General features: G+C 40.6%; 1 protein-coding gene across 6 annotated transcripts; it reads left to right on the top strand.

Moving 5' to 3' along the window:
* The first annotated feature begins 22,354 nt into the window (after positions 1 to 22,354).
* LOC148018575 (peptidyl-prolyl cis-trans isomerase FKBP16-1, chloroplastic-like) lies at positions 22,355 to 34,666 on the top strand. 6 transcript variants are annotated; one of them, XR_015687719.1, is made up of 8 exons: positions 22,355 to 22,562; positions 22,696 to 22,833; positions 22,918 to 23,021; positions 23,163 to 23,256; positions 23,346 to 23,406; positions 23,491 to 23,526; positions 23,662 to 23,732; positions 34,095 to 34,162. XR_015687719.1 is itself a non-coding variant. In XM_087661873.1 (8 exons), the coding sequence occupies exons 1-8, from the start codon at positions 22,486 to 22,488 to the stop codon at positions 34,170 to 34,172; spliced, it is 669 nt and encodes a 222-aa protein (XP_087517999.1). In that variant the 5' UTR covers positions 22,363 to 22,485; the 3' UTR covers positions 34,173 to 34,666. The 6 variants fall into 6 exon arrangements, 3 of the variants coding, with proteins under 3 accessions (XP_087517999.1, XP_087518000.1, XP_087518002.1); XR_015687718.1 differs by having other exon boundaries at positions 23,491 to 23,564; positions 34,095 to 34,161; XR_015687717.1 differs by having other exon boundaries at positions 22,360 to 22,562; positions 23,481 to 23,564; positions 34,095 to 34,161.
* The last annotated feature ends 37,423 nt before the right edge of the window (positions 34,667 to 72,089 follow it).

A 72,089-nucleotide genomic window follows, 5' to 3' on the forward strand; every position in this document is an offset into this window, starting at 1 on the left:
CTGTGAGGATATCTACTCCAGTGACTCAGCTTCTGCATGTGGCACCTCTATATGTGCTACTTCGAGAGATACTACCCTTGTGGTTATAGCAGATGTACAGGGGTCCCCTTTGCTCAGGAGCACAGTCATAGGTGGGAGAGGACACACCTTAGAAATACCCTAGAGGGGTATGGATACCTTGTAAATGACAGGACATGAGCTATGATCATGAATGATGAGGGGAGGAGGGTGATGTCTTGCATAAGAGAGTTGTGCCAACAAGTTTTTCAGTACAATGTCTTGGACCATTGGAAGAATAAACCCAAGGGGAGCAAGGACTATATAGTAGCATCCTTGCATGAGAAGTTTCTAGTACCTACCATGGCAGAGAGGTTATCCACTAGGTGGATGATGGATTATATGCGTGGATACATGTCACATAGACGATCGGAACGCATGCAAGGCACTCAAGAGTGGTGTCTCAGAGCCCAATTGGCTAGACGCAAACAATTAGCAAAGACTCAGGGAGAAGGCTATAGATTCTCCACGACATTGGTGACAGTAGTGGGAGACAACGAGGGTATGATTGAAGGCAGGGGTCATGCATCATCTAGGGAGTGGTGGCCATAGGACTTATCTAGAGAACTTTGTAAGTTTTTCTTCTGTTTTTCTCACTTTCTTATTTGCAATATCACTTGTACTGACAATCATGTTTTAACAGTTGTATTCTATTTTCTTTATAGCACTCTATTACAAACCACGATCCCACCGGCCTGGAGACTCGATATGCAGAGAGACACGGTTTCACTACATTGTGATTGATAGACTATATGCACGCGGCGGCCGAGTAAGTCAATCATCTTTCTTGTCTGTAGATACTTTTTTAAAAAAAATGTATTATGTATGGTGGATTGATGTGTAGTTGTTCATTTTGTAAAGTTCGTTCGATGCTCCTTTGTGTTGAGATGAGCTTTCAAATGGCGAGAATCCATAGCTCGCACTTGGATTCATGGAGCACACACCCTCTTCTTTTTGGGTCATGTGATTTATGCAGGCATCTTTCATGTATTATGTACTTATGATCCTTTGTATCTTGCCATAATTCCATGAGTTTTCATTAGTGATATTGTACTTATTCTATGTATTAGTCTTGTGGATTCAAGTACATTTTGCGCTCATCTTAATGACCATTGCGTACCTAACATGTAATTCACTTGTAGAATATTACACATCACATGCTGCTATATGTGGCAAGCTGCCTTGCCACAAATTTTTGTTCTCTATAACTATCACTATTAGTGTCACAAATTTACTACATGCATCGTTATTGGCATCGCAATCTGCGTCACAAACCGTCGCTATATCACTATTTGCATCGTAAAACTGACAAAAATTGCAACCAAATAGTAACGGTTTTGTAGAGACATTGAGAAGTGGGAATTCATGAGGGGATGTAGTCTGAAGATAACTGCATGCTATATTTACCATCATATCTAGATTTTATGCACAATACCTAATCTAACCATTTTAGTGTACAATACAAAATCTACAGTGCAGCATGGTTGCATGAGCAACATTTTCATGTTGAGAGCATCGACAAAATGCACTCCAGAATGGATTATGGTGTCATGGCAAAGTTTGAGCAAGAGAATTGATGGTGAGCCATGGATTCAAATATCGTAGTAGATGAGATTGAGTATTTTGGGAACATACAAAGTGTTATATTAGTGGATTACCATAGCTTCTCCATGATCATATTCAATGTATAGTGGTTTAAAGTGGTATTGGAAGGAGCTGGGGCAACTGTTCACCAACGAGGTCCATCTCGATTTCTAGAAATAGATTTCAAGAAAAGATGAATAGATTTGCGTGACACGTTTGTCTTGCTAGGTCATTTTGAACAGATGCATGACTTATTTTTTACTTTTTCCACAATCTTAAACAGTCACAAATGTTGATTCACTCTTATATGTGATATTGATTAGGTAATCTTTTATCCAAATCGTTGACAATCTCGATGGTGGTATGCTGTGCCATCAACACCTCGAAGTGCACGAGTATATGATGAAAGCAATGTCCCCAATGTAGACGAGGAGAGTATGTAGATGGAGGGGTCAATGTTATGGAGGGTGGAGGGCGAAGAGGACTTGGAACCTGTAGAGGAGACATGCACGGGTAAGGTAGACGAAGAGACATGAGGCCAAGAATTTTTTGAGAATGAAGTGAAGTCCTCTTTTTGTAGTGACCTATCTATAGACCTTCTAGTGTACATTGAGCTATGCCAAGCGATTGACATTGACATGGGGCTATAGACCGGGTCATGTTTACATCAACTTGCTCAATTCGTAGATGATTCACTTTTAAGGGTACTTTAGTATATGCATTTTAATTAACGTCATTTTTTTAAGAGTTATGTTGTAATGCTTTACCTAAATCCTTATATTGATTATACTAACATAAATTTCTGTCTGTGTAGGATACCTTTGACGATACCTAGAGAGCACTAGGATGAGCCGAGGGATAAGCGATGAGGAGCTGTAGGAGGCATTCACTTGTATGTCTCCGGATCAGATGGCCCACTTTAGAGATATGGTGGAGTTGTCACACGGACATCATCATGCCCTTTTGTGAAATCTCCTTCAGCATGCTCCAATGCTTCAATCTCCAATAGGTGATGTTGACACTCTAGATTGGCCCCGGATGGAGGAAGGGATTCTGGGGATGACGTAGAGATATAGATGCTGTGAGCCTACGGTTGGTTCCAGGGAGGATTGCTACTCCTCATTCTTGTACCAATTGAGTACCAATTCTAGAGAGAGGGTGGCTGAGATGGGCGTTGTGGAGGCACTGATGTAGTATCTTCGTCTCGTCGATCTAGTGGATACTTGTCACCTCCAGGATTTGTCACACCCGTAGGACATCTACTCCCATGACTCCAAGTTTTGCTCAGTCATCCGCTAGTGGCACCCCTACGGGTGCTACTTCGAGAGATACTACCCTCTCAAGTACGCCAGATGTATAGGGGTCTCTTGGTTATGCCTAGGAGCATGGTCACAGGTAGGAGAGGCCACACCTTAGACATATCCTAGTAGGATACGAATACCTCATAGATGACAAGACAAGTGTTGTGATCATGAATGATGAGGCGAGGAGCGTGATGTCTCGCATGAGAGAGTTGTGCCAATAAGTATTTAGGCACATCATTCTAGTGAAAGGTGAGAAGGATCGAAGCTTGCACGTGAGCTATGGCGGGAGAGCAAGAGCAAGAAAGAGAGAGACAAGAAATGGGAACTCCAACAGTCACAATGTGTGACCGGGCCTTCCTTTATTCAAACTGTCACTAAAAGAATAAAGAATAAAGTGACGTGACGGGCGCCCGCCACCTACAGTGTGCAGTGGCGGGTACTGTCAGTGTAGTAATACACGGGGCGGCACGGCGGAGGCGCCTTTACCCCCAACAACCTCCCACTTAAAGGCGAATCTGCCCTAGTGAGAGAGAAAAGAAAAAGAAAAGACAGTACAAATGTACATAGGTACAAGGGATGAGGAAATGCGACATCTCATCCAACACCCATCAACCTCCTAAGGAAGGCAAAGCGCTCAGTAGTAAGGCTCTTCGTGAGCAGATCTGCAGGATTCTCATCAGTGGAGATCTTGACAAGGTCAACAGACCTGTCCTCCACGACACCACGTATGAAGTGATACCTCACCTCAATGTGTTTCGTCTTCGCATGGAAGACCGGATTCTTAGCCAACCAAATGGCACTCATAGAATCCGAATGCAGTGTAGGTGTAGCATCAATCCCAAGGTCAGCAACTAGACGGCCTAACCATATGGCCTCCTTGCAAGCCTCAGTGGCTGCAACATACTCGGCCTCAGTGGTAGACAAAGCCGTACACTTCTGAACCCTGGACATCCAAGAGACAGCCCCTCCAGCATAGGTGAATATATAGCCAGAAGTGGACTTCCTACTATCTTCATGTCCTGCATAATCGGAGTCAGTGTACCCCACAACCCCTGTATCCTGGCTGCCATAGCAAATACACATATCTGCTGTGCCCTTCAGGTACCTCATGATACCCTTCACGGCATCCCAATGTCTGCTGCCAGGTGTAGCCATATAGTGTGCCACAACACCAACTGCATGCGCAATATCTGGACGAGTGGCTATCATGGCATACATCAAACTGCCCACGGCTGAAGCATAAGGGATCTTGGCCATCTCGGCCCTCTGCTCATCTGTCTGCGGACAATCGGCTTGTGATACCTTCACATAAGAATGTAATGGTCAGCCAATAGGCTTTATGTCCTGCATGCGGAAGCGCTCAAGGACTTTATGAATGTACTCCCGCTGTGAGAGATACAAAAGCCCCTGATGCCTATCGCGCTTAATGTGCATCCCAAGTATATGTGAGGCCTGTCCCAAATCCTTCATCTCAAAGCTCTTCTTCAGCTGAGATTTAAGAGCATCTAGCTCATTATGAGCTTTCCCTGCTATCAGCATATCATCAACATAGAGTACCAAGATAAGCAAACTGCCATCACGGGCTTTTTTCGTGTAAAGACACGGATCCATAGCACTCCTGCTATAGCCCTGTGACTGCATAAAGGCATCAAACTTATGATACCATTCCCTAGGTGCCTGCTTCAAGCCATACAAGCTCTTCTTCAACTTGCACACTAGGTGTTCCCTGCCAGGTTCTGCAAAGCCCTTAGGCTGATCCATATAGATCTCATCATGCAAGTCCCCATGTAGAAAAGCCGTCTTGACATCCATCTGATATAGATCTAAGTCAAGCTGTGCAACCAAAGCCAAGACCAAGCGCAGGGTGGTCATCTTAACCACAGGAGAGAAGACCTCATCAAAGTCCACACCATGTTCCTGCTTAAAACCCTTTGCTACCAATCTAGCCTTGTATGCCGGCTTGGGGTGTCCAGGGGTACTTTTCAGCTTGTACACCCACTTACATGGCAAAGCCTTCTTGCCCTTAGGCAAGGCAACCAAATCCCAAGTCTCATTCTTATGCAGGGAGTCTATCTCAGACTGCATAGCCCTCTCCCAGGAATGACTGTCACCCCTGCGCATAGCCTCATCATAAGTGAACGGCTCTCCTGCATCTGTAACCAAAACATAATGCATAGAGGGCTGAAATCTGTCAGGTGGACGTCTGTCTCTAGCAGACCGTCTCACCGCAGGCTCTGCTGCCTGTCTAACTGCCTGTCCAACACCCTGGCCCTGTGGAAGAACTGCTGCAGGCTGTACTACTGGCTGTGCTGGAGCTCTAGGCTCCTCCTGAAAGATCACTCTGCAGATCTCAACCACCTTCTCAGGCTGCCTGTGCATCTTGTCTTCATGGAAGACGACATCATGGCTGCGTACTATTTTCCGCGTCTGGGGATCCCATAGGCGATAGCCCATCTCTCCTGACTCACCATAGCCAAGGAATATGCATTTAATGCTCTTTGGATCCAATTTACTCCTCTTGTCCTTGGGCACATGGCAGGATGTCTCACATCCAAAGACACGGAGATGCGCATAAGAGGGTGGCTTACCAGCCCAAACTTCCTCTGCAACCTGTAAATCCAATCCACTAGAAGGTGATCGGTTTATGACATGCACTGCCGTACTAACTGCCTCAGCCCAAAAGCTCTGTGATAGGCCTGCATGGCTAAGCATAGAGCGGACACGCTCCTGAATAGTCATGTTCATGCGCTCAGCCAAACCATTCTGGGCGGGGGTGTAAGGGGTGGTCAACTGACGCTTAATACCCCTATCATCACAAAACTGCTCAAAAGCACGTGAGACATATTCTCCCCCATTGTCAGTCCTAAGGCATTTCAGCCTATACCCAGTCTGGTTCTCAACAAGAGCAAGCCAACGCTGAAAGACTGCCAAGACATCGGACTTTTGCTTTATGGGATAAGCCCACACTTTCCTAGAAAAATCATCAATGAAGGTAACAAAGTACTTCGCGCCACCCATAGACATGCAAGGCATAGGCCCACAAACATCAGAATGCACCAATGCCAAGGGCTCACTCATGCGTGGCCTACCCGATTTCTTATGCGTAGACCTATTCTGCTTACCATAAAGACAATGATCACACGAGTCAAAACATGCATAATCCAAAGGCGGAAGATATTGCAAACCAGATAACATTTTCATTCCCTTCAAAGACATGTGCCCTAAACGAGCATGCCAAAGTGATACATGTGGGATAGAACCCACTGCCAAAACATGGTCAACTGAGGACCCAGATACAACAAGAGGATAGAGGCTGCCAGCCTTGGCGCCTCTAGCAAGCACAAGTGTGCCACGAGTAATCTTCCAGGCAGAATCCCCAAAACATACATGAAATCCTGCATCATCCAGCTGTCCTGCAGACATGAGACTGCGCGTAAGCACAGGTACATGATGTACATCCCTAAGCAAAAATGAACTGCCAGTGGAAAACTGCAACTGAATATCACCCATGCCCACAATGTCAAGAGACCTGTCGTCTCCAAGTTTGACTGAACCAGATATAGTGCGGTAAGAGTGAAACCACTCACGGTAAGTCGTCACATGGAAGGATGCTCCTGAATCCAATAACCAGCACTGTGCATACATACTAGATGTCTCAGTCAAGTGTGAAGCATCAGAAGAACTAGCTGCAAGTATAAACTCATCACCACCATCGGACTCCTCAGTCTGCGTGACATTAATTTCCTCAATCTTGACGCTGGACTTCGCAGGTACTATGCTGCGATCAGAGGACTTCTCCTGCACTTTATCTTTCCCCTTATCCTTGCGCTTCTCATTGCGCAACTCATGACACTGTGGTCTAATATGGCCCTTTTTCCCACAATGATGATGAGTGACATTTGCATTGCGCCCACGTGACTTGCCACGAGATTTAGACCGACCCTTCTGCGAGTCACGGCCACGGTTATTACCACGATCATTCCTGTCATTCCTGCCTCTAACTGTCAAAGCATGACTACCACGAGAGGCATCCAAGTTTTTGCGATTCACCTCTTCCTGAAGAAGAGCACTCTCAACATCTGCCAATTTTAGAGTAGCACTAGAGGCACAAAGAGCAGTGCGGAATACATCCCATGACTCATTCAGAGTCCCAAGCAAGAAAAGAGGAGTTACTTCCTCTCCAAAGGTGATATCCTACGAAGTCAGGTTCTTCAGTATAGCATGGAACTGGCTCAAATGAGCAGACATAGTCGCATTATCCTTCATGCGCAGATCCATAAGCTGCTTCAACCAGTACATCTGACTCGCCGGACTTTTCTTATCATAAAGATTCTTGATCTTATTCCATAGATCCCATGCACTCTGTGCTTCCTCAAATACATTATAATGTACCTGTTCAGTGAGAGACAATACAATCGTGGACTTGCATAGCTCATCAAGTTCAAGCCAGTCGTCATTGTCCATAGTTTCAGGCTGCTCCCCACTCAACCGAAGTGGCTTAATCTGAGATTTCTACACCAAGACTTGCCAAATTTGACTCTTCCAATAAGAGTAGTTGGTACCATCCAACTTTGTAATGTTAAAGATGGCACTATCATGCGAAGATGACGCCATTATGCAGGCTGGAAATGCCCAAACAGTCCAAAACTACTTGCTGTTTTACTGTAGAAACTGCCCAAAAATGACCAAAACGGGGTCCAAAGGGTGAGCAAAGTGTGCCAAAAGTTGCTGTCCACTTAGTACTAGGTGCAGTACACCAAATCAGGATATTTCAGCATGAAAAGTACACCTCAGTCCACCAATAACTGCTTGCTGTAATAAATTGCAGGTATGCAGTCTAGAGAGCAAACTGTCCCAAAATAGGATCCAATGTCAAGCAAACAATGCTAGGTCCAAATCCAACATGAAACGGACATAAGCAAGGCCAATGACAGTGAAAAGAACATGAGCTCAACACCGAAGCATGTCAAAATAACATCTGTCAGTGAAAGGCACACCCACAGACACTCTAGGCAAAGTGTTCCTGTAACTGCCAAAACCTGACACAAATAGGTGTCTGCTCAAAGAGAAAGATCCAAATATGAGACTCAGCGCATAAGCATCCTGTGAACCAAGAGTACATCAATGCATATCCATAAAGATCGGAGTATGATCCCAAAGTCTCAATGCGTATGTAGCTGCTCAAGACATAAACTGCTCCAAATACATGTAAGTGCTCCAATAGCATGCAACTGTCAAAGGTCAAGCAAGCATGTAAAATGCTCCCACTGGCACAAAAGGCGTACAAAGCGAGCTCAGAAGCTCAAACAACCCAAGAGAAAGCACCAGTGATAAGTGACCCTGTCAATGCATCAAGCGCATCCAAGAGAGCATGACATACATGAAGCACCGGTCATATTAACCATGAAGCAATACATAAGCCCAAATAAGCTCTCGGTCAACTCAATGACATCCAAATAGCAGCCAAGATCAGTGATCAAGTAAGCCGGGAATGCTCAAATACATCCAAATCCAAGCTCCAAATGTCGGTATGGCATACACGAACCAAATAGCATATGTCACGAACCAAAGCATGTAATGCAAAAGCCTAACTGTCAAGCAGAGACATGAGGCATAGGCGGTCCACGAGCATGCCAAGTCGGTCCAAATGCCAGTGAAGACGGAGCTAATGCGAAGCTCAAAAGCATCCCATAATCTCATACATATGCTCCAAGCCATCTCCAAATGTCAGAGACATCATGCCAAAGCTCAAAGCATACATCCGATATCGGTAGGTAAGTGCCAAAGCATGTAAAGTACCTTCAGCCCACTGTTATTCCAGCATGTATTTACTATTCTAAACAGTAGATTTCAGCCCCGAATTCAAGCCAAAATCATGGTCAAACCAAATGCATACATCCCCAATACATCCGAGTAGGAAGTAGACCGCATATGGGCATCAAATAAGGTAACCGGAGTAGAGTATAAGCATCAAATGCCAATGCCAAGTGTGGCTGCCCTGTTTCCAGCACTGTATAACAGTAAATAACAGTCCCAAATCAGCCACTATTTCAAGCCAAAATCATGGCATAATCATGTGCATACATTCGCAAGGCACTAGGCATCATGTAGATCGCATACGGGCATCAAATAGCACAACCGGAATGGAGTATAAGCAACAAATGCTAATGCCAATGGTGCTGCCCTGTTTTCAGCCTGTTATGACAGTTTATGACAGTCCCAAATCTGAAGAAATCAGCCCCGAATGATCAAGACCAATGCCCAAAGCTTGAATGACATCAAACATGAAGTCTATAGCCCTCTTGATCAAGGTAGAGAGCAAGAAGCAATGGCCAAGTGTGGAGCTGAAGTAGATGAGTGCTCACAGCCTGGAAAAAAATGATGCAATCTACCCTGTTGGTGCTGAACTTGCTGCTGCTCCACATGGGCTGAAAAGGAGGTAATGGGGGGCTCAAGAAGGGCCTATCAAAGGCCTATGACAAGCCTCTTTGAGCCTTGATAGGTGTAAGGCACAATATGAGGGGAATAAGCTTCAAGAGTTTGAAGCCATGGCTGCCCTTGCTGTTTGCAACCTATAGACTGAAATAAAACCCTGAAAGAATGATCAAATACCTCAGTATCAATGCCTTGAAGGTGCCTCAATAGGCTGGGAAGGTGCTCGGGAAGCTGGGGAGTGACGGGAGCTCGGGGAGATCGGATATGGCTGCCGGGATGGAGATCCAATGCGTGAAGCGAGTCAATGCGAAGGTCGGGAAGCACCGAGTCGAGCTTGAGCAAGAGAATGCCAAGCTCTGATACCAGTTGAAAGGTGAGAAGGATCAAAGCTTGCACGCGAGCTATGGCGGGAGAGTAAGAGCAAGAAAGAGAGAGACAAGAAATGGGAACTCCAACAGTCACAATGTGTGACCGGGCCTTCCTTTATTCAAACTGTCACTAAAAGAATAAAGAATAAAGTGATGTGACGGGTGCCCGCCACCTGCAGTGTGCAGTGGCGGGTACTGTCAGTGTAGTAATACACGGGGCGGCACGGCGGAGGCGCCTTTACCCCCAACATCTAGACTATTGGAAGAATATACCCGAGGGAAGCAGGGACTATGTAGTGGCATCTTTGCATGAGGAGTTTTCGGTACCTACAGTGATAGAGAGATTTTCCACTAGGTGGATGATGGAGTGTATGTGTGCATACATGTCACATAGATTATCAAATGCATGCAAGGCAATTAAGAGTGGCGTCTCAAAGCCTGAGTGGCTAGACGCAGAGGATTGGTGGAGTCTTGAGTAGGAGGCCACAAATTCTTTGGGACGATGGTGGTAACGAGGGCATGATTGGAGGTAGGGATCATACATCATCTGAGAAGTGGTAGCCATAAGACTTATTTGAAGGACTTTGTAAGTTTTCTTTTGATTCTTCTCGCTTTCTTATTTCTAATATCACTTGTACTAACAATCTTGTTTCTAACAATGTTATTTTATTTTCTTTGCAGCACTCCATTACAAATCACGATCCCATAGGTTTGGAGACTTTATATGCAGAGAGACACGGTCTCATTGTACTTATCAATAGATTGTATATGCATAGTAGCCCAATAGGTCAATCCTCTTTCTTGTTTGTAGTCACTAGTTTTTATATGATGCATTATGTATGGTGAACTAATGTCAGGTTGTTCATTTTGTATAGCCCATTCGATGCTCGTTTGCATCGAGATGAGCTTTCAAATGGCGAGGATCTATAGCACGCGCTTGGATTCATGGAGTGCACATCATTTTCTTTTTTGGTCTTATGATCCATGCATGCCTCTTTCATGTAGCATTCCTTGGATATACTATTCTTTCTTTGTATAAAGTCACACTTTGCGATATTTATAGATAGATTTTCATGTTTGTTTTGTCTCTTCTCTCCATTCATCCATGTAATTTCATGAGTTGTCATCACCAGCCTTGTACTTATTTTATGAGTTATCAATCTTGTGGTTTAAGAAGTTTTTGCACCCGTCTTGATGATGATTACGTATCCAATATGTAATTGCTTAGCATAATATTATGCAACACATGGTGTTGTGGGTGGCACACCAATTTTTTTTTCCTCTACAACCATTGCTATTTGTGTCGCTTATTTACTTGCACATGTCATTGTTTGTGTCACTATGACACAAATAGCTATTATAATAATAACACTATATGTGAGGATTTTGTAGAGATGCCTATACCGACACATTTAACGATGATGGGAAATTTTTTTAATGAACATTTATGTCACTTGAACATCGGTATATGGCCTATATCTTGTAGTGTAATTTATAATATTGATTAATATATTATTCATTTAATCAATTATTATTATTTTAAATATATTTTATATTACTAATATTAATTATAATGATAATATATATTATAATTTATTAATACTTTAGTATATTTGATTTTGTGTTTCATAATTAATATGTATAATGATACAATAATATAATTGATTAGGTATTAATAATTAATTATTAATAATAAATTATTTAAATAGTTATATATTTATATTTATATTTTAATTAATATATTATACATATAAGATTACATAATTTTTAATTGCATGAGAGAGAGAGAGAGAGAGAGAGGAGGAGAAGGAATAATAATAATAAGTAATTCTCAATATGATTTATGGGTCACCAAATTTATGTAATGTCGTACTCTTAGTGTATGAGGATAATCTACATGCCATGATAGGCTCAATGTGAATAGAAATTACCATTAAATGTGTTTGTCTTTGAGACACTTTGAGAAAGAGTCACAAGGATTCCTTGGAGATATAGTCTAGGCTTGATCCTATCAATGTTGGACTTCCACTCTTTATATATCAGTGAGAGTGTCACTCCCTGAAGGCTTGATTCTATTAATGTTGGCCTTCTACTCCCTATATATCTATGAGTGCTACATCCTCGTATATTGCATTTTTGTACATTCAACATTGTATTAGTATAAGTTGCCAACACTTTCAAAGTTTGGATTATGTTCCTTAAGTCAACATCCAATGAACCCTCTTGCCACATGAAACATGCTTTTGAACCCTAGTGTGAAGCGTTAGTAGAACACTGACACAAGGCATCAAAAGAATCTAAGTGTGGAGCACCTAGGTATTATTATTATCATTGTTTCTTTTAAAAAAAGAAAGCTTTTGGTTAAGAGGGGAACCATAAAAATATTAACCTCCCGCTATCACCATTAGGCCATGCAACTATTTGTCATCATTGGGTTGATCGTCTTGTTCATACGTTGCATTGATGTCGTTTGCCCCATCCTACACCCTTCATGATCGAGCCAACATCGCCACCGCCTATAACACCATCTTCCATAGTAGACCAACCCATTCTTGTCATGGTGTTAGGGAAAGGAAGGGTAGAGCACAAACCCAATACAAGGATCCCATTGCATGCTAGAATTGTAGGTAGCTAGGACATGTGTCCTTGAGATGTCCCCAAAAATAGAATCTTCCAAGGATGATCGACCAAACCACCATTGCCTCAAATGCAAGATAACCCATATGTACCTTGACTGTCTTGGGATGAAGGCTAGTGCATATAAAGTCATCATCCCGTCTGTATGTCTCACGCTCTTCAAGGTAGAGATGATTCATGACAAGGACACTATCCCCATATTTATTAATACCAATACAAGATCTTAGAACCAAAAAGCTAATGCAGATAAAGTCATCATCCCGTCTGTATGTCTCACGCTCTTCAAGGTAGAGATGATTCATGACAAGGACACTATCCCCATATTTGTTAATACCATTACAAGATCTTAGAACCAAAAAGCTAGTGTTAGCATCCCATGGCCATCCACCACTAACGGATCTATAATTGGGAAAAAGCATGCTAAGAAGAGAGGTAAAAGAGCATTAAAAAAACTCATGTTGCAAAGTGAACAATTTACAATAGAATAGATAAACAAAGCTATGTTTAGTATTGAGAGTGCAACCACTACTTGTCACACCCACAAGGTGGAAGCCTATAAAATCAAGGAATATGCCAAGGTGAAAGTTGGAGATAATTGACAAGGCTAAGAAATGAATACAAGAAACTCAAGAAGTTGAGCAAGCACCAAGACCTAGTTTTGGCATGAGTGGTGTAGGGTTATTGAAGAGCATTGCACGACTATCCAATTCACAACAAGGAATTGAGATAGAAAAGCTAACCCCTAACTAACATGAAGTTAGAGTGAGCCAGTGCATCACAATCCTTGAATAGATCAAGAATCTACCAAACAAATGGTTTCACTACAAAGACGTTGAGCCCAACCTTATTGCCACCTCAGCCTCAACTAATGCAATAATACCACTTGGGATATTGATGTGCAATGCCCCTGACCTTCGAAAAGCCTTTAAAATCTAGATAGAAGGCAAGTTGGAATCGCAACAACCACCAATTCGTATCACTCATGAAAGCAATGCATATATGGAAACAATTGGCCCTTCTTTAAGAGCTCTTGGGGTCAACGCCTTTTGTGAAGGGACTAAGCATGACACCATTCTTCCCATGGAGGCTCTAGGTGACTCATCAATCAATCAGTGCTAGAGGTTTGTGGGAGCCCACCTATCAAAAACATGTGTTTCAATCTAACAATGGCTGATCTCGATGTATTGAAGAATTGGATAGTTAGAATCACGTGTATTAACTTTGTGGTAAACTTCATAGTGATGAAGGGAGCAGACTACAACTTACTTCTAGGTCGCCCTTGAATGCAAAATGCTAGACTCATCAAGGATTGGGAAAATGAACTAGTCTTCTTGGGAAATTGATGAGACACAGTGAGGATAGAAATGGAAAGCTAGGAAACCACCCTCATTAATCTTGGTGCCATATCAAACATAATTAAAGGAGAGGCAAAATGTACTACCATGGTAAGGTCCTTGAACAATTACTTACCATGTCCAAAAAATGAGAAATATTGGATGCATGTCCTATCCACGCTCCATTTATAGAAGTAGTGGAGTATAAAAAAGTTAATGAGACACTAAGTCAAGCTATCGAAGAGGACAAACCTATTGCCCACCTAATCCAACCTAGGGACTCCTGCACTTACAATACCTATCATCATGATGACCCAAGAATTTTCCAACCTGATATCATGGGCTTCAACATCCTTAGTTGGTTCGATAATGCGAGGGGAATTGGCAAATGTTGCACCAAGCATTATTTGATTATCATGCCTGTTTGGTGATAACCTTGATGAGGAAAGAAGACCTTCCAGAATAAGATGACAATGAGTCTCAAGCATGTTTCACAGATCAGGGAAGCAAAGATGATGAGGATGACGAATCCAGAGAATATGATTTGGATGGCAAGACAATCAAACAAATCTTGGCAGATCCCAACCCCAAAAAGGTGGATGGACTACTCGTAGTTGTAGGAGTTGTCAAAGTGAAGTCAGAGCTAGAGTGGTTTGAATATTTGGAAGTGCTCGATCATGAGAAAATAGAAATTCAACTTCAAGCATTATCCCACCTTCAAACATCTTTAAAATTAAGAGAGTACATGACAATGATGAGAATTCAATTGGTGAATCGAACAAGACTAGTTCAGAGTCAAACAATAGCACGAACTCTGACCCAGAGATTCGATAGCCCACTCCAGCAATAATACGAAATCTAGGATAAAACTTCCAGTACGTGTAAGGCAGAGATGAGGTTGAAGGAAAATTGAAAAAATGTAAATTTAGATGACGACAATCAAAAAAAGCTCCAAGATCTATTGAAGAGATTTACACTTCAAAAAGGGGAGCCATATGGTCATACTCCTGGGGGCAAAACGTGAGAGGGAATCCAATGAACTGATTGAAGGATCCATAAAAAGGAGGTGAATCACATTGAGGAAGAAGAACCTACAAAACCAACATATATCACCGATGACCTTGTGGAAGAGGATGGGGCAATACTAATTTCACTTCTCAAAGAAATTCAAGATGTGTTTGCTTGGAATTACATAGGCCTAAAAGGGGTATCACCACATGTTCTTACACACACCATCCAAACAGATTTGAGCATTAAACCAACAAAACAAAGACAATATCCAATGAATCTAAGATATGCACATCTAGTACGAAAAGAGTTGTTGGACAAGCTTCTCAAGGTGGGGTTCACTTACATAATCAAACATATAGATTGGGTGTCTCCCATTGTGGCAGTACTCAAGAAGAATGACAAAATCTATGATATGCTTAAACTATAAGAAAGTAAATGTAGCCACTAAAAAGGACAACTATCTGTTACTCTACACTAAGCACATGATTGAGCACATTGCAAGCAAGGAGGTGTACAACTTCCTTGATGGGTTTTTAGGATACAATTAGGTGCAGGTCCACCTTGATGACAGGCATATGATTACCCTTGCCACCACTAGATAGGGGGTGTTTGTGTATATTGTTAGGCCCTTTGGTTTAATAAATGCATTGGTGACCTTCCAACACTTAATGTGTACTGTTTTTAAAGGCATGCTTCACAAATATCTTGAAGTGTTTGTAGATGGCCTTTGTGTCAACTCCTTTTGGGATGAATGCTCTGAAAAATATCAACCGTCATTAAATCTACTCGAGTGTCAATTTTGGGTAAATGGTATCATACTACTCTGGCATGTTGTGTATAAAAATAGAATTGCAAACTGACACTTCAAAAATTTGCATCATTATGGAGCTTCCACCACTAGAAAATACTAAAGGAGTCCAGTCTTGGAACAAGGTGACTTGATTGTCCTCTATTCACTAAAGGGACACAAACAGAAGCTAAAGTTTAGGGTGCAAAGGCTCAAAGCAAGAAAAATAATCCCTCGCCATAGAAAAATGCTACATTGTAGTAGCCCTTTTAGGTCGTCAGAGCAGTCTCAATTAGCAACCTAGATGAGGAAGAGGAGGACATCATACCAATGGCATATATGTGCCTCAAGCTAAGTTATGCTAATGGGATCCTAGTTGATGCTCTCATTGAGAAAGGATTGGATTTTAACATCTTGCCTTATGAGTTTTGGCATCAATTTAATCAACTCTCTTTAACATTGTCAGATGCAAAGCTAAAACCATATAGAGGCTTGTCATACTCAATGCTAGGTAGATGCAAATTGATAGTAATAATCAAGACTAAAAGCATACCAATCCTTTTCATTTTTCTTTTGAATTGAGACGATGTAGGATGAGAAATTTTGCTAGGATGTCCATTTAAAGATAAAGCCCAATGTTGAGTAGATATTGTAGAGCAACACATCCATATGCATCTTCTCGGGGCTAGGATAATCTATGCATATAGCAAGAGAAACTTGACTCACAAACAATTGAACTCAATTGAACCTAGCCAAGTAGTTATGCCAACAATACAAGTAGAAGGCCTACTAAAAGACCTAACCTTTGCCCAAGGTAAATGGCTTGAACCCATCAATAGTTCGAGGAATGTGCTATGCTACAGCAACACTTGCAAAAGAATCACAAGAACTAATCATAGGCCAAAAAAGAACCATCACCGAACTAAGCCAAAAGCCCACCTCACTTCCACATGGATACCCAATGTGCTACTAATGACATAAGGCTACTATGGGGGTAACGGATGCATTTGGATTCCAAAAGTAACATCTTGTCACATGCAACCAAAACAAAACCATCTAGCCCATTGGACAAGAACCCATGATGGTAAAACAACATACAATCAAATTATCCAGTATCTAGACCCAAAGCTTCCCAAAGTATCATTGCAAACCTATCCTACACACTTGATTTAATTGTGACCAAAGCCCACAATCTTAATGATAAATCACCCTTGGGGACCACAAGTCACAATTAAAGACACACACGTGACCATGAAAAACTAGTAGACAATATCAAAGCCATTACTAAAACCCAATCAATCCCTAAAACTACCTTGCTCTTAATAAGTGTAACAAAACCAAGATTACCACTTGGAGTAAAACCGATTTCCACTCACCGATCGATATATCGAAGTGTGACAAACCTGGCTAATAAGATCAATCTTTCAGTGGTAGACTAGTTTACTCAACTTGACACTACATTCGGAACACTCACTTGAGTTTACGAGATGATTGATGTGGGCATTGTTGATCAACAAATGAAGGAGCTCATACCCATTTGGAAGACCAATTGGGAGGATATGAACACATCTTTTGCAAAAGTGAAGCTATGTAGAAAGATATTCTCACAACACTTCCAGAGAAAAGCACTAAAGCCATGTAGCTTATCTCAAACTAGGCACTAGTCACCAAGGTAAGTAATCTTACTAAAGTGGCTAAAATACCACAAAAGCGTGAATCCAAAAATCCTTTCTTAAAGGTCAAGTATAATCACCATCTCAACGTTCTCATGAATGGAAGCCACTGAATGACCAACACAGAATAACAATGCATAGTGAAAACTATGCAACATGACCTAATGCATTGCAATAGAGTTTATTTCTCTCATTGCCTGAAATCTGCCATACCCTTTTGAACTAAAGCAACATCCCTTATTGGATAAATTGTTTCTAGAAGAATAACTTCACGTAGCAAGTCATCTAGAAGGTCCTAATCTCTTAACAAATGTGGTGATCTATTGTTGTAAACTTCCATGCCAACCATTTGATTTAGATGCGCTTGCAAAACTCTACTTCAATCCAAAATTCTATTACTGTTGGCTTCCTCAACCCAGTGCTTCTTAAATCACATACATAGTGTATATATTATTTTCAACTACTAATTAATACTTTTTTATTTTTTCAAAAAGATAAAAAGCATAAAAAAGAAACACACACACACATGCGCATGTGCACCTACTTGAAACCAACCATCATCATAGCTAGGAAGTTTCCTACTACCACTCCGAAGGGGAGAGACCCTAATGATATATTGACAGAAACTCTAATGACATGAATAGGATTTGAAAAGACATGGAGTGACATTAATTAAAATAAACCAAAAAGACATGCCTAACTTACTTGAGTTGTATAAAACATCTAACATAGAAGTAGGATGCAAGGTCAAGTAAGTGTATTCTAGTAATGTTGTTTAACTTTCTTCTTATTCTCACGAGTTGCTACTATCCAAATGTGCAAATCAAAACACTCTATAGAGAATGAATAACCTTGAAACCCTTGCCCTAATAAATGAATCTAAAAATAAATAAAAAGGTGGTCCTTATTATTGAACACTTTGATAAATACAACTTGGAGCCCACCTTGTGGAGCCTAGGGGATCACAAATTTAGGCTTATAAATTGAATGTTGTTCTATCGTGAAGGACCTCAACAGATTATACAACTCTATTGACCAAAAGTGCTCCAAAGATAGATGACCAACAGAGTGGCCTTGAGTAGGATTGAACGAGGTTGTAGAAGGCTAATAAAGGATTCCACTCATAAAATAGAAATGTTATTGAGGTAAGCAACTGCAAAAAGAGCCTTCATGGATGGCAAGTGGCTACGAAACATGAAGAAATTAGTTGTTATAAATGCCATCAACTAATTGGAAGAGTTAAAGAAAGCATAATAGGAAAGGGACCCAGCCACCTATAAATGCCAAGGTAAAGGGAAGCATTTTGACATGTAGATTATATGTTGGTTGCATGCAACAATTGGTTCCATCAAAAGCCCTAACAGATTTGCCTACACTTGTTTCTTTTCGAATTCGAGTTGTTGATTAGATCCAACAATAGTGAGGAGGGAGAATATAGAGTCAGTCGTATGGGCATCCTACGTGGAGCTTCATAATTAGTTAACTATTCTTAATTCACATTGATCTTTTTACCATTAAAGGCTCTCACAATTGTTGCTAGGAGAGAGAGAGAGAGAGAGAGAGAGAGAGAATTAACCAACTTTTAAAAGTAGAAAAAACAAGTAAATAATAAAAAAGAAAAATTTAAGAATGAAAAAGAGATTTGGGAACGTTGTATGCTTACCATGTAGATTTGGTGTGAGGCTTAGGAGTTCCTTCAATCATAATATAGTATAGAATAGATGAATGTGAACTCTCTCATGCTTACAAGCCTATCCGTTTATTTGAGTTGTAAAGCACTCATGTTGCCTCTCTATATAGCTTTGCCCTGTCAGCATCTACAACTTAGTATCCATCCTTGGATACTTCTACTCCAATTACTCAAGTTAGATCATATTAATTTGGTGAAAGCATTAGCTTTGCCTCTACTAGCTTTGGGAATAGTAGCATTATTCCAAAAGTTCCTAACTTGTGGTGCCCTTGTTAGAGTACTTTCAAGAACAATGGACCATGTATTCCCTTAGCTTAAGAGTTCATGATAATTTGTTGATTTTCCTCACCAATATCTCTACCTTTAGTATCATTTCTCCCTCCATGATGTTGATTATTTCTAACCACCTACTACAAGGGATGAGGGGAATACTAAGAAAAATTTCGACACATGCTCAAAAAAGTTTAACACCAATGAACGTGCCAGTATATATGCATGTATGTGCATAGACATTTTGCCCATGTCGATGGACATATTGATGGCTATACTAACAAAAATGAAACTATTTTGCAAACAACATTTCAAGGCATATACCAACATTTGTTTAAAATCAATTTGGTTGAGAGTTCTTGCTCATTTATGTGCCATTGACCTTGAAGATAAGTGTGCTTAAATCCTGTTGTTTTTTTTTTCCCACTTCTATGGCGTGCTTTTGATAGCTTTGAGTATGAAAATGCAAAGTATGTTAATAATAATGAAGATTTGTGTTTTTTTTTTGAATGGAGAGAGAGAGAGAGAGAGAGAGGGGGGGGGGGGAAGAGGAGAGAGGAAGTAGAGAGAATGAAGAGAGGAAGAGGGAGAAAGAGGAAAGAAAAGAGAGAAAAATATTAGTTGTTTTGATTTAAGCACATGGTGTGATTAGTGAGCTAGCTAGAGGAGTGCCTTGAGCGAGCACTTAGTCGTCATATTGATGTTGGAGGATTCTTAAGTAGGTAAACTAACCACTACATTTTAAATTATTTGTTTAATGTAGAACATATTGATTACTAGTTTAAAAAGCAATTATTTATTTATTTACTTTAATATCAAAATTAAAGAGATCTACTTTTGAAATTATTAGTTCAATATGAAATCAATGGTTATTTTTAAATCAAGTAATTATTTAGTTATTTTTAAATTAAGATTTAGTTCAGTGGAGTAAAGAGTAGAGGAAGTAGAGAGAGAAAGTATAGTAGAAATAAGAGAGAGGAAATAGAAAAATGAAAGAAGAGAGAATATAAGTAGAGAGAGGATAGAGAAAGTAGAGTAGAAAGAGGAGAGGAGAGAATAGAGAGAGAAAAGAGAGAATAGAGAGAAAAGAAGAGAGGAGTAGACACAGAAGAAGGGAGAAGAGAGAAGAGTAGAGAGAGAGAGGGAGAAGAGAGAGGGGAGAGACAGAGAGAGGAGGTAGAGGAGAGAGGAGATAGAAAGAGAGAGGGGAGAGACAGAGAGAGGAGGTAGAGGAGAGAGGAGATAGAAAGAGAGAGAGAGGAGGTAGAGTGGAAGATAGAGAGGTAGAGAGAGGCAACAAACGGGAGAGAGAGGGTAGGCCCAGGCATAGAGGGTGGAGAGAGGAGGATAGAGAGGAGAGAGAGAGAGAGGGAGATAGAAAATATATATTCGAGAGAAACGAGTAGCGAGAGAGGTAGATATAGGTACATATATATGTATGGGGAGAGAGAGAGAGAGAGAGAGAGAGAGAGAGAGAGAGAGAGAGAGAGAGAGAGAGAGAGAGAGAGAGAGAGAGAGAGAGAGAGAGAGAGAGAGAGAGAGAGAGAGGTATAAAATAGTTGGGAGAGAGAGGAGGTAGAGGGAGAAGAGAGAAGAGAGAGAGGTAGAGAGGGAGGAGAGAGTAGAGGATAGAGAGAAGAGAGATGAGAGAGTAGAGAAAGGAGAGAGGAATGAGGTAGAGAGAGGAGAGAGGGTATAGAGATAGAGAGAAAGGAGGTATGCTTATCCTAAATCTAACTTTTTTAGTATTTATTTAGGATTTTTATGAAGTTGCATGTGTTTAATGACTTCCATGTGTACATATAGACTTGAGTACTTACATATATCGTCATTGGGGCGAAATTGCTTTGTGGAGTTTTGTGTTTGCATGGGGATCTTGATCATGCTCCATGACATTTACTTCCAAGGGAGCAAATCCCACATGTGGCTACAAGGCACACACAACATTGAAAATATGTAATATGTTTGTATTGTAAAATCTGTTTTGTGTACTTTATAGAATCTAAGAACTTGAATCATGGGATGGGATTTGAAATTGTAAATGTTTTATGATGATCGTATTTGCAAATTGTATTTTCAAAGACATAACACTTTTGTTTGGGTTTTACAACTTTTATCAAGCAAACAAGTAATTTATCTATGATAGGACTTAGATGTAGGCTCATTTGCACCCTACAATAGGCATACATGATTTTTGAATGGATTGGTAAGAGGAGATACATAAAGAGGCTACCCCAAGCCCTTTGTAATGTCACAAAACATGTTCCAAAGATGTGCAAGAAGGTCTTGTATTTTGACATAGACAAGACACTTTATTTTTATATAATCTTTATTAATCTTGATTGTTTGCCACAACATTATGATCTAGACTAAGTCCAAAAATATATGCATTGTTCTAGTTCCTTCTATGGTACTTCCTTGTTGTTGAAAACTGCCTCAATAGAACTCTTACCACTGTAGTGAATTTGATCCACTACACCATTTGATTTGAGCATGATATTGAACCATGTAGCCACATCCATGGCTTTGGGAGGCGCACAAGCAAAGAAAGCCAAGATACCTCTCATATTGAAGGTAGGAACATTTGTACACATTGTGTTAGCATCCAAAACCACCCTCTATGATGCTTTTTTAGTATTTTCTTCCATGTTGTTGCATAAGGAGGTTGCCAAAAGATTAGATACCCAGTACACATTTGCTTCGATGTGTAGCTTGTAGTCTTCTCAAGAGTTAATAGAATGTTCATCAAGTGTGCGGGTGTTGCTTTGCTACTTGGGTGATGAGGCTTTTCGATCTTTTGCTTCCAAGTCACTTTGCTTCCACCTGTGTGTGCTCACGAGTGAGTCGACATTATTGATTGAAGCAACATTATCCTCAACACTATCCTTTAAGGACATCTCATGCAACAACATTGAGTTTGGTGATGAGAGCTTAGGTCACCTCCCATGCATTGAGTTGCATGGAAGTTGAAGATGTGACTATGCCCTCTTAATTGTTAAGGCATTATATTTAGCTTACATGAGAACTCAACTCCACTTTCCTTGTCCTTCTCGGATTCAAGTGCATTGTATTTGCTGAGCCTTTAAGCCTAACCTTTATTGGTATGCTATCACGTCATGATAATATGTATTGGTTTGTTAGCAAGCCTTGTTACCTCTGGAGTGCACCATATAGGTAGAGCCACAAGTCAGTTCGTCCCTAGGAATAAAACCTGGCTTCTCATGCAACACATACACGTGATCTTGTAAACACTCATGCCTTATCACCTGCCGCATGACCTTAGGCCGATTATGTATGCATCCCGTACCATAAGCCTAGAAGAGTGACTCACGACGATGGCTTGCTCCTCCGTGTCTTCGTGTTCGCACCTTCCACTTGTCTGCGAGGCCTCTACTCCATCGCTAACAAAAATGTATAAGTGTCCATCTGTACGAGCACAAATATTCCCTTCTGTGTGTGCGTGTGCGTGTGCTATGTGTGCGCGCGTGCATCTCTCTGTCCCTCTGCGTGTCTGCGGGATTGATGAGCCTTTCTTTCTTTTGCAGCCGCGCTTTGTCCTCGTCCAGCAACAGGCGGCAGTTATTCGGGCTCTTGCTTGCAAACTGCACCACGCTGCAGCCATGGACTCAACAGCTAGCGGCTGCTGCGCCTTTTCCAATGATGGTAGAGCCAGACCTGCCCCGGTAAAGTGACGTGATGATTTTGCTAAACAGCAAAAAGCATTTTCCCCGCCGTATGGAACCTGACGCATCAACCATGGAAAGCAGGTTCAGGACTACTGACTCCGGCGTCCGAATCCAAGGTTATCGTCATATTGCATGGAACTGCTTTGGAAAAACTACTGGAGAGATTATTTGGACCATTCTTTCCAGTTTCGTTTCGATGATTATTCAGACAATTCTTCCTTTTTGATCGTATTGTGTGTGCGTGGCTCTGAGAGAGATAGAGAGAGAGGAGACTCCGGAACTTCTGAAGCTTCAGGTTGGCATTGTTGCCATCCTTGTCTTAGCAGATGTTGTGGAAGGTGACGGGGCAGTTGCTATCGAAGGTGACTTGGTAGAATTCAACTACGTCTGTAGGCGATCCAATGGATATTTTGTGTACAGGTGGAGATGCACCTGCTTTCAGTCATAACTTCTGCTATTCGTTCAAATGTAGAAATTTTACATTCTGTGTGCATTTGACTGAAATACAGCACGGTCGACATGTTTACTGGAGAAAGCTCACCAGTTACTTTGCCTTTGGACAGCAATAAGGTAACACAGATTGGGCATATTGCATGCTTCCCCTTTAGTTCAAGGAGATGACATTACTTTTGACAACGTAACAGATGATAGCAGGCCTACAGAAGGTTCTTTTGGGAATGAAGCCTGGAGGTTTGCTTTAGCTAATCTGTTCATTTGCAAAATCAATCGTAATCTCTTCCACTTTCTCTAGTGTGCTGCATTATAGTTTTATTCACTGATTTGTGGTCTGTTATGCAACTCACTCTGCTCTTGCTTCATTACCAGGAAAGCGAAGGGCTGTTATTCCTCCTGCAGCTGGATATATCAACACAGACCTGCAACCACAACCAAAAGAGGTAATTCTACTGTGTGAAAGGTTGTGAAAGATATATGCTCTTATCGTTTCACCATTGGAGATCCCTTGTCAAGTTCAATCATTGGGAAAAAACAGAAGAAGGCTCAGACATGAGTTTTAGTGCAACGTCCAGATGTGTCAAGAAAGACTTAAGAATGCCAACTGCATGACTCAAGTTATGGAAGAGTTCTAGTCTCTAGGTTGGGACATTTTCCATTGAAAGGATATCATGTTGCAACACTGATAATGTTGAGAAAATCCAAGACCTACCTAAAGGTCTTCTAGTCTCTAGGATGGGACATTTGTTATTGAAAGGATATCATGTTGCATCATTGATAATGTTGAGAAAATCCAAGACCTACCTAAAGGTCTTTAATGGAAGCTAGAGCTTAACAACTAGCTTTTGAAGCTTTATTTTTAGTCGTTAAGAAGACAAATAGGATTCTTCACTTGGTAAACCTTGTGATCAACTTTAATTTGCACATCAACATCTAAGTACATGCCATTATATGCATGCAACATTTCAAAGCTTGAAAACACTAGTGTGAGCTTTTCAAGGAAGCTACTAACAATGGCAACTTTTTTTATCTTTAGGTTTATGCTTTTTGGATTGGGTACACGCTGTTCTAGCTTTGCCAATTAATTCATGGACTCTTTAAAGCTTAATATGTATCGTATGCTATGAGGTTGAGATCATGGTCTTGGAATTGGATGTATCCTTAGGTAGAGGAGCAAGTATCAAAAAGTATCTTTGCAAGGGCATGAGTGGATGGAGAGGGCCTTAATGGTTGTATCGGAGCTTGCATTACTTCTATCATGATTTATCTTTTGGAGGATGTTCTCATCGAGATTCTATTTTATTGCCACATGCATCCTTGGAAGTGTGCACCTTAAATTTCTCTTGATTATCATCATGATGGTTCTTTGAAACCGAGGATTCTGTTTGCAACACGGAGGCTATCAAGGACACTCTTCGGGTGTTTATTTTGGAAGTTTTTGGGAGTTCTCTCATGAGATGTGCCAATTACAGAATGCTAGGGGGCTATCCATTTCTTGACATAGAGTACGTTACTATAGCTAGTGGATTATTCTCACCATGGAGCTTGCAAGGAGTTTATTGGATTCCACAATTGATGTTTGATTGGATATGCATGCTCAACCTTGTTGGCGATGTTTTATTGCCATGACATATATTGAGGATTGCAACCACCTTTAGAGGCATAGCTTGTGCCTCCATAACCACTTGCATAATGACCACACTAAGTCCTTCCATGACCTCTAGACATAGCATTCTGTTTATGGTAGCATTTTTTCTCAAAATGGCCAAACTGTCCATAGTAATGACAATCACTATCTCTATGAGAACTAGAACGACCTCTACCTCTAGAAAATGATCTCCTTGCCTCTACTCATTAAATATCCATGATTAAAAGAGCTACAACCATGAGTAAAGGTGTCTCCATGACCATATGAAGATCCTCTAGCTCTTGATGAACTTCCACGACCTCTTTGATGGTAGAATACACTATCTTGACTAGCATTTTCCCCATCACTAGATGCATTAAGGCCCAATTTTATTTCTTCAATAAGCATGGCATATGGTTTAAGGTGAAGATTATGATTGATATTGCAAAATTGGATGTATCTCTGTGTCGAAGAGCAGGCTTGGAAGTAGTAAGATATCATAGAGTATCCTTGTGGAAGGCAATAAGAGTATGGAGATTGGGTTAATATACAAGGTCCTTAGTGGTGTGGGGATTTCTCATTTGGAGCTTAGGGTAGTTTTTATTACCCTTATCTTTTGGGGGATATGGTGCTAAAGATTCTATTTTATTGACAGCTTGTGTTTGCAATGTGCACCTTCTCTTCCTCCTCAACATCATTACAAGTGTTTACTGGATTATCTTTTGTGATATAGAGGTATACTAGTCCATTGAATTACTCTTGTACTTGCATTGTTGTGTCAAATTCTGTGGGGTTAGCATTGTAAGTGGGTCGATTGTCTTGTGAGTAATTTTCTTAAAGGATGCCATGTACCATTGTTTTTGGGAGAGCTGGGTGAAGTTGGATTCCGAATTGTAGCCAATGAATATGCATTTTACAGCTTTGTCATCAAGCTTCCAACGAAGCTCTTTCAGAACATGTGCATAGGCTATGCAACCAAACACCCGAAAGTAGTCAACCTTGGGTTTCTTGCCATGCCAAGGTTCAAATGGGGTGATTGTCTTTAGTGCCTTAGTGGGTGCACAATTCAATACGAATTCACGCTGAATGCCTTCTAACCAAAATGTATGAGGTAGCCCCTTGCTTGTGAGTATACAAAGAGTCATCTCCATAAGAGTGCGATTCTTCGTTTTAGCAACACCATTTTGTTGAGGAGTCATTCTAATAGTGGCTTGATGCGTAATGCCATGATCAAGCAAATATGTCTCAAAAGCATGAGACATGTACTCCCCCCCTCTATCTGTGCGAAGTGTTTGCACTTTCAGACAAGTTTCAGCCTCTTTGCAACAAGATGTTTAAATGCATAAACACTTCAAATTTTTCTTTCAGCCCATACACCCATGTATACCGAGAGTAGTTATCAATAAATGTAACAAAGTAAAGATGATCTCCAAGTGCACATGTCCTCATGGGACCACAAACATCAGAGCGAATAAGCTGCGATTTCTGGACAGCCCGCATTGCACCATCCTTTTTGAAGGCAAATCTGTGCATCTTACATCCCTTGCATGCATGAGGAGGCAGAGTCTCCACTCGAGGCAATGCATCTGCCATATGACACCTTTGAAGGGATCATCAAACTCCCAAAACTCATATGTCCATAGTGGGCATGCCATAGCTCCGCATTCTACATAGCGGGTGGTAGAGTAGTGTTTGCCAGAGTATCATGAGAGTGTGCATCATAGGTATCCAACAAAAACAAACCCTTATACAGGGTCCCAAACAGCTTGAGTGCATAATCCATCTCCCTATCTCTGACAATGCATTTGTCATCCTCAAAGATGATCTAAAAGCCATGCTTGTTAAAAGCAGATATAGACAACAAGTTCTTTGTAATGCCAAGCACAAACAAGACATCTAGAAGCATGAAGTCAGAACCATCTGCAACAGTAATAGTGATCGTCCCAATGCCATAAACATCATAATTGCTGTTGTTTGCACATGTAACACGCTTCCTTGTAGGGGTTGAATGCAAAGAGGAAAACAAACACTTCCTAGAAGTGATTTGTTTTGGAGCTCCATTGTTAAAATACCATGTTTACTGTGTTTCAACAGTATTAAATGTTAAATTAGCCATTGAAGAATCATAAATGCAAGTCAGAAATGCATAGTCATTCTCCATAAAGTTGGCTGAAGCATTGAGTCATTTTTCTTCTCTTTGGCTAATCTCTTTCGGCACTCATTAGTATAGTGACCTGGCTTCTTGCAATAATGACATTCCCTCTTCTTTTTAGACTTTTTTATGTCTTGGACAACCTTATTTGATGGCTGTCCAACATTACCCTTTTGCTGATTTTTTGAATTTTCCTTTGCCTTTGAACTTGGAAAGCATAGCCACATCTCGTGAATGTAATGCACATTCTTCCGAGTTTGTCCCTCTTGCAACAAGAGGCCTTCCAACTCCACAAATATAAGGGGTTGCTACCCCCCCTCAAAGATATCATCAAAGAGGTGTGAAAACCAAGATATGACTCTGGAAGAGAGTTCAGTGTGATGTTTACCAATTTAGCATCGTGAATGCGGTTGCTCATGCAAATCTTTTGTGTGAGTAAGGTGATTTGTCATGCTATCACCCTCATCTATGTTCACATTGGCCAACTCTCTACAAAGATAAGATATTCTGGCCTTGTTACGTGTTGCAAACATAATGCTCAAGTACCTTCCATGCTGATTTTGAGGTCTTATAAGACCGGATGTGTTGAACGATTGATCTTTTCACTGACAAGGCAACCAAAGAAAGTGTTAGTTTATCTTTTGAGTCCCATCTTCTTTACTCCTTGGTAGGAGGGGGAGGAGGGGTAGTAGGACTAGTGCTTGTCCTCTAGCGTTATGCTGAGGTGTTTGAGGTGCAAGGCCTTCTAGTTGCCGCAAATCACATGTAGCATAGCCGCACAAGTCCTTTGCTACATAAAGGTTGTGGACCATAAAACTTCACAATGGGTAGTTTGATCCATCAAGTTTATCCTCCTGAGTGAGAACACCAAGGATGTTGCTTTGATCATTAGTCCCTTGATGTGCCATGCTATCAGTAATGGACAAAAATGTGCCAGCCAAATACTTCTTTACTGAAGTATAGATTGTACTTCTTAGAGTACCAAAAATCTTCTCGAGATTACGCAATAAGTACCAAACCGTCACACAAATGCCAAAGTGTGTCCAATTCGTTCCAACTCAGTACTAAGCCAAGAAATAACAACAATGCACTTCTGTACCACATCTTCCTCGTAATGCGTGTCCTCGAAAGTACAAAATACAGCAACTTAAATGCGGATTCTTACCAAAATTTAGTGAATATTCCCAAAATTTTCTGCTCAATTTGATTGTAACATCAATTAAATGTTACTGTGCTGCTTGTTTGCTGCCTTGGAATGCGCGTTGAGCAAAAGCCCCAAATTTCTAGGGTTCATGCACTTTTTAGGGTTTGCAAAAAATTGCAAGCAGGGCTGAGAATATGGTGGACAGAGGTGAGAAAATAAGGGGCAGAGTTGAAAACAGCAACAACTCCTCCAAAATAGTAGCTCCTCGGGCTGCGTATGGGACTGTGGGTAGGGTTGTGCGCAGGTTGAAAACAGCAGCAGCTCGTCCTTCTCTTCCTCGGGCTGGGAGCTGGCTGACAACAACATGACCTTAGGCAGGGCAGCACCGGTCGGTTGATGGCTGTTGAATGGAATCCGTGCGTAGAACCAGCTTTGATACCAAATGTTGGAAAATGACAGCCAGCTATGGAGGAGAGAGAAGAGAGACGATGATAGTGTGCTGAAGCAAAAGACTCTACTTGTTGAACTGAAAGAATGAGAATGAAAGGTACAAGATAGGTCTAAGATAGACCTAGTTCTAACTCAACGAGAGTTAACTAACTCTAACTCTTAACTCCAACTCTAAGAGTGGTGACACAACTTATAACTTTAGTTGTGTTTACACTAAAATCTAAAAAAGAACTAAAGACTAAAACATTGGGCATTGCCCATAGAATTGGCAAATTCTAACACCTATCCCCCCTATCCACCCTACCCCCATTACACACATTCTCCTAGTAGTATCACTCCTGTTGCAATGACCAAGAATGCCTTTGTGGATTAGACCCATTTTAACGGGTCAAATTTTGGGCCTAAGGGTGTTGAGCTAAAATACAATTTATAGTTGATTAGCATCTTTAAACAGTCCCAAAACATGCCTAGTTAATGAAAAACACAAAGCCGGTGCGTGGTTTGAGAGAGTTTTAGTGGTTCCCTAAAACCCTAATTTTTTGGGACACCCTTTAACGTCTATAAATACATAGGCTACCTAGCATTCAGTCTCATTCCTTCTGTGCAAGTTCTCACCCTTGTGTGTAGATTTCAGCCATCAGCCTTCATCCACGTGGTGGTCTAGCCTTCGCAACTGTTGCTACTTCTTCCACAGCTTCTCTAGTGCCTGGCGCCTTCTTTCACAATTGTCGTCCATTGTCTAGTGCCCTCCCTCCTACTATGTCTGGTTCCATTAGCCATTGCTAGTGATCAGACTGCCACTTACTGCTTGCGTTCGATCCTCATCAGCCAGGCAATAGTTGTCAATGCCCTTTCTTAGCATCAAGTGACCTTCTGGAGCTTGCATTTGACCCTCTTGTTTGCAAGTGACAGTTGGATGTGTTCTTCCTCCTTCAAATGGCCCTTATATTGCTGTGTTTGCAACTTTTTGTTGTTGCCCACATCATCAGGCATCATATTTGTTGTTGCCTCCATCTTTTGACTGCTTGGTGATTTGCGTTTGGTGTTTTTTCTACGTTTCGACATTTTTACTGGTGGTCACAGCGCTTGGGATCCATCTTTGGTGGACATCACTCTTTGACACTCCATTGCTCTGCCCTTGGGCATTTTGTACACTCTCACATTCATTTACAACATTCATTCACTTTAGAGTTTCTTCTCTCTATGTTTGTCTTTGTGTTTAAGTTTTGAGTTTTATGTTTGCATTTTGCGTTTTGCGTTTTGCGTTTAGGGTTTGAGTTTTACTCGTCTTTGTCCGAGTCTTTATGTTCGCATTTTGCGTTTTGCGTTTAGGGTTTGAGTTTTACTCGTCTTTGTTCGAGTCTTTATGTTTCAGTCTTGGTTGTACATGCTGTGTTTCCTCTACGTTTTTGTTGCCATCAGCTTGCCATGCCATTATACCTGCGTTTTTACCATTGTCAGCTTGCCATGTCATCTTCAACTTGCTGCATACACACTCACTCACTCACTCACTCACTCACACACACACACACTCTCTCTCTCTCTCATTTGCATCAGATCCAGCGTCCATAGCTGCATTTGTTGGTGTTCGATCCTTGGAGGTTGCCTTGCTACTTTTCGAGATTCATTCGAAGCACGATACTCTCCAATTGATTACCTTTGCCTTGGTCCTTGAGATAAAAAAGTTCAAGGTTCAATATTCATTCACTTCATAGTATGTTTGCTGCATGAGCATTGCATTTTTACTAAACGTTCACTTCAATATTCTTTGTGTTCATTGTCTCTGAGTTACCCTAACCCTAACTACGTTCTATTAGTTTGTGCTTTGTCGTATGATTGGTTTTGTATTTTTTGTGTTTAGAGTATTTTTTTCATATGGTATTAGAGCCAAATTTTCTTTGAGATAGCTAGGACTTTGATTAGAAAGCTCATCTATAGAAGCAGTAATAAGAGAAGGGTAAGATGACTTCGAACACTTCCACTTTGCTTTAATCTCTATAGCCAAACATGTCCCAAAACAATTGCCAGTGATAGATCTGGCATGGTTGGAGAGACTTCAGACTACCATGGAGTCTATTGACCATATGAGATTTCAGTTGCAGAGTATGATCTCATCCTTAGGCAAAGGGAGATTGAAGGTAAGATTGAGTTTTCTCCTTTAGTTTCGATGCATAGAACTAGTGACCATGCAAGAAAGACAGAATCTCCACCACGGAATGGTTATCTGCAAGTGAAAACTGGTATGGATTGTATACCACTTCCATCATTCATCTTTACTCCAATGTCAGGTGTGAACACATATGTTTATGATTCTATTCAAGTTGATTCCTCTTTTTCACAAGGGTTGGGAGATCCCCTTGATGAAGGGATTATCCATAAGGATTTTTGGTTTATGAGCAATGAAGAAGGCATATTTTTCTTTCTAAACTCGAAAGAAGGTAAAAAATTGAAGCAAGAAGTTGTAAGTATCCCTTCACTTTCTTTTCCTTCAAATGATTTTGTTTCTCATGGTTAAATTGAAGTAGGTGCATCCAAATCCACATTACAATCATACCTACGCTTTTGCTGCTGTCAAGAAAAAAAGGATTTGCACACACAATCAAAGGATAGGCCATGTGAACGAGGAGTGTTGTGCCAAGACCTAGGGTCTTCCACCTAGAAAACTATAGTGCACTATTGCGGCTGCCTCCACTTCGGTTGGCTAGTCAAGTGGGGCTATGCCTCCCATTGCTATACCATTTGCTCCATTTGCCTCGGCGACTACTTGACATGTGCCATGCGGACAACCTCAGCAATCTATATCTTTCACTACTCATGAAGGATTAGCTGATTGGTTTTCTAGTGGCTTACCTATTACACTTTATGCATCCATTCCTAGGGTATCCATTGCACCTTCTTGGGCCACTTTTCCTACCTCGTTGTATGCGATGGTGGTCACACACTTTGCCTTTCCATTTTTAGACTTCCGCTATATACTTATATACTCATTGCATTGCACTTTGCTTTCCGTTATTTTTAGTTTTGCTTTTTTGGGGCATCTCACTACTCACCTTTGTGTTTGTAGATTTTGATCTCTTTTGCAGGGTTTTGTATTTTAGTTTAGGAGTTCTTTTTGAGCTAGAGACAAGAGCTGCATGTTGTTCCTTTCATGGTTCCATATACTTGGAGTTTTACTCTTTTACTAGCATGGGGGCTTCCCCTCCCGTGGCGGATCATGCAACATCTCTCTTGATGCTATCATGGTGATGACTTCTCTCCTTGCTCTTCTAGTAGGAATGGTTAATCATCTTTATCCACATGGTTCTCGGCACCACACGAAGATTGACATCATCAGGCTCCTCTTCCTTCTTCGGCATCGACATCTAGGTTGAGAGGGGGTTTCTACCCTTCTTGGTATTCTACAAGTTTTTGCACTTGTCTTTCACATCAGCCTTCCCCCTTTGTTGTACCTTCCCCTATCCTGAAATAGGTTGAGTGCAATGTGAGATCAAGTGGATGGCAGATTAGTAGTCGGTGAAGCCTCCACAAACTAGCAATGTCCTTTGGAAGGGGTGTACTGTGTGGTCAACAATGAGGAGAAGAGCTGAGGCTGGCTGGTGTATAGTGAGGGATATAGGGTGCACTAACTTAAGACTCCTATTAGAGGATATTGGGTACACTTGTCCTCCTACCAAAAATAAGCCCTTTATATTTGGTAGTTTTCCATTAATTGCTTTTGGGGCTGTTTTGAGGAGACTAAATGAGGGTTTAATGCATGATCATCAAGGATATAACACAAGTCGCAACAGGCTAGGGTCAAGGTGGTATAGGTGGATTGTGCTAGGTGGACCAACCTATGTTACATCCTTTAGACATCCAGATGGGCTCTAGCAGTGTATTGGGTCACGACCATGTCCTAAGAGATGGCGTCCCATACAACCAGCCCACACTATCCTAGTTTGCGGACTGTAGATGTATAGGCCAAGAGCCCAAGAGTGGTAATCACATAATGATTTGCACAATAGGGCCTTGAGTCCTGTGAATAGGACTCGATCGACGGCTGCCCTAACCCTGTGAGCAATGCTGCTAGTGCCCATCCGGATGTCCAAGGATGTGTATTACATCCAGATGGGCAAGGATGTAACAGCTTGGCCCGCAATCAGGACTTTCTATTAAGTTGATGAACATGAGTTTCTACAAAAGCAGTGGTAAAATTAAATTTGAAATAATTTGCAACCTTACTGTAGAGGCTATGTAGATATAATTTATTTCAGCGCAGATCATAGAAAATTTATCATTTTTCTTGCCAAAAGTGTCCTAAGAAATAGTTGTTACTTCTCCCAAATTCACGAATGATATTCTACAGGTTGTAAGTAGTCCCTTTCTCCCAAGTCAGAGGTTCTGTCTAGGGCAGATTTACTGCAGAATTGTTTAGCAGAACTTCAGCAGGTGCACGTAGTTCAGCATTCATACAAAGGACAGGACAGAACTGTTTGTTGTTGCTGTTTGGGTCAGAGAAAAATAGCAGGTCTATCCAGCATTGTAGTGTGTTCCAGGGCAATCTTCTGCTGTGGGCGTGTGTATCTTGGTCCGACTCCCTCAATTTTGTAATTCTCTTCATACAGAGTTTGAGACAACTGTGAGTCTTTACTCTACCCATGTTCTACATTAAAATTAGAATATGCAATCCTTCATGCTCTGGAAGTGGAGTGGTGAAGTCAAAAAAAGCTTGGCTGAGCTAAGTTCTTGGTAGTGGTTCCATGTGTTATCTGTACAATGTAGTGTACTAGACCTCTTTTCCCAAAATTTTCCATGGAAACTTGTTTCTATAGTCCTGCTCAGGATGGATTGTTCCAAGGGATTTGAGCTGATTCCAAGAAAGTGCAGTATGGTGTACCCTATTTAGTTCCATTGATCTGAGAGATTTCTTTGGGGGGTGAACATTTTATACATGATTCATACAAAAAGTCGAAACCCTTTCAACCTTCAGGTGAAAGACCAAGAAGTCTTCTTTTGGGACAATGATTGCAAAAGAATACTTAAATCCTGCTTCATCTGCTGAAGAAGAACTAGCTTAGCTTCGTTATGCCTCAACGTTCTTGAACTCTTCTCTTCATTCTATTGCACATGTTCTTAGATGACAAACAGTGCATGAAATTGCAATTTTGCATGTCCACAAAAGCATTAAAATGCCGCTTTTATATTGAACTCCGCTTTCACTAAGAGTCGACAATGCAAAAGTCAAAGCATGTATGGAAATGCACTGCTTCAACTGTATCTTACTAAAGGGAATTTGAAAGAAAACAAAATCTCATGTGTTGTAGAGATTTGTTGTGAGGTAGCTTATGCATGTTCTTTATTCTTCTAACTCCCTTACGTAGAGATTTGTTGTGAGGTAGCTTATGCATGTGCTTTATTCTTCTAACTCCCTTACATTATGACTTATTTGACAGTTTGGACCTCTAAGAAGTCTTCTATCACATGCGAATGAGCCGTTGCTATTTGAAGTGCAACTATTGAAGATTAAATGAGCTCCCAATTTTAGTTGTCTAGAAAGGTTTGGACCTTTCAAAGTGGATTTTTAATAATCCATTGGTTTGTCATGTAATTGTATGTCTGCAGCACTCAAACATCAGTGTGAAATTAGTTGAGAGGCATCCAAAACGTCTAAGATTTCTCTCTTTTAAATAGACATCGTGGCTGTGTGATCAGGACTATGCAAATTATTTAAAACCTCTCAAGTGCAAATTAGTTAAAACCTCTTGTAAGTGATGGAATCAAGACTATGCAGTGGAAAGTGAAGTCTCTACCCTAATAAATTCAAACTGGGGCAAATAAAATGGGATCAAGTATGGTGGTCATGTTTTGTAAAGATTTCCTTTTTGGAAACTGCACAAAAAAGATTCAGCAGAGTAGTTCTTGTGAGTCAATAAAGTGGCTCCAAAAGACTTGGGTGACACTCATGGCATCTACATGGACTTTGAATGTAAAAGTTCTTGATCTTTGAATCTAATTTTATAATTGATTGGCAAGACTATAAAGTGGAGTGTTTACCCTAATAAAATCAAATTGGGACAAATAAAATGGAATAAAATATGACACTCATGTTATGTAAACATTTCATTTAAGGAGACAAGTTCAAGGAGTAATGCTTAAGAGCCAATAAAGTTGAAAGATATTAGTTTAAATTACGCCCGGGTGACACACATGCTGAAGCCTCTACACAATCTTGTAGAGGAATGGGACTTAGCTCTTTGAACCTAGTTTTGTAAATGATTAGCATTTTGCCCCATCATATAATGCCCAACAAGCCAACTCCTAAATTGACCCCATGGCAACCTTCAAGCGAAGAAAGTTGATTAGAAGTCATTACTTGTAGGAAGATATTCATGCATTGATCAAAGGAACAAGTGTCAAACATGATCCTTAATTGGCAAAGCTAATTCGAAACTCAATGAAAGGCCACAAGGGTTGTGCTTGAATCACTTGTTACGGTTCACTTGTATACAATAGAAGTTTCTTATGGAAGTGTGAATGATAGCATTTTGAAAGGCAATTTATGCACAAATTAAATATGATTATTAATTTCACAGGTTTCCAATAGGTTGTTTGTGGGCATTGATAGGATATTAGGTGCATGTTAGTCTTCATAATGACCTTGTAAGTCTTATTTGCACATAAGCAAAACATTCGTGTTTGGGGCCAGCGCATTGGATATCATGAAATAGACTAGTACGTAGCAAATTTTAAGTGGTATGAGATTACATGGATGTGTTTATAAAATACGCCATGAGTTGGGCCCTTTTTTGTGTAACTTGCTCTCTTATGAGTCTATAGCTTCAATTATGTTTATATGCTAAACATGATTGGCGTATGAATAAGTGAAAGGGACAATTCAAAGGGGTAAAGTAAATAGCTTTGCTCAGGTTTGAAAGCTTTTCAATGGTACGGTTAAAACAACTTTGTTTTAACCTTTGAAGGTATCTTAAAAGATGAAAAACCAATTACAAGTGTGTTTTTGGAATTCTTATTACATTGTTGAAGACATCAAAATGGGTTGTAAAAATTGATATGAGCTCTCATTGCACATGTGAGATTAGTGTGTATTGTGTTCATATTTGAGGTTATTAGAAATTGTTTGAATATAGGAATGCAAAGAACTATTAGCTTGTAATGTTTGAAATTGAGGTTTGAAGAGATCTCTAATTGATGTCACTTAAATGTGATACTTGAAAGATAGCCTTCCTTACCTTAGTAATGATATGCACTATCTAAATCATTTTGAGCATTATGCAATATTGCTTTAGCTATATTAATCAACATCGTGCTTGTTTATCAAGGTCTTTTTGTGCTTGGTGGCAAGAGCTAAATAACAAGAAATGATTGGAGAAAATCATTTTATGATAATAATGTCAATCTTGAGAGAGAGCATTTGTCCCATCTAAGATGTTAATTATTTGAACAAGGTACATGGTACCTTTTGTAAGATCCCTCTGTAAACCCATGAAATCTCTGTAGAGGCCAAGGGTGCTTTATTTTCTCTTCTCAACTAGTAGTTATAAGAGTAGACAACAAATCTTGGAGGCCCTAGTTGCTCGAGTGTTAGAGCTTCTCTTCTTGATTGGTTGCCACGTTAATAAATATCTATTGAATGATTGAATATCAATTTTCTTGTTACAACCCTTTTTTAAGAGATAGGGGTCCACCCTTACACTTGATTTGTAGATGTCTTGTGAGAGAGACAACATACATACCTTAAAATTGGCACATAGGAGGTCATCAAAGGGTGGTCTCAGAAATGAATAATGAGAAAAGATTGCATCCACAATAAGATTTTGATTCTCTCCAGTCCAAAGATGGGAGCTTTTTTTGGAAAAGTATCTAATTACTATGTTGCTATCATGGATTATTGATGGAGACGAGGCCCCACACCCTTCACCTTAGTGTAGACATACCATTGTATTCCACGCCTTTACCTTAGTGTGTGTACCATTGCATTGGCCTTTTGGCTTCATTCTTCATTCTTGACTTGAAGTAGCGACACAAGTAGTACATTCTTTTACATGCGAAGTTTTGAGTTCATTTTTCATGTGGTTCATCTCAATTTATTGAATTCATATGGTCAACTTTGGACCCCTTTCAATGGTGGTGCCAATAAGGGATATGCTCGTAAAAACACATGGACAACATTCGAGTCTATTTGTTCTATTTAAAGAGTGCAAGAGAAAGATGTTTATGTTTGAATTTATTTATAAGCACCCTACTATTTACACATGTATAATGATGGGTATTTAAGCTTTTGTATGGATTCACTATTCATAATGAAATGCCTCATGCTTTAGTCTTGATTGAGGTTGCTTCAAGGAATGATGCTTAATTAGGCCCAATCAATCTTGTCAACTTCTTGGATTAGGAAAATCTTCAACACATCGTTAATAATGTATTCGTGCATATAGACCCTTCTTTGGTATACGTGTGGCAACTAAAGTATGCTATTCAAGCAAGGAGCTTTTCAGGCTTGTAGCATTGGTAAAGGGTTTCTTAGACCATGTATGAAAGGCCCAAACAATTGCTTCTAAAACATGTGCAAGATCAAGAAAGAAAAATGTTGTAATAATCATTCTTTGGGCATATCATTCATAGTCACTTGCATTTGGCTTGTACATGGTTCAATGCCTTCTAGTGCTTGCTTCATGATAGTGTGTAGCAATATAGAAAGGTGGGCATGCCACACATATATTTCTTTGTACAACTACTTTACACATGCAAATGATAGAAGAATTGAGCATACATTTCACATGGCCATCCTTGTCACATAAATGTATCTCATCAATTATTCTTGCGTAGAGTATAATTAATTCTCATTCACTTGTTCTTGTGTTGCTATGCGTTAGTATTAATGTCATGTTCTTGTTCTTTTGCTTCCATCCTTTTAGGTTTATCTTACGTAGTATTAGAGGTTTAGGCTAAAGGGGTTTGTATCTCACTAATCATTCTTGCATGGAGTATAAATCCCATTCACTAGTTCTTGTGTTGTTATACATTAGGAACTAAAGTCATGTTCTTGTTCTTTTGCCTCCATCTTTTTAGGTTTATCTTATGTAATATTAGAGGTTTAGATTGAAGGGGTTTGTATAATCATTGTTTAGGTACATCCATTAGTAAAGGTGGTCACCCACCACTTTTCTTTGCGTTTGATATTTTGTTTGGTAGTGCAATGTGGAGTGTACATCCATTAATAAAGGTGGTCTTCCATAGCTTTTCTTTGTGTTTGATGTTTTTTTTTGGTAATGCATTGTGGAGTGTCTGTATTCCTTATTGGACCTATTTTGCTTAAAGATAAGGTTATCTACATATTCCCCTTAGGATTTTGGTTTAGTTGAGTCTATGATCCTCTTATGCACTTTATTGTTGGTCATCTCCTCTCATGTGCAAGGTAAAAAATTTGATTTCTTCCTTTCTGATTTCACTTCTCATATCCTATGTATTCTCCTTTAGCTATAGTTTCACAATTCTAACATTTCTCATGGAGGTATTGTGGTTGAGTGCTTTGGTGCTTGCTTGAGAGGAGGTTGGATCATCCCAACCATTAGAAGAGTCTCTTGTTCCATCACTAAGTAGAAGAATGGTGACCATGTACTTGTGTATAGATAGGGATACTCGGTCTCGCTTTTGATGAAGATAATGATGGGGAGGGTAGGTGTTGTCAGTGGAAATGGGGTTGGCTAATTAAATCAATCTCCTAGAATGCCCAATATTGTTATGGGCATCTGACCACATTGCCATCTCAATCTCATTTCACTATTAGTAGCATAAGCCGCAAATGTTTCTCAAAATATAGTGATGTTGCATCACAACACACACTACCTAGCTAGAGAGGAACAATTGAGGTAGTTGGAGAAGGCATGTTGATGCATGTTTTTGGTGGTGCATATCCCCTCCCCTCCACCACAACCCCCCCCCCCCCCCCCCCCCCCCCCCCCCCCCCCCCCCCGTGCATAATTACAAGGTAAAGTTTGAAATTTCATCCTTGTGCATGCTTATCCTTTAAGATGAGTCATCTATTTTCATACCCATATTTTTAGTCTCTTGAATGATAGTGGATGATTGATTTTTCTTCCATTAATCTCTCTCAAAGAACACTACTTTGATTCTTTCCCCCTCATCAAGAGTATTATTTCTAGCACTTTAATATCAAGGTGCACCATGTGGAATGCACATTGCTAGAGTATCCATAGTCCATCTTGGATGATACTTTTCTTTGGCTTCACCTCTCGAAGTAGATGCATCCAAATTTTATTTATTTGGTTTCATTTGCACACTATGTGGCTATATATGGAGGGGTGTACAAGGGACACATTTTTCACTTCATTGTACTATTTCATTTGTATCTATATCTATATTTGTATATATATCTATGTCTATACTACCTATCTATATCTATATCTATACTACCTGTCTATAGTTTTATACTATCTTACAATTAAAGTAGAAGGTTGATCAATTGATTATGGAGGTGCATGTAGGATGCTTGTGTGGTTCACTTTTTATTCTACATTGTCCTCTCCTCACAATTATTGGACCTAATCAAGAGCTCACATTGGAGAATAAGAAAATGTAGGTTAATATGCTAGGGCATGTGATGGAACCAATGTATAAGAGTGATGTTAACCCCATCTACGAAGTCACAACCAAGGAATGTGCAAAACAAGGCAACAAAAAAAATAAATCACAGAGCTGCAAGAAAATCAAAAAATAAAAACAATTTACAATTTTTGAAATTAGAAAATTAGTTACTTTTTTTGTACAAGAGCATTGAGCTTGCTCCCCTGCACTTTGTAACAATTACTTTCAGCCACAAGCTAGTGGTAAACAAGTAAAAGAATGTGAGTGGTGTATGCTAGTGAGAGAAGGACAGTCTAGGCAAATGCAAAAAGAGGGTGCCCAAAAATTGAGGCCATATATAAAAATTTGAAAGTGAATGGATAAGCTCATTCTTGTGGTGTGCAATCTTGTGAGCTTTCTTCTTGCCTCTTGCTTGCTTCTTGCTTGAGAGAGAGAGAGAGAGAGAGAGAGAGAGAGAGAGAGAGAGAGAGAGAGAGAGAGAGAGAGAGAGAGAGAGAGAGAGAGAGAGAGAGTGAGGGACCGATTCGAGAAGCTCTTGCTTCCTCCTCCTCTTCTTCTCCTCCTCCTCCTTCTTCATAGAGCTTGTATGGCGATTGAGGCAAAGGAGGTGGAGCTCGCTTGCAGTGCGTTGTTGCAAGGATCGTGGTGTTATCAACGAGCCTTCCATGGAAAGACTACAACAAGAAGGTAAATTGGTGAGTTCGCTACACTTGTTTGGAGTATTGTAATGGTTAGGTGAAATTGAGCCATAGTCACATTGCTCGAAATGCTTGAAATAATAAGCGGTCCACTAGCTCGGTGATCTAGCTTGTGAGAGCAACAATATTTTGGTTTCGGTGTGGGACACATGGAATCGATCAACTAGGTGCATATTCTCTATATCATGTAATGGAATAGGAGCTCATACTCTGAAACTATGAGTAGATTAGGTTTTACAAGCAATGGGTTTGAAGGAGTGTGGAAGTTGTTGAAAAGTAGGGTTCTTGCTTTCACCTGGATCTAGCCTTGGATTTTCAAGTTGCTTTTCGCTTTTGGGTTACATGTTCGTGTTGTGCCTTTCACGTTTGCTTTTTGAAAAAAGCTTGTGGAGTGCAAGAGCTTATAAAAACAAGGGAGAAGAAGAAGAAGTAGCAATTGGACTCTATCATTGTGGTTGAGAGCAGAGGAGGCAGATCGAGCTTGCTTTGCCAAATTTAGACACGAGTTGGATTTTTGCTTGTCTTAGTTAGTGGTGCTTGGATCCCAATTTTGAAGATATATTGTTCCTTGGAGGCTCTCATTTCCCCTTCCAATCGATCCCTTCATCACACCTCTTAACACTTCCTTCTTGGGTAAAGGCCGTGATCAAGAACCTTAAGGCTAAATGCTTTTGTTGTCCATTTTGAATACTTCGTGAAAGGCCATAAGGCTTTTCTAAGGCCTTGAATTGTTGCATTGACTAATTAGGCCTTATAAGCATGATCGAAGCTTTTGATAGGGGGGAGGGGCGCGCTGATTAGGCTGGAGACGGCCGAATAGGTCGATTGAGTGTGGAGAATTGGCGGAATTCGGCCACATGTCTACATGAAGTGCCGCTTAGGCAAATTACTTTGGATTCGGCCGTTTGTGGCCGAATAGCTGCTCTGAGGGCTGTGAACGCGCCCACTCGCTTGGATTCCGGACGCATCCAGTGAGTGTGTTCAGTGACATTCAGCAACCAAAGTAATGGCCTATATGGCCCTTGAATGTACAATCCCTCATACCAAGGGCCAACCTAGGGCATGGTTTCCTAAGTTGTTAGTTTTACTTATTTAGAATATAGAAGCAAAAATTTGGCTGCAAAACAACCTATCAAGGCATAGAAGAAAATACATTTTTGATCCTCTAACGGGCAAATTGATCGAACAACCTTTTTGACAGTTGTATGAGGCCAAATAGGCCACTTAAATAAGGACTAGGCCATCATTAAGGCCTATTGGACTGATGAAGCTACTCGACCAATAGCCCATCCGATAGGTCCATGGAGGGGCCACCAAGGCCTAGGGGTAAGGCCCATGAGCCTCAGGCGGCAATGCGGATTGGCCACAAAGGGATGGTAATAAGGCCTTAAGGCCCAAGGAAATTGGCCATGAACCTTAGTTCAACCAAAAGACATCTAGATGGGCCATTCAAAGCACCCCCATCTTTCAATATGTAAGATATGATGAGCCACATACTCCATACACATGCGTGTCAACACAACCATTAGGATACATAGAACAAAACCTTTGTGATTGGGAGCCCATCTTAGTTATGACATTCGGGACATGACAGGGAGTTAGTGTAACTCTAAGAATGGCAACAAAAATTGCACTAGCCCCCTAAGACTCCTAGAACTCATGCATTGGTGGAATTACACTCTATGATCATTAGGGAAGACTAAGTTATCCGTTGGATAGTGCTTGAGAGTCACATTTTAGGGAAACTAGTAGATGGGTTGACTTGCTTGCCATGGCACTCTATGTCCAATTGCTACTTACGTGAATCCACTTTGACATAAGAATAATGTGGGGAGGGAATGCCCCATCGAGAGGTGGACTTGAAGCTCTAGTGCTGTTGGGAAGCATGTCAAGAATTGATAAACCATAACCTACTCCTAGTTGAGTGGACTTGAGAGGTGAGGGTGTGGTCTAGGTTAAATTGATTGGACACTTGAGGCTAGAAGAGTCTTGCGAGGCCCTAACCTAGAGGGGACCATAATGTGAAGGAGCATGTGTCACCCCAACTATTCTTATGTGAAAGCTTAAAGCTTGACCTTGGAGCTACATGTGGGAATTGGCTACCATGCAGTGCCACAAACCGGTCTAGTGCAAGTCGCATGTGCCTTGACTAAGAGCCCTAGAAGAATGTGATGCAGTTTGGATACACTATTGAGCACAAGACCAAAAATAGCAAGAGGAAACATCGAGCATGTGAGGAATGGAGAGACACACTGGACTAGGATATAGTTGCGTCTTTTGCCAATCAATTGCTACTCTCCTTGATTGAGAGTTAAGAGTGGGAGGTTTGGTACTAACAAGTTAAGGCCATTAGGCATGTGATGAAAAAATCTTGTTCTCTTAAATTGGTGATCACAAGGAAGGCCCTCCTTGGAAGTTGAAGAGGGGGAACAATAGAAGTCACAAATTCACATGTACTGGAATAAGCAACAACCACCTAGCATGTAGATCCTACTTACATTTGAGAGAGAGTGGAAGAACTAAACCATGCAATTGGCTCACATCTTAAAATAATTGACATTGAAGTTGAGTGCATAAGAAATGTGTTGTACTTTCATTCGGGTTGTACGTTACACTTGAATTTAAGTGAGAAGCCTGCTTAAGCACCATAGCCAAGGTAACAATTGGGTAGCTTTGAATCGTACTATTAATGGAAAATTGAAGGCTTGGTTATGCACCATGCATGGGAAATTGCACCAAGAGGAAAAGTTATTGGATGTAAGAAGGGAACACAAAACTAGTTTTTAAATTTAAAAAAAAAGGAAAAAAGAGAGGAAACAACAAGGCAAAGACCAAGAAATCACCTAGGAAGGCCTTGTAGAAGAGACTAACCCTGACTGATTTGAAAGAGTGCTACTTAATCCCTCTCAGAACTCGAGTGGGAGTTAGAGCAAACAAGCTATCGAACTATTCCCTGATGGGTGGAACTAACTTTTGAAATGAATGTGGGTTAACATTTCAAATCAACTAAGTTGATACGAAGAACTTGAATGTGGCTTGATATGTTTTTGAGCATTGATGCTTCTTGCCTAGCTTTAATATTACCTATGATTTGAATACAAATTAATTAAAAGGTTGATTGTGCCCTCATGTCACAAAAAGTTGCATTACAGCTATTCACGTTGCTTGGAAAAGATTGAAACCCTATTTGTGCACCATTTACTATTAACTACATCACACAAGAAAGGGATTGTCTACTGTTGAAAAAGGTGGGTGTACATGTTAAGTAACCAATCACTAGAAACCAAACAACAAAACCAAACTTAGAGATCAAAGGAAGTTAAGCCACAACAATATTGAAACAAGGGGGAAAAGGTGACAAAATAAACCCGTGAAGTACATAAGTCAAGTGAACCCTGGTGGTACAAGTGCCTAGACGAAGTGTCTTTCACAAGAGAATCCATTGCTTTACTGAACCTCATTAGCATCATCGAAACCTTGATCACATAAGAACAACCATGTCAACATCATCAGGATCAAACATTAATGACTTAGGGATTGACCCTCCAGAGTTTCGAACCAAAATCCAATAGAGCCTCATGCAATATGTGCAAAATGCGTGAGTACTGCATGTGGGTAGACTAGCACATGATATCATCACTGAGATAGAGGAAGAAAAAAGGTTAGGAGACCTGCTGTAGCAGGTCGCAAGATTCACACAAGCACAATAGGTCGATAGGCAAAGAAAAAAGATCAAGCTTAACCAAATGCAACATATCTTGGCATTTACATGGTGCATTAGACCGAGAGTTAATATACTGATATAGAAAGAGTGCTCAAAGTTGACCTTAGTCCAACCAAACTCCTTAGCAAGCAAATCCTAGACAATTCAGCCACAATGAGCAGAATAGCCTTGCACTAGTTGCCTCTATCCTATCTGGATTAGGAATTGTACTCAACACTAGTAGAAACCAAACTAAAATCTTGATAATCACAAAATAAGTTGAGAAATATAAGGCAGGAGATGACCCATATAGTTTTCTAAAAAAATTCAAGCGGGTGTGTAAGGCTAACAGCCTCCAAGATGTTGTATAAGTGCGCAAACCTTTGGGATGTGCTTGGGAGAAAAAGGATGTACTTGGTTCACTAATCTTGATAATGCCAAATGCAATGATTTTGATATCGTGAAGGACCTCTTTATTAAGAAATTCTTTGAAGTAGGGCAAGGTACATAGATAATCTAATTGTCAAATTGATGAATGTCAGTCAAAAGGAAAAAGAGGAAATTTGTGATTATATCACTCAAATCTAGAGTCTTTACAAAAGAATTTCAAGAGTGGAACAAACCGGTTCGAAGGCAATCTCACTATATTCATTAATGGGATAAAAGGTGAAGAACTCTACAAGGCACTACCAAGCAACTTAGGTTTGCAAAGAGACATGCTAGCTAGAGTTTTCAAAGAGGCAATTCATGTGGGACCTACTAAAGGAGAGAAAGGTCAAAGCTATACAACTTGTTGTGAGCCTTACTATCCATAGTGAGAGAGCCACAATCTGTAGTGAGCAACCTCTCATAGATATCCAACATAAAAGAAAGAGCATAGATATCTCAAATGAAGTGGTGAGACTTAAGTTGGAGATGGCAAATATTTAGGATGCCTTGTGTTGGCTCATAATATCATATGTCCAATGCGTCCGTTGTGACATCAATCATCTTCCATTAGAGTGTGTAGATCCTTGACCCCACACTTGCACAAACTACAAAAGACTAGGGCATGAGCCCATGTATTGTCACCTACTAAGAAGGCTTCCTTATCTTGTCTTATCCATAGCCATATTATCCAATGAATAAGTAGTTTAACTATGGAAAAGGAGTGCCGTTTGGACTTTTGTACCCAACGACCAATGACCCATAGCTCCTAGGGTTGACATCAACCCAATAAGGATACCAAGACCACATGAACCTATAACCATGCATCCACCAAGTGACACACAAGTACACTTCGTGGAAGATCAATATATCACTTATGACGAAGATGGATATCCTATCTTGATGGATTTTTGACCAGTTCCAATCTTGGCTTTAGGTAGGGGACAGGGGTGAGGCATGGGAGGAGACCCATAAGCAAGGACCACCGACTTGTTGGCCACCCTAGACATATATAATCTAGATGTCTAGAAAGGGAGAAAACAAATAAAGACAAGGTGGATTTAAGGTGTCTAGAAGAGCGTAGCGTCACACATATGTATGCTAATTGCTCGAGATAGAAACCTTCCACTAGCTCAGCAATCATACCATCTATGCTTCTCATGCTCTTTAGTGTCGAAACACTTGATGATGAAGCCACACCGATGCTATTAAATATCATGGCTAAAGCTCAAACTAAACACGTTGGCATTGTAATGCCAACACTTAGCAACTTAGATGCCTCGTCCATAGTCAAAAAGTATTGAAAGAAAAGGAAAAAAGGATTGAAGAGAAACTAACATTGAGCATCAATAAAGTGACAATTGGATGCTATCGATAAAGTGAGAAGTTGGGTAAAATAGACTCAAGCGCACCTCGAGGACATTGAGCCCATCAGAGGCAAAGGGTTGCATGACTTGTTAGCAATGAGCCCACCCGCTTCTCCTACCTAATGGGAATAGAGGGGCTCAATGCAACTCCTCTCTAGGCAAGTAGAATGACCATTGGAAACAAGACAACTCAACCTCAACCACATAACGGCCACTAGAAATAAGACATTGACAAATATGTGCATGAGAAATCAGATGCTAGCTTGCTAGCTACTCTGATCTCAATGCGAGTGTCCCTACCATTAGGATTGATATTGAAGAAAAATCTTTCACTCGAGATTGCATTGCAAAAGGTGGATTGAAGGACCAATGCAGCCAGAAACACCAATACCCCAAGGTAATACTATTGATACACACATATCTAGTTTGACTTTGAACTCTAGAATAGGAAACTTGCAAGTAAATGCCTTCTAGGAAGGAACAGAGATGCACAAAATACTTTCTATTGTTGCATTGTAAGACTCCACCAAAAAGGGAATTGTAGACATATGAGCTAGGGTTAGTATCCTTAGCCATGTAGTATTGCAAACTTGGGGTAACCCACATCTGGAAATTGTGCAATTTAACATCACATTGGCCAATGGAACAAATGTAAGATCATTTGGTGTATTGAAGGATTGGCCTATAAAAATTGTAGGTGTCATATTTTCAGTAAACTTTATTGTCATGAAGAGAGTTGACTATGACATTTTGCTAGGTCAAAACTAGATGAGAAGCACTTGAATGATCAAGGATTGGGGTAATAGCTTGATGTTCTCTGAAAATTGCATAGAAGCTGTTAGGATCGAGATGTACAATTGGAAGACCTCACCCATTGACGTCGATGCCATCTTTGCCTCATTGAAGGGCAATACCAAATCCATACCAAACAATGGTCCACTCACAAAATGCATCCCCTGTCTTGACGATGAGCGAGATTGAATGCCTATCATTACTACCATCAATTCACCCTTATTGGACGATGAGGATGATTATAAGCAAGTAGCTGATACACTCAATAGTGTGGAGAAACAAGGAGAAATGAAGAATGAATTAGGCCAAACACCACTTTCGGTTCAGATTTGCATGATGGCACCACACACTAAGACAACCCTTGGCATGTCCTACCATCTGTCTATAAACAAGTTGGACTTGATAAAGATCTCAGAGTTCTTGAAATAGAAGCTGCATGATGACCTTGGCACAAACCTAGAGCCACTCAAAGAGCTTTTGGAAGCCCGACATTGGAAGTGGACCAAGGTCCATTACTTGAATCTACTATACAATAAGGCCATCCTTAAAAGAGAAGGGCTAGTGAAAAGAAGCTATTATGGATGATGAGTACTTTGATGCAGAAGACATAGAAAGCACATACACAGATTGTAAATCAAAAGAAGAGGACTCAACCATTAAAATCGAAACCATATACTATGACATTGATGTGTATGCAATTGGGAAAATCATTGCTAATTCCAAACCTGGGGAAACACACATGCTACTTATTGATGGAGTGGTCAGGATGGGGACCTGGCTCGAATATTTGAAAGTATTAGATTATGCACAAGCGAAGCCAATTTAGTAGCATTGTGTAAAGTCAAAATTTCTTCTAAGTTGCACACACTAAGAGAAACACCCTTGTCCAATGAAGATCATGATTTTAACTTCGAATCGAAGATTAGCTTAGATTATGTGCCTAAAACCTGATGCATTAAGGGGGATCTTACAATCCCTTTGTGGGAGCCAAATGTTTAAGGACAAGCTACTGAACCTATTGAGGGTTCAATGAAAGTCAAAGAGATCAACTTAGCTACTAAGGGAAATAAACATAGATTTATCTTCATTGTCGATGACCTCACTTAGGATGAGGAGACTAATGTTGTGCATCTCTTATGAGAGTTCAAAGATGTGGTTAGCTTGTTCATTGGAGGAGCTTAAGGGGGTAGACCCTAGTATTGTAACCCATAACTTTTCTTTGTGCCAATTAAGTGATGCCCATATGCAATGAACCCAAAGCATGCCAATGCAACCAAGGAGGAAATTGACAGGCTCCTAAATGCTAGATTTATCTACAAAATTGAGCACATAGATTGGGTTTCATCCATTTTCATTGTGTTAAAGCAGAACGAATAAATTAATGTGGGCATAAATTATAAGAAAGTCAATTAATGTGGGCATAAATTAATGTGGGCATAAATTATAAGAAAGTCAATGTAGCCATGAAAGACAACTATTCGTTGCCTTATACCAAGAACATGTTGGAAAGAGTTGTAGGAAAGGAACTATACAACTTTCTTGATGGAGTTTTAGGATAGAATCAAGTGTAAGTTCATCCAAATGACACGCCCAAAACAACTTTTACCACAAAATGGGGTGTGTTTGCATATAGTGTAATGCCCTTCAGCCTTAACAATGCACTAGCCACTTTCCAATGACTAATGTGTGCAATTTTCAAAGACATATTCCGTAAATGGTTGGAACTATTGGTAGATGATCTTTGGGTGTGCACCAACTAGATAGATCATTTTAGGAAACTATGAGCAGCCTTCAAACAGTGTAGGCAATATGGTCTTTCTTTAAACCCCTTGAAGTGCGAATTTTGGGTGAAACATGGATGCATTCAAGGGCACATGGTATTAATGAATGGCATTGCAATAGACTTTTGAAAATTCAATTTCATTGTCAAAGTGCCACCATCAACAAATGACAAGGGAGCTCAATGCTTTCTTAGACGACACACATGGTATTACTAGAGGTTTGTGCTAAACTACACACTGATCACTCGACCTCTATACAAGATATTGATTGTTTTTGAATGGATTGAAGATTGCTAATGTGCCAATGAAACATTGAAAAAGGCTCTAACAATGGCACCAATTTTATGAGTCCCAAAGTGGGACATAATTTTCCATGTGCATATTGACACCTCAAAGTTTGCCATGGGAGTAGTATTGTGCTAACCTAAAGAACATAAACTAGATTATCCAATGGTCTTTGCTACTTGATAGCTCATGGAGACTGAGATGAAATATTCCACCACTAAAAGAGAAGGGTTGGTGATGGTATTTGCCGGAAAGAAGTTTTGGTATTATTTACTAGTGACACTCTTCACCTTCTTTGTAGACTACAAAACTCTACTATATCTTGTTAGTAAGCCATGTGCTATCAGATGTATAGCTCGATGGTTATTGCTTTTACTTGAATTTGATTTCTTGATCATGATGCAAGAGGGAAAGTAGCATTACATGACTAACCATTTGTCATGAATACCCAATGGAGAGCTAGTAGAAAATGGCATCATAGATGACCTACTAGATGCACATTTATTCATCATCTCTACAGCAAAGGACCTCTTTAAAGACGACCTCACACCCCACTAGGCTAATGACATTGTTGAGGTGTTGGAAAATGGAATACTTGACTGACCACTAGAAAAGACTCAACTTCGTCGACTCATAATCAAAACACAAACCTATCAACAATTGATCGCTAGTAGATAGCTATATTAGCTAGGCCAAGATGGCCTCCTAAGGAATTATGTCTACGAGCATGAGATTCTTGCAAGGGGTCACTTTGATGGAGATTCCACAGCTTGAAAAATCTTACAATCTTAGTTGTGGTGGTTGACTCTATTTCACAATGTTGCACAATTCATCAAGCACTGTGATAAATGCCAATGCACGAAAGTTCTAGTTAGGAAGGACAAAATGGAGCTAATGCCAATAATCACATGACAACACTTTGAAAAGTGAAGGATAGACTTCATAGGGCCTTTAAGTCCAGTAGCTCAATATTGTCAGGCTAGATACATTATCATTGCTATTTATTACCTGACCAAGTGGGATGAGGGTAGGGCCATAAGGAAAAAAATTGTGAGAATAACAACAAAGTTCTTATGGGAGCATGTGATCTCGCGGTTCGTCAATTGCCCCATTGAGATTATGAGCGATCAAGGTATACACTTCATTAATGAAGGGATTTCACCCTTGTTGTCCACATTCATGATTATACACCGAAAATCCTCCCATATTATCCGTAAAAAAACATCAAGCTGAAGCTATAAATAAAATCTCGATTAATGTCTCAACCAAAGCCATCTTTGCCTCTCAAAGCAATTGGGATAACAAGTTGATGGAATCACTTTGGGTCTATCACACAGCCTACAAGACTGAGCTTTCTTTAAATTGACCTATGGTAGCAATGCAATTATGCCAATCAAATTCTTTGTCCCAGGCTTGAGAGTGGCAGTGCAAGAGTGGTGGGAAGCCAGGAAAGCTTGGACCAACTGCTTAACAAAATTAGAACAATTTTGAGAAATTTGATTATTGGCAACACACACTCTTAGATGCAAAAAAGTGTGAAGAAAGGCAGACAAACACGTCAAACAACGACATTTTGAGAAGTTGACCTTGTGTTGCTCTACTCCATCAAAGGGCATAAGCAAAAAATGAAATTCCTAGGTCTAGGCCCTTTTCAAGTACATACAATTAGTAGAACCGATAATGTGGATCTTGAAACATTGGATAATGAAGACATAGACTTCTTTAATGGAAGCCGAGTCAAAAAATATTATCCACCTACACATCCACTATACAAAGCCCCAATGGCACTACCACCTATTGCTATATGGGCAGTTAGAATAATCAAACTTGACCTTGCTGAAGATGAAAGCCCCATACCTAGAGCTTACTTGAGTATCACCCTAATTGCAAGGATATCTTTCAATGTCTTTACCTTGATCAATGAAGGTGTTGATTGTGATATATAGTGGTTGGATAGGAATTGGGAAACCACCACTCACACCAACGATTACAAAAGTAAATCCATATGGGGGATCTCTTATGCATTATTAGAGAAATATCAAATCACATTAACCATTGAGATTGAAAGTCTACCCACCATCTGCTACGTGTTGCCTGGCATCAAAGGAGTTGGTAATGGGGTAATCTTGGGATGCCTATTTAAATGACTCACCAAGTGTAAGTCAACCTCGAACTACAATGTATTCATTTGGAGTTACCCAATGTCAGGAGATCATCACAATTTTCAACAAGGGTATTAACACCTCAATGGAGAAGGTAGTACCATCGATGCTCCCCACGTATCCCAATTCAACCCTTAAAAAGAGTAATGCTGCTCTTCTCACCAAATTGCTCAAAGTTTAGGTAGCCCATGGTAAAATAGTCCATCATATACATCAATCCAATATGAATAATGAATAATGGGTGGTGAGGCTTGTGGAAAATTAGAGTGGAAGTAAGGATTGAAGTGTGCACAAGAGGGAGAGAAGAACTCACAGGTACAATAACAAGTCTTGCTTATTTAGTTGCTCATGAAAGTACAACTTGGGTCACTCTCACTCAAAGGTTGATGTAGACCCCTGGGCTGTTTATACAGCCCCAGTTGGCTAGGGTTAGGGTTTCCCCTTCCCCTCAAGATCATTCACACCTGCCTACCCTTATCCACTCCTACATAAGGAGAGTTCATACTTCTATAATCTCAACACCCCCCTTCAATGCCAAGTGGCATTGGAATACAAAGCATAAGAGAATTCCCCCCCTTAACCTAAATTAGGATGCCTTTATAGAACATGCTTACAAAGATGGTTATAGGCAGAAGGGATACAAGACACAAAAGAGTCGACCATCTGTGGATTGGGAGAAAATTGTCCTCCAATTCCTTAGATACTTCAGGATGGTTAGGACATTTACTTGTTATATATTTGGTCTTCTTGCATTTATTACATTTCATATTTTTTGGGTATTTTTCCCAACATTTGTTTGCAATATGTCCCTTCTTTTTATAAAAGGTACACTTATTGAGAACTGTATGCACTAAGGCTTGGTCACGGGATGTTGGAGTAGATGTCTGATTGGTGCTTCCTTCTTTATGATTCCTTTCTTCTTCATCCAAATAGGATTGGATGGTAATTGCCAAGGTAGTATTGGGAATGTTAGTTAGGGTTGTTACAAGTGTGGCAAAGACCTTTTTGACAGCCTTTAAAAGAATGGCAATACATCCTCATCATGGATTGGTGCTTGCACTGAAGAGAGCTGTGTCATGAGGCCTTTCATATGAGAAATAAAATTTCCCAAGTTTTCTCCTTCTCTATATTCCAAGCTGAAGAATTCAATCTTAAGTAAAATCTTAGTGTTTTTACCTGGAGCACCATAGAGCTTTTCAAGCTCATCCCATTTTTCCTTGGCAACAAGCAGTGGAGAGATAATCATCAGCATGATGAACCAAGGATTCATCTAAGTGTAACATGATTATTGCTTGAGCACGTTGATCATTCTCTATATCAAAAATATTTGTAGGATCAACAGCTCTAGTTCCTTGAATGAGAGGCCAACAACCTCTCTCCATCATTTTGTACTTAATGAGTACTTGCCAAGGGTGAAAGTCTCTGCCATCAAATTTATGAATCTAAGGACGAAGGTCGGCATAGGCTGAGACCATAGGAAGGTCATACTACTTGCTTAGTACAAGTAGCAGTGTCTAATCCTTTACAAGGGGCCACTAGTGTAAGGATGACAACAATATAGATTTTACAATTAAAACTTCAAGGTTGAGAATGGTTGAAAATCATACATATGAAGTATTTCGAAATAGGACTTAGGTGGTCCTTACCTTTGACCAACCCTTTTTTTGTGCTTGATTGTTTTCCTTGGCTTTAGTGAAGTAAACGTGGACTGCACTTCTGGCTCCTCCTAATAATGTAGCCTATTAGAGGAGTTCTTGGTGGAACAAGACTTATCAATTAACTCTATGTTATGGGATGAATCAGAAGAGAGTACAATGACACTCATCTCTTTCATTTACCACTAGCAAATAGTAAGAAGCATCGATTAAATGCATCAGTAGTGCTAAGAGGCACTTTTACCAACTTCCATTCTTCTATTCATAATGTAGATTGATCTTTACGAGCTTCATATTGCCCATGAAATGAGAAGAAACTCTGGATTTAAGCTCCACAGGGCAGTAACAAATCTTGACAAGGGTTTTTCAGTGATTAAAATCACTGCTGATAATGCCCAAATTGAAAAAAAATGAGAATAAGAGAGCTTGAAGCTTCGGCTATGAATGCTAGGAAACCCATAGTTAGGGTTTTGCTGATTGTGGGCAATAAAGAGAGAATTTCTCTAAACCCTCATAGATGTAGATGGCCCTCTTGGGGGCTATGAAAGCCCCATAATAGCCGCCTCCATTGTGCCGTGTGTTGAGTGGTGTTCAGCTTGAAGCATGTCGCTGTTAGAAACTGTGCCGAATTTGCGTTTGCTGCAATGTCGTGCTCCTACGCCCACAATGCTAGGGTTTTTCATGCCATGTTGCTGCGCCTTGAGCCGGGGAAGAGATCTTCAGAAGGGATCTTAAGCTGAAATGATCTCCTTTGCTCTCCCCTGGTCCTCCAATAGAGGTGGGTCAAGCTGTGGCTATGGAGGTCAATAGGCAAGAAGAATAATATGAAGGCTCATGTGCACTTAGGCTGAGGGAAGTTAAAGGATTAGAGGTGGCTCTGATACCATGTGGAAAGTCAAAGTGGAAGCAAGGATTGAAGTGTGCACAAGAGGGAGAGAAGAGCTCAGAAGTACAAGAACAAGTCTTGCTTATTCAGTTGCTCATGAAAGTACAACTTGGGTCACTCTCACTCAAAGGTTGATGTAGACCCTTGGGCTGTTTATATAGCCCAAGCTGGCTAGGGTTAGGGTTTCCCCTTCCCCTCAAGAACATTCATACATGCCTGCCCTTATCCACTCATGCATAAGGAGAGTTCATATGCCTATACTTCAACAAGGGTAAATAGGCAAAGGCCCAAATCCAACTCGATGGGTTCCTAAAGCTTTGCTTAAAGCACACGATTACTATATTGGTAACAAGTATATGTGGTTATTGAAACTCACATATAAGGCTACCCTAATATACCTACATGTAAAATCATGGAATACCAAATCTTTACAACCAAGGAGACATGCACCACGTCCACCTACACCTATTACATTCCTTAATAAGCCTACAAAATGAAAGAATCATAGGCACTACTAGTCAATCCTATAAAGAGCCTAGGCTTTGGATGTTGGTAGATTGTAAGGTGCTTGCCCCATTGGCTATCCAGGCACGCTTTTAGTGGTCTATCAAGAAATGAATCTAAGCGTTGTTGCGCCTGGCACTCCCATGGAATGTTCCGAGTTTTGTCACCTAGTGTTTCCCGAATCCGCCTCGCAACGAAACGTTCACGACCAAACCCACTAGGATCGACCTGAAATTTGGGCTTCTAGTGGCCAAGGTCTCCTAACAACATTCTAGCATCGGATCTTGGACATCTTACTTTACGCATAGATACCCAAGCCAAAGCAGACCCATGTTGCACTGGGTTCAAAGAGAATGGGAAACGAGAGGGATGCGCCGCTCAACCACTCTGCCCGTAGGGCATAGTCCCATTCTGGTCCCCTAAAATGGCATGAGTCGGGTTGTAACTTAACAATACCTAAAGGTTGAACGACGATAAAATCTTGTGAGAAGTCTCCCAGTTCTTTGGGACCACCCTGTCGTAGGATGGACCCATCGGGGGTTCCGCCCACCCGCTTCCCTTAATAGCTTTAGTTTTCTAATTAGGTCCTACCATATTTATGTATGACACTTAAAGTCAGCTTCATTAATTAAGCCTTTTAGGGAACAGGGTTCGTTCGTATAGCTTACAACACAGACACAAAAACAAAGTAAAGCAATCTATTGACAAACAAGTTCCTTAACTTATCTTCAAGTTAATCTTTGTCTCCTACCCATACAAGAGAAATTATCTATCCCTTCTGTCCAACAAAAGTAACTGGTCCAAATCACATGGCACCACAAATTCCATATCTTTCCGACCCAGTGGTGGAAGATACATAGAATTCCACGAGGATATTCTGCCCACCAAGATTCCACCCTTGTAACTAGTATTTAGGGTTCCAGGATCCCATCCTGGGTCACGATGGGGCTCGTCAGATTCTAGGAACAATGCAGGATTTACAGCCAGAGCCCCCTTTGGCATCTTCTTTTCCTACTGCCTGAGACTATCCGTACTGATAGACCTTTCGTCTATGGAGCCGGTCCAAGCCTCTCGTAGTGATAATCATGACCCCCTTGGAGTAGGGTCTCACCGCTAGCTTGGGGGTAGCCTAATGCCATCCTTCCTTTTATTTTATTTGACAATAATTTCAATTAGAGATCTAGATTCTAGCAAACACAAAAAAATCTTTCAAATGTATATCAAATGATGCAATGACAATCACCCCATCATGCAATTCACAGCTTTACATAGCCAAGGTAGACCTTATCCAAAGGTAACCTTACATTCTAATGAGGATTCTCCTCCCCATAAAGAAGTGTTGAGTACATCTCTTATAACATGTTAAGCAAGGCATGAATTTCTCGTTTAGGCTATCTTACCCGACATAAGCGAAATTCCTTAAAGAAATATATTATACCAATAATTCAACGAGATGACCTATAGGACTCTTAAATAGACAATCAGTTTCTATAACCATCTCTAGTCAACTCTTAACCTTGTCGCATTTGACCATAAATCGAATGCACATAAAGACATATGTACAATAACCGTTGGCAATTAATTCTAACATGATTCTATGACTTAGAATCTCAATTAACCTAGCTGCAAATCATAGCGATTAATTGTTTATGCTTGTACTAATATATTTTCTAGGTGAGTTATCAATTTGTGTAAGTGAAGAATATGGAAGCTAATATATTATGTAATTATATTATATAATAATCTAGTAATGAATAACATGGTTTGGCAGCATGAAGAAATTAGGAATTTCGTCTTTACTCGCACTTGCATTAGCCACACTCGATGTTTCGTTGGTAGTGGCAAATCCTGCAACCTCGGGCACTCCCGTATCATTGGTAATACCTGTTGCTTGACCGGTTACGTTGGTCCCCATGGTTTTTCCACTTCGACGCTTTGGAACCATCGTCCACGAGTGGTTCGAGAGATAGGGAAGGGAAGGTGGAATAGATTTGAGATGAGAGAGTGCAAGAGAATATGCCTTAGTTAAAGATTGAGACAAGGGAATTGAGCTAAGTCTCTTCCTCTCTCTCTCTCTCTCTCTCTGTGTCTCTCTCTCTCTCTCCTTCTCGCAGCCTCTTGAAGGGGTATCCTTCTACCTCTCTTTCTCTACCTCTCTCTCACAGCCTCTCGAGGTCTCCTTATGCTCCCTTGTGCCTCCGCATACCTCATATTTATAGTGAATTAGAGAAGAGGGCTTGTGGCTAAGAAGTGGAGCTCTTTGTGGAGGGGGATCTTGGAAAGATCAGTGATCTGATGCTCAGATAATAAATATGATGGTTCCATTGGCTTCAAAAGAGGGTAAAATACCAAGACACTTGCTTAGAAAGCTCTCTGTTCACTCATTCTTCTTTTCTCTGTTCGAAGTGCTGTCTACTGCTTGTAGATTGCGATCACGGTGTGTGTGATTTCGCAAATCCTTCACTTTATTTTTTCTTTATATAAAATCTCCAAAACTAACTAAAACATTACTTGTTTTTTTTTGAAAAATATCTAAAATATCTAAAGTATACTAGTTTTGCCCAAAATCTAATATTTTTGGACCATCCAAACTATACATATTAATATTAGTGATTAATATAGCTCATAAGTCTCATTCATTTTGTAACTTACGTGAAGGGTGGCTATGATCCTTGTCAATCCGAGAAAAATATCAAATTTACGACTCAATTTTTCTAAAGAAAATATTTTAATAAAATAAAAATTATTAGTTATTAATATTAGTTAATTTTTACCTTAATAAGGGTTTAGTTAGTAATCTTACTAACTTATTATTTGACTAACTAACTTTTGAACTAACCAACTAACTAACTTTTATTGCATGGAAATATTACACAGACAATCTACAAAGAATCATAGTCCACAGAGTTGACAGATCCACATAGGCTAGTCGTATCTACCTACGAGGAAATGCCAAAGACCGCTAGAATTATATCCCAATCTCATCCGTAAGACCAAGCCAAACCAATGGATGCGAGACCCCTATTTGGACCTAAAAACACTCTGAATTTAATGCTTACAACAAGACAAGGTCAAGTAGTCATAATGCTTAATGAAATTAGCCAACCATCGAAAGCCAAATGTCCCTCTTGGCCTTAGACCTTCTTATGATAGGCAGTTTTTCTTGGAGCTAGCTGCCATCATGGCTATAAAATCCAAACATATCATTAGGTAAAAGTGAATGGAATTGTATATCATTAATGCAAAAAATGTCATAATCACGAATATAAGAGGCTAAAAATAGATATTGATAATACAAAGTCATACTATATATATATATATATATATATAAAATGATTTTTTGTATATTTAAAAATAGAACTTTCGTTATAGAGGCTTTGCTCCTATTGGTCTAGAGCACACACTCTCTATCTCTTAAAAGGCATTTTTGAGACCTCAAAACTCCCCTAATGTACTCATGGATACACAAATGACTAAAATTACCTCAAAATCAATGACATCCTTGACACTAACTCTCTTCTATCACCAATGCCCATATCATATATTCTTAAGCATTTGAAGGGAGCTACTATGGTGAAAGGAGCAAAAGTAAGAGAGAGACACACACGCAATGTGAAAATTCAACAGTCACAACATGTGATCGGCCTTGCCTTTATCTAAATATTATTGAAATAATAAAGAATGAAGTGACAGTGATGGGCACCCACCGCCTGTAGTAGTGTGCAAGTGCTAGTACTATTAGTGTAGTAATACATGGGCGGCTAGGTAGAGGCGCCTTTACCCCCAACAACCTCCCACTTGAAGACAAATCTGCCTCTATGAGGGGAGGGAAAAAAAATTACAATTTTACATAGGTACAATAGGATGAGGAAAGATGTCATCTCATCCTATGCCCATCATCACTCCATTGAGAGAGTTTTCATAAGCAAGTCTATAGGATTTAGGTCATTTGATAATGACTCAAGGAGTGCAACTCATATTACTCAAGTTAACTGTAATTACAAGAGTAAGATTTATTTCGCTACAAGTTGTATTACATGTCGATAATATTTGCTAATGATCCTGAAAAGGTGTAGTGGGTTCTAAGTCTTCATCTTCATTTGATTCCTCTATATATCCATAGAGTGCACTTGTGTAGCTTCGTTTCCTTGGGGTTTCAAGACTTAAGTCAAGGTAGACTGCTTGGACATGCCCTAGCTCATTGCAATATGGAAGCATTGACGGTAGGGACATCTCCTACGAATGTGCCCTATCTCTCCACACGTGTGGTATCTCTTGCCCTGATCTTAGGAATCCTCTTTGCTATTATTACTCGATTTTAGCTCTTGGATGATTGGAGTCACTCGAAGTAATGCATCTTGCAAATCTGTTCGACAAATTGCTTCAAGATGATGGTTTAGAGGAGTGTTCAGGCCATAGCGAAACTTGGATACTTGTTGCGCAATATCCATAGGGGGTGTGTATTTTAGAAGGGTTACAAGCTTTGAGTAGTAAGCTTCCAAGGTTAATTCCAGTTGCTTGGCCTTGAAGAATTCATTTATCTTCAAAGTCTAGTAGGTTGGCGGAAGGTCATTGAGAAACGAATCTAAGTGTCACCACCTAGCACTCCCATGGAATGAGGTTTGTCGTCTATGGTTTCCCGAGTCCACCTTGCAATGAAATGTTCGCGACTGAACCCACTAGGATCGACTTGAAATCTGGGCTCCTAGGGGTCAAGGTCTCTTGATAGCATTCTAATGTCGGGTTTTGGACATCCTACTTTACATAGAGATATCCAATCTGAAGCAGACCCATGCCGCACTTGGTTCAAAGAGAATGGGAAATGAGAGGGATGCCCCGCTCAACCTCTTTGCTTCCGTAGGGCATAGTTCCATTCCGGTCCCCTAAAATGGTATGAATAAATTATATATATTCCCTTCTATCCAACAAAAGTACCCCTTCTACCCTACAAAAGCAACTGGTCCAAATTACATGGCACCATAATTTCCACCCATTATCTAGAATAGGATCTTTCAACGCTCTAGATGTTGGGCTCATGGCAGTCTACAACTTCGTTTTGGACTCAGCAAGGGGTGTCCAGAGCTCCATTGACCCCAAGCGACCTAGGAGTGAGACACACTTTTCGTGGATGGCCTTTTCACCACTTGACCTTTGACCCATGAATCCAACAGTGCCGTCTCGGGTTGAGGCGCAGTACGACTTGAAGATGATCCATCCGTGCCAATATCCTTCCTTTAATCCAATTAAGAATCACGCACAATCAAGTTAGTCAGTTCTAATATCATCTTCCAAGAAACATTCCTTTATTTCCCATGGCAACTTGTCATCACAAACCCCTGCCCTGCATTTACCATCAAACACAAGCACTTGGAATAATCATCCAAATCACATCCCAACAATAAGTTTAATGCAAAAGCATTTAGGACGTTATTTGATCAATCAACAAAAACAATGGTATCCTTTTCCAAACATTGCAGTAATAGTTGCGATAACCTTTCCATCGCGTATTCACTCTCCCCCTTGGAATTAAGAGTGGTTCCATGTAAAATTTACTTAACACACCCTTCTTTCAACATATGTTAAGGTTTTAAACATTGTATAAGATATAAGTCCTAGTAGTCACTTATGTTGATCGGTAACCCACCGGCCTCCAACAAGTACAAAAGCGTTGGTCTTTCCTTCGACTTAGGGTTTCCTAATCTTTGAGCTCTTTGCTTGCCCTAAGGTTGTCGTTGCATCTAACCCAACCCCAAATTGGATTGATAAACATAGTTGCTATCAGACGAATCTCAAGGCATCATAGTTATAATCCTAATGATTGTTGTTTGCACTAGCTATGCATAACTTCAAGAACCCAATGAGCTAATAGTTTGTGATATTAGCAAGACTTTAATGCAAGATCAATATGTGTACCATCGATGTATGTTTTATTTAATCTTTCCCATGCATGTACCGTCTACGTGCATCTGTGAGCCTTAACAATATTGTCCTTATCGATGCTTAGTGCTTTATAAATATTATATGCCGCTTATGATATGCATGGATTTGTCGCATAACAACTAGGATAATTAACTTCCCTTGATATAAGCACTTTGCAAATTTCATCCTCGAATTTTTGAAATGGACTTTATCTTTTTAGTTAACCTATTCTCATGCGGCATAGTACGGCCTAATGCATCTCGTGTGGGAAATCAAAGCAAGCATCTATTAATTCGAAAATACATTGCTTACGACCAATATCGCATGCAGATTGGCAGTGGTGCCCTCGCCCGAGGCTTTGTTGCTTGTTGAGCGATTGCCATCTGGGTGTGACAATTTCCGCTTGGGTGTCATCTTGATCTCTTCTCTTTTAGACGTGCTTTGTATAGGACTTCTGTGTCTTATACTCAATTAGTGAGGGCCAGTTGAAGAGCGAGATGAGCTTGGGATCGAAGGATAATCATGCGGGAACGAGATATGGGTCTGCGGCAAACAGGAGAGAAGGAAAGCATGTGGATACCCTCTATGGAGAGGAAAGGAAGAAGAACCCTCAAAGAGTCTCTCTCTCTCCCTCTTCTTATTCTTTTTCTTCTTCTCTTCTTCTTCTCCTCTCTCCCTCTTTCCTTCTTCTTCTCCTTCTTCTCTTCTTCTCTCCTCTCTCTCCCTCTCTTCTTCTTCTTTTTCTTCTTCTCTTATTCTTCTCTTCTTCTTCTCTCTGTCCCTCTTTTCTTCTTCTTCTTCTCCTTCTTCTCTTCTTCTCTCCTCTCTCTCTCCCTCTCTTCTTCTTCTTCTTCTCTTCTTCTCTCCCTCTCTTCCTTGTAGTGTCCTGGACCCCTCTTCCTTATTGCAATTGGGGGGGGGGGGGGGTTTATATAATGGGGAGGGAGGTTTATTATGGGAGGGGGGGGGGGGGGGGTTTGGAGGTGGCACACGTGTGCCCCTCCCCCCATCGATTTCATCGCATCCTCATCACCATCATCCCTAGCATTGTCTCTAGCTCGCCATCTCTCGTCGCATCATCTCCCACTCATCCTTGGGCTCACCATCATGATCTCCTCCTCCACCCCCGTCGACTGTCGTTTAGCTCCCCCCTCCCTTTGCCAATTGGTCATGTTGCCAAGGGGGGGGGGGGGTTTGGGCCCCAACGGGATATTACAATAGGAGCATGTGAAGGCATGCCATATCACTAGAAGACCACTTTATGAGTCACCTAGGTCGAGTGATTTTGATGAATGAACATTAAATTTTGAAGATGAGTTGTTCTCTATCTTTTTCTTCTCTATAGATTTGGTGGCCTTCTTTGGAGACTCCTTATTAAGAGATGGCTCCACTTTTCACAAGGATATCCATGGAGATACTTTTTAGTCTTTGAAAAGTCCACAAATCCTGTCTTGACACCATCATTGTATATCTAAATATTTTGTTGTTTTTGGAGCAAACACTAATCAATCGAAGAGACTCCAAAATTGAACTTAATACTAATCACACCGAGTCGCCAAAATTGAACTTGATATTATATAGTTGAACTTGAATGGTGATAGCCCCATGAAAGATTATTGCTTATGAGACTTCTATAGCTTGTCCCAAATTTTTTCTCATGCCTCTAAGGTTTGAATCGTAGGAGAGACTATCGAGTGAAGTGAGTGTACCAAAAACATAAAGGCCTTAGCATCTTAACCTTTTGAGTCAAAAAGTTCCTTGTCAAAATAATCCTCATTTTTCTTCATCCACTTGGAGATATTCAATGGATGTTCTAGCTTGGACTCAAAATCAACAATAACTTGCCAAGGATCTTTTTGCACAAACCAAGCCTTCATACATAGCTTCCAAATGACCATAATTAGGGCATTTCAGTTTGTTGTCATTGTTAGTATAAGGGGGTGACATGATACGTAAAATGAGAATTGTACTTGCACAATCACCTTGATTAGAAGAGTAGAAAATGAGTGCGAGTAAAGAAATCAAGACAAAATAGCTATACATGAAAGATGGAGTGGAAGATGGAAGCAAGAGCAGAAGCAAGAAGGGAGCAAGAGCTATGGAGATTCAAGTAAGAAGAGAGAGACCGGGATGTGGGAACTACAACAATCACCATGTGTAACTTGCCTTCCTTTATTCTATTGTCACTAAAATAGTAAAGAATAAAGTGATAGTAATGGGTGCTCACCACCTACTATGTATGAGTGTGTAAGTATTGTATACAAGTAAATGTAAGCGGCTAGGTGCAGGTGGCCTTTAACCCATAGAAACATGCCACTTAAAGGAGAATGTGCCTGAGTGAGAAGTAAAAGATGAGATGTCATCTCATCCTATGCCTATCATCTTCTTAAGGAAGGCATAACATTTCATTGGGAGACTTTTAACAAGCACATATGTAGGATTCATGCTTAATGGACTTGTCCTTGACCATCTCTCTAATGAAGTGATAGTGCACCTTATTATGTTTTATCTTTACATGGAAGATCGTATTATAGGCCAATTAAATGGCACTCATCAAATTTGAATGCAATGCAGGAATCACGACTATACCAAGATCTGTAACCAGACAACCTAACCATAGGGCCTTCTTGTAAACCTTAGTGGAGCAGTAATGTACTCAACCTTGATAGTAGACAAGTCAGTGCATTCTTGTAGCTTGGACATTTAAGAGATAGCATCTCCAACAAAGGTAAAGGCATACCTAGAGTTGAACTTCCTACTATTTACATATCTTGCATAATTTGAGTCAATATAACCTATGACTCATGTATTCTTGCTACCATAGAAAATGCACATATATGCAATCCTTTAAGGTATCTCATGATATACTTCACAACATCCCGATGTTATCTGCTAGGTGTAGCCATATAATGGGCCACAATTTCCACTACAGATGCTATGTCAGGGTGAGTGGCTATCATGGCATACACCAACACACTGCCCACTATGGGTGCATATAGAACCTTGGTTATCTCAGTCCTCTCATTATCAAAAGGAGGACAATGAACCCGTCTATCCTTCACAAGAGAATGTAAAGAATAACCAATAGCCTTATCATCTTGTATCACTCGAGTACTTTGTGAATGTAATTTTTTTTGAAACAAGTAAATAAGTCCCTTAAAGCAATTGTATATAATGTGCATACCAACTGTGTGTGAAATATGCCCCATGCCCTTCATCTCAAAGCTCTTCTTGAGTTGAGTCTTTAAAGCATCTAGCTCAGCATGATCACACCTAGCTATAAGCATATCATCAACATAAAGCACCTAGATTATAAGGCTACTATCACGAGTATTCTTTGTGTATAGACACAGATCCATATCACTACGGAAATGCCCCTGTAGTGCATGTAAGTATCAAACTTATAGTACCATTCCATAGGTACCTACTTAAGCCCATAAAAACTCTTGCTTACTTTGCATACTAGGTGCTCCTTATATTTTTCCACAAAGTCCTCACACTACTGTATGTAAATATCCTTATATAGGTGCCCATGTAAAAAATACATCTTAACATCCATATAATAAAAAGCCAAGACCAAGTGTAGGGTAGCCATCTTGACCATAGGAGAGAGTATCTCATTAAAATTAACTCCCTTTTCTTGCTTAAAACCATTAATTGACCAATTGGGCCTTATATACTAGCTTAGAATGACCAAGGGTACTCTTTATCTCATACACCCACTTGCATGGCAATACATACTTTCCATTAGGTAGTAAGGAACTAAGTTCCATGTATAGTTCTTCTGTGGCGAATCAAACTCAAACTACACAGCCCTCTCCCAAAAATGAGAATTACCTCTACGCATAGCCTCCTCATAGGTAAGTGGCTAAGCAGAGTTTGTCGCCATCACATAACTCATAGAGGGCTCATAGTAGTAATCAATAGGATGTGAAGTTTTAACATATTATCTCAATACTAGCTATGGGCCTATACAGTCTATCCTCTTTATCTAAGATCATGATCTTGCACAATAAGTAGATCCTGTGTCACTACATCATCAACTATAGCAAACTATCTCACTGGGGTGGATTGTACTATGATAGGAGGCTCCTCTTGAAAGATCACCTTGAGTACCTCAATCACCTGCTCAGGTATCATATGCATCATCTTCTCATGGAAAATAACATTATGGCTGCAAATAACCTTCTAAGCTTGTAGATTCCAAAGATAATAGCTCATCTCACATGTATTTCCATATCCAAGAAATATGCATTTGATAGACTTCGGATCCACCAACTTATTGTACTTGTGTTTGGGAATATGGCTAAAAGCCTCACATCCAAAGACTCACAAGTATGCATATGAGAAATGTTTACTTGACTATATCTCCTCTGCAACTCTACCACCAAGAGAAATACATTGAAATCTATAAATGAGATGTATGGAAGTAGTAACTGCCTCAATCCAAAATTGCTACGTCAAACTTGCACAACTAAGCATACTATGGACTTTTTTTTGAGTAGTCATACTCATGCACTTTGCGATATCATTCTGAGATGGGGTGTATGGGGTGGTTAACATATACTTAATACCCCTCTCATCACATAGCTTCTCAAAAGTGTTAGAGACATTTATCCCCATTGTCACACGTCATAGGCATTTCAACCTACACCTAGATGAAACATAGATAAAACATCCAATTTTTTCTTGATGGGATAGGCCTAAATCTTATGTGACTAATCATCTATGAATGTAACAAAACACTTCTACTACCCAAGGATTGATAGGGCATGGGACCACAAATATTTGAATACACAAGACCAAAGGCTTACCCACATGCATAGAACCAAACTTCTTATGCGAATTATGAGTCTGCCTGCCATATAAATGATGAGCACATGAATCAAAACAAGAATAATCCAAGGGTGGGAGATATGACAAATGGGTCAATACTTTTATTTATTTCAAAGATGTGTGCCCAAGGTGATGATGCCATAAATATACATGTGGAAGATTGGTCACAGTCAATACATAGTCACGCATGTCCAAAAACAAGAAAAGGGTAGAGGCTACCAATCTTAGTACTTCTAGTAAAGGCAAGACTACCATGGATGATCTTCCATGAAGAATCACCAATAGATATATGGTATATGCTATCATCCAACTGTTTAGTTGAAATAAGGCTTCTTATTTAAAGTTGGGACATGACACACATCATGAAGCACAAAGGAAATACTAGTACCAAATGGTACTTTAACATCACATATGCCAATGATATCCAATGCAGTGCCATCTCCTAATGTAACAAGACTCGTAAGAGTATAGTAGCTATGAAACATGGCGATGTAGGATAACATGGAATGAAACCCTTGAATCAAGAAGCCAACAATGAGAGTAAGTGGATGATGCATCGGTCAACTGAGTAGCATCAAGATATGACGTTGCAAGAATGTAGTCATCAAAGTTGTACTCCAAGACATTTATCTCCTCTATCTTCATACTGGACATAGGCAAAATCTTAGTGAACTTTACATTTTCTTGTACTTTTCTCTTGTCTTTCTCATTGCATCTATCATTGTGTATTTTATGAAGTTGCGACGTAAGGTGACACTACTGGCAATAAATAATGACATGTTAATGAGGACTTACCACCACAAAACTTACTACTACCAAATTGCCTATGAGACCAAGACTTGCCCTTGTTAGAGTGTGAGTCTCTACCATTGTTATTATTACACTTTTCACCATTTCTACCTTTAACAATATGTGCATGGGCAATAAATAATGACATGTTAATGAGGACTTACCACCACGGAACTTACTACTACCAAATTGCCTATGAGACCGAGACTTGCCCTTGTTAGACTGCGAGTCTCTACCATTGTTATTATTACAAATTTCACTATTTTTGTCTTTAACAATAAGTGCATGGAAGTGTGGGCTATGTCAATATTCCTTCGATTTCCTTCTTTTGTGAGTAAAGCATTCTCTACATCATTGCATTTAAAACCATCCTTAGGAGGATTAACACTCATAGTAGTACAAAATGTATCCCATGACTCTGGTAGTGTGACAAGCAAAAACAAAAGACTTTATGTTATTCTCAAACTTGATGCTTTGTGAGATAAGCTAGCTAAAAATAGAGTTGAACTCATTCAAATGAGTCGACATAGTGATGCTTTTCTTTGTGCGAATATCCACAAGCTTCTTTAACTATTATAACTGAAATGTAGAACTTTACTTGTCATAAAGATCATGTATATTGTTCCATAAATCACATGCACTACCAACAATAGAGATAACATTGAAATACACTTGCTTAGACAAAGAGAGTATGATAGTAGACTTGTAAAACTAATCCAATTCATCCCAAATCTTCTTTATCCCAACTGTTTGGCTTTACATCTCTTACTTTTAATAGCCTAATCTCCTTCTTATGCACTAAGACCTACCATATTTGTGTCTTCCAATATTGAAAGTTATTACCATCAAGCTTTTCAATGTTAAAAATAGCACTACATTTAATGCATTAGAAGTACCTACCATAATGATTGCAAATGAGTGTAAAGTATAAGAGTATGAGATGTTGTAATTATAGTAAGAAAGTCCCAAAATTGAGTAAAGAGAACATGCAAGAGTTGGAGAATAAACAATATTGAAAGTTACTATCATCAAGCTTTTCAATGTTGAAAATAGCACTATTAATGTATTAGAAGTACATGTCATAATGATTACAAATGAGTGCAAAGTACAAGAGTATGAGATGCAATTACAACGAGAAAGTTCCAAAATTGAGCTAAGAGGATGGGCAAGAGATGGAGAATAAAAGGATATAAAGCTATCCACCATTAATATGCAATAGGGTACTCAAACAAAACATCTATACTCAAAGAAACTACTCATGAATACTATTGAGCATTGTTATTCATCAAAATGCAACAAACGTTTAGAAATTACTTGGAAAATGACCAAATGTGTAAGCTCACACTAGTAAGAATATTCAGATAGTAATTTGAGATATATAGAATACAACCAGCTGTGTAGGAACCCAGTATCAAGGACTGTCAAAGCATATGAAGTTGTGGGAGCTTTCACTCAACCGCCAAGACCCTCGGACCGCTTATTGTTTCAAGCGTTCCAAGCCGAGCACTAATGGCTACCTCTCACATAGCTGACGCGCCATCCTTATCTACGGGTGTAGTGAGCTTACCTCCGTGCCATTCGAGTTACCTCCTCTCCCGCACACTCCGGTAGCTCCACGATCCAAGTGCAAGCTTCAAGCAAGCTCCATCCTCAAGCTCCACGCTTCAAGCTCCATTGCCGCGAGCAAGACAAGAGAAGAGAAGAGAAGAGAAGAAGAGAGGAGAAGATGGAGATCTTCTCCTCCTCGGTCCCTCACCCTCACACACTCACTCCCTCACACTCTCACACTCTCTCTCTCTCAAGAACAAGCTCAAGCAAGCAAGAACAAGGAGAAGAAGAAGAAGAGGAGAGCTACTTTTGGCCACACACAAGAATGAGCTTCTCATTCACTTTTCAACTTTATATACAAAACCCTAAATCCCTTTTGGGCGGTCATCCCCTTTTCCCCTTTTTACATGGCCGGTCATAGCCTCATAGCCTAGGCCATTTTTCCATTGTCCTTCTATCTTCCTAGCTTCATATCCACCGCCCGTCTACATTTACAAATTGCACGGGTGAGAGCCCAACGCTCTTTTACAAGATTTCAGGGTGCGCCTTTTTATTTTAAAATGCGCCTTTCCCCTTTTGCCTTTGCCTTGGACTTTTAAGGTTGCCCTTGCGCTTTTGGCCTTTTCTCCTTTTCTTTCTTTAGTCGGGCTACCTTTTTTCCGCCTTTGCCTTGCGTCTTTTCCACTTCCTTTTGCTTTCTTCGTGTTGGGGTTAATATTACCCCCCTCCTAGACGAGTGCCAGTCCCATGGCACTCACCGTCATAGGTAGCAGGCTGTAGCATGTACCAAAGATGTGGGTGACAAGGATGCCGGTGGTTTCCGTGGAGGAGTGATGGTGGTGGTGTGGAAGAAGGTCCTGGGGGCCTGTTGGTGGCCAGGATGGCTAGTGCAAGGTTGTTGGAGTTGGTGGTAGGGCTATTGTGTATTGGGGGTTGCATTGAGGGCTAGCACAAGTGGTAGTTTGTTGGGGATGCTGCACTTGACGATTCTTGCGGGCTTGTCAGATGGTAAGGGATAAACAGTCAGAGTTGAGTGTTGATGAAGAGTGAACAACACCTTATACCTGCAATTGAAAAACCTCGCATGTGGTCTCTCTCTAAGGGGTAGTGCTAGTCTTCTTATCGTGCACAAGACATATTTTGATTAGTTTGGGAGACAGGTCAAACTCTAAGCAAGCCTGGAGTATTGTCCTGCACTTGAGGACCCAAACCGTGTATAGGTTATAGTGTGAATATTAAGTGTGTACACGTGCATATTTAGGTATTACTTAGTTACAAGACTATCGGCCTAGTTCCTTGTATAGCAATCAGTGAAGCAAGGGGCTAAGTTGATGGAAAAAATTGTTGACGAAGACGGGGAGTACACTTGAAGATTGCTTGAGACATCATTATGGTCTTGTCAAGGCCATGTAGCATAAGTGAGATCCTTGATGTCTAGCTCTTGGTAGCTAGTGACTACCTATAGTGCGTGAAAGGTATGGTGTACTTTTCCATTGTCTTTCATGCCTTGCTTAACACTGTGGATTGTAATGGCATTGAGATTAGTGCAAAAGAATTATGCAAGTGGTTCAGGGTGACAGGTAACCATAGGCGAGGCGAGCTCCCTAGGTATGTCCTGCCCTTAATGTGCCCTGAACAATTGTGGGGGATGTACAAAGGGCTAGGGGATTAGGGACGGAGCCAGCCGACCAAGGTCACTAGATGTACCTAATTTGAGGACCCCTAGGTGCGGTGCCGTGATCGTGTGTGCTCTTTTGTTTTCTTTTTCTTTTTCTTTTTTCTCTCCCCCTTTTTTTTTCTTTCTTTCTTTCTTTCTTTCTCTCTCTTTTTTTTTTGTGGAAAAAATGAATACAATCAATGCCATACATTGAGACTGTTAGCCTTTCATTTGGATTGAGAAATGTTGGGATCCAAAGGCTATGAAGGATGGATATTACAGAGATGATGGTGTCACCAGCCTTGATGCTAGAGGAATTGTTGTTGAGATGAAGAGATACACTTGAGATTTTGCAAACCTCCTTGCGACACACTCGATGTTGGTACAAGTGAGGTAACGACTGCCGTGAGCCAACTATAGAGCTTGACCCAGAAAGGGAGCATGGTCCATGAATGTGCGTTGGGCCATGCGATGTGGGTGGTCGGCAAGGGTGATTTTTGCTTTCGGCAGCATGGCTTCGTCGTGGCTCTTTGTGGGATCAATGGTCTTGCGGTGATCGGGCATTGAACACTTTCGTACAAGGACCTGTATTATCCTGCATCCACTTGTCACTTTGTGAGAATATATGCTCGGCATATGCCGCAACTATAATAAACCGGTGCAATGCAAGGAGACATCATTGATCTGAATCATATGGTGTTGACTTAGTCAGTTATCACCTGCGCTTGATTAGCTTTTTCTTTTGCTAAAGGCGTGAAATATATTAAACGCAGATATGAAAAGTTCATACAAGTCAGGAACATGTCAACACTTAACAAGTCGGGAACACTTAACCATTTAAAAACAAAAAGTTATGGCCAGTTATCATTTGATAAGCCCTTTATGCATCATGGGCTATTTGATTTGTACGAGGCGGGGCGAGTCTGGGTGGCTGGGTAATTGGGGCTCTGCTGGTGTGGGGCTCCCGTGGGGTTGAATAGGGAACATGTCGGTCGGAACATGAATGGTGTAGTCCCGGGCCACTACCATTTCCAGTATGTCTTTAAACAATTTATCAAATTCTGCCCTCTCCTTGGCCGCTTTGTCACTTCGTGAGCACCTGGTGCCCGAGCGTGCGTTGGGGGTCTGTGCAACTGGCATTGCCACATTTTGTGTGCCTCCCTGAGCGCCCGCTCCCCTGGCCTGTGGATTCTTCGGCCTTCGTCCGGGGCGGTGTTGCTTGGGGCCTCGCTTCTTGGCATACCTCTTGAGGGTGGGCACATAGCGCTCTGGTGGAGGGGCGCATGCCACATGCTCCCGTCATCTGTGAAGAGCGTCTTTGCATGCCAGACGTCCATGGTTCTCCATGTGTTCCATCCGGAAGCCTGCGAAATGCAATCCAAGGGTTAGACCTTGATACAGGATACAACTGTTCGCAGGGAAGGGATTTTAGTGTGGTTTATCAAGCGCATGTGACAAGAAGGGGAGGGGTGAGGCATGCAGTGTTTTGTCGTAACGGGATGGCCCCCATGATGATGTTCGTTTTGCCTCCAGCCATTAGCCAATATTGGCTTATGCTAAGTTGTGTGGACTGGTTGTCATGGAGTGGGATAGGGCACATCCTCGGAAGGATAGACCAAAAAGGGAAGAAGGTGTATAGAAAGGGGCTGCACCCTGTCTACACCATCAGTGTTGTTGGTCAAGGCTTCCTATGGCGGTAACGTGGGTTGCATGCCCTTCACTTGGAGGTGGGAATGGTCACACGGCTTTTAAATGTGTGATGAGAAGAGGACTTGAGGAGGTTAGCCTGTTAGAACCAACTCTTCTCCCTCTGCTTGACTATCATTACTTGTGTGTGTTGACATTGTTTATACACGGTGACACAAAAAGCAGTGTTTATTTATATACATATTTATGAATCCATGTCACTTTACGAAGATAAGAACCAAGTGTAGAACTCAGGGTTGTACCGGAGCGTGGCACACGCATCTAGTATTCGTGGCAGCTGACTTAATACTGATAGATATTTTGCCACATCGAGTAGCATGGAACCTTGACCGAGTCTACTGGCAATATGTAACTCCTTCTCAGTGAGAACCTTATCAATCAAAGGGCCCTGTAGCCTAGTCCCAGCTAAGTCCGTACCCCGAATGTTAGTGAGCACTCGAAGGGAAGTTGGTGCCACGTAGGTTGGGTCTCTTTGAGACCGTCATTTGGCCAATCGCTCTTCTGAGGCCATTACAACGCAGCTTTCGCACCAACGCTGCTCAAATTGACTCTGGCCTGCTGACAATCGCTTTAGTAGCTCTATGTCTACGAGATTCGGTCGGCAGAGCACTTCATTGAACGTGACGGTTAAGCGTAGTTCGTTAGCCTCCTCGTCAGGGATGAGTCGCATATGTTCATGCAGGAGCCTGTCGTAGTGCCCGTTAAGATGTTCTTGTTCTTCCCATGATAGAGGAAGGGTCAAGTAATCTCCAAGCTGCTCCTTGGGGATCGTGCCCATGTCCACAAGGACGTAGACACGCGCGACCACTTTGAGCTTAGCCTCCAACTTAGTTAAGCATTCTGCGACACTTCTATGTTCAACGAGGGCTTGCTCGGTTGCTATCTCATGCAAAGTTCTAAGAGTTTCTTTAGGCTTTAGCATGGTTGGGGGCTCAGGCCTAGATGAGCAAGATTGGTCAACGCTAGGATTTCTTATGCTCTTGGGGTTCTCACGTTTCTCCTGAGGTTTTGCTGCTATTTCATCATGGTTCTTCTCGAATGTGACTGGTATAGATTTGTCACCCTATTGTGACAGCATTGTATCCACTCTTGATTGATCAATGTAAGTTCTATTGTCAGTGGATAGAGTGTTGCAAGCAACTGTTGATGGCAACTGTTGCTTTGGTTTGTTAGAGCACACAGATGTGTCTGAGGCTTCACCGCTATTAGGACATGCATCAGTGGGTTCATTGGTGGATGGACTCGATGCTTTATTCATCAGCTCTCCAGTGCCCTTTGTCTCAATGTTCTTGGGGTTCACAACCACCTGCAACAACTGATGCTTTTTTTTTAGCTTTCTCCTCTTTTTCTTGGTCAACGAAGGTGCCTCTCTCAATGACTCAAGACCCTGGGCTATATCGACTGTTGATGTGCTTGGTCGGGCCTCAGCATTTCCCTTCTCTAGTGTGTCCTTATGGGACATAGCCGTGGTTTGCTGAATAGCCTTGCCCGGTTGTGAGGGCACAACTGCCGCTCTTTTCGAAGAGTCTAGCTTTTCAACCAACTCCCTTGCGTTTACCTCCTCTGTCCTAGGCTTTAGGCACTTTAAAAGTGCTGGAGTTGTCGAGCGATTTGGTTGCGACACCTCCTCCACAGGTAAACTACTAAGGACACGTTCCACAAGGGGCATTGTTACAGCCAAGGGTTGTGACTGCTGTGATCCTTGATTGGAAGTAGTAGCAACTAGTTCAGTGGGTTGGCTACCCTTGGTGGATTGCGGTGTCAAGTCCCTAGGGCGATCAGAAGTGGTTGTGTCTTTTGTTGGCCTTTGAGCACTCATCTGTGTAGATCGAACATGAGCTGATGTAGTCGCATTAGGTGGCTCAGGCATATCCTTGGGTCGAGAGCTACAGATGGCATCATGTCCCACCTCTTTGACGGTTGGAAGCTTAGATGGGGATAGAGATTGGAATTGAGCAGTCGCCCTTGACAACTGCTATAGCGCTTCCTGTGTCTGTTTGGGAGAAGAGGGCGTAGGAGATCTAGGACTCCTAGGTGGATGTGGCACTAGCTGAATGATTTTCTCAAGGCTATTAGATGATTGTGCCATGTGCTTTGTTGAGCGAGT

Source organism: Lygodium microphyllum, chromosome 21, assembly GCF_053477565.2.
Source record: "Lygodium microphyllum isolate KBCC chromosome 21, Lygodium_microphyllum_v1.1.10, whole genome shotgun sequence".
NCBI classification, from domain to species: domain Eukaryota; kingdom Viridiplantae; phylum Streptophyta; class Polypodiopsida; order Schizaeales; family Lygodiaceae; genus Lygodium; species Lygodium microphyllum.

What these genes read in the sequence shown, in the direction of transcription:
- LOC148018575 (XM_087661873.1), top strand. Translation starts at nt 22,486, where the DNA reads ATGGCTTGCTCCTCCGTGTCTTCGTGTTCGCACCTTCCACTTGTCTGC. An exon ending in TATTTGGACCATTCTTTCCA is followed by an intron (nt 23,022 to 23,162) that starts GTTTCGTTTCGA and finishes TTGTCTTAGCAG; the next exon opens with ATGTTGTGGAAGGTGACGGG. An exon ending in AATGGATATTTTGTGTACAG is followed by an intron (nt 23,257 to 23,345) that starts GTGGAGATGCAC and finishes ACTGAAATACAG; the next exon opens with CACGGTCGACATGTTTACTG.